The 60,029-nt window shown below is 33.0% G+C and overlaps 3 protein-coding genes across 3 annotated transcripts; 1 reads left to right on the forward strand and 2 right to left on the reverse strand.

Annotated features, from left to right (window-relative positions):
- Nucleotides 1–12,627: 12,627 nt before the first annotated feature.
- LOC105767851 (small polypeptide DEVIL 16) lies at nucleotides 12,628–13,149 on the forward strand. The gene has a single exon (XM_012587426.2). The coding sequence runs from the start codon at nucleotides 12,775–12,777 to the stop codon at nucleotides 12,946–12,948; it is 174 nt and encodes a 57-aa protein (XP_012442880.1). The 5' UTR covers nucleotides 12,628–12,774; the 3' UTR covers nucleotides 12,949–13,149.
- Nucleotides 13,150–45,562: 32,413 nt separating this feature from the next.
- On the reverse strand, nucleotides 45,563–46,624 carry LOC128040357 (protein ALP1-like). The gene is made up of 3 exons (XM_052629005.1): nucleotides 46,468–46,624; nucleotides 46,146–46,371; nucleotides 45,563–46,054 (listed from the first exon to the last, which is right to left on the reverse strand). Exons 2-3 carry the CDS (start codon nucleotides 46,270–46,272, stop codon nucleotides 45,597–45,599), a joined length of 585 nt encoding a protein of 194 aa, XP_052484965.1. The 5' UTR covers nucleotides 46,273–46,371; nucleotides 46,468–46,624; the 3' UTR covers nucleotides 45,563–45,596.
- Nucleotides 46,625–51,002: 4,378 nt separating this feature from the next.
- On the reverse strand, nucleotides 51,003–55,641 carry LOC105768015 (cell division cycle protein 48 homolog). Its single transcript, XM_012587701.2, has 9 exons — nucleotides 55,477–55,641; nucleotides 55,227–55,392; nucleotides 54,471–54,699; nucleotides 53,036–53,802; nucleotides 52,730–52,951; nucleotides 52,555–52,626; nucleotides 52,176–52,457; nucleotides 51,635–51,994; nucleotides 51,003–51,533 (listed from the first exon to the last, which is right to left on the reverse strand). Exons 1-9 carry the CDS (start codon nucleotides 55,503–55,505, stop codon nucleotides 51,243–51,245), a joined length of 2,418 nt encoding a protein of 805 aa, XP_012443155.1. The 5' UTR covers nucleotides 55,506–55,641; the 3' UTR covers nucleotides 51,003–51,242.
- Between the last annotated feature and the right edge of the window lie 4,388 nt (nucleotides 55,642–60,029).

Consider the following 60,029-nt stretch of genomic DNA (forward strand, 5'->3'; position numbering starts at 1 on the left):
TTACTTAAAAATGATCGGAAGAATGAGTTTATGTTTTTGAGCTGTTTTGAAACCCGAAAATAAAAATAAACCATTCAATCACAATGAACATGTTGAGTTGTGAAATATTAAACATATTTTCTCGAAATTTTATCAGGGGTAAAATCATCAAAATTTTACTAGGGGTAAAATAGGGATGAGAAAATAGTTTAATATAGATTATTAAAGTTTATTTTAGGAAGTAGAATAACTAAATTATGTTGGATCACATTACAGAGTAATGGGTCAAAAGGCCTAGGAAATTCTCGTAATTAGACTTGATGTGAGAGAGGCCCAAAACCCCTCATATAACATGAAGGGGGCGGCAACCCTAGTAGGAAGACTACGGTGTGCCATCTATCCCACTCTAAGTAGAAAGTTGTTTTTCTATTTGAAATAAACTCAACAAAAGTTCTATATTCTTTTCTTATAAATAGATGACACCAGTAGGGCATAATATACAACTTTGAGAGATTATTACTCTGCCGAAAAATAAAGAGAATTTAGTCTTAACTATTAAATATATTTTTCCAGAATAACAATTCTATCAGTTTCTATTAAAGAAGAGAGAATTTTCGTTTTCACCTAAAATAAAAGAGAGAAAACTTGTTCTAGTTCTGTGTTCGATTCAATTGGTTCGAGCCCACACTCGAAGAAGTTCGTGGTATGAGAATAGAAGAGAATATCTTTTGGTTGAAAGTCAGGAACAACGAATGTTCGTTAATCCAAAAACACATGTATGAATTCAGTTAGGGTTTATTGCTATAAATATTACAAACTGGGTCGATTTTCAAAATGTTAATTTTTTGTTGTGCAAGAAAACTATTTTCAAACCGTAATTTTTTCCAACAAGTACCTACAAAATGAATTGCAAGCGTGGCTCCAAATTTAGATATTTTATAATGGTGTTGATGGTAATATTAGATCTACCCTAGACGGAGAGGCAGAAGGATCGATAATGTTCCTCATATACGAACGAGCCTATAAAATCACTGATGACATGGCTATGAATTCGTATATGTGGCCTAACGAAATATTCACATACAAATCAAAGCCTCCAATGGTAAAATATGTGAACGAAGATGATCGATATCAACAAATTTTGAAAAAGCTTAATCGTTTGGAGTCAACTGTCAAACCAATGAGAGTGAAGCCTTGTTCTGAAAACCAACCAGAGGAGGTAAGCTACGTAGGTAATAGGGTTGGAAATCCTTATTCAAAGACCTATAATCCCAGTTGAAAGGATCACCAAAACCTCAAGTGGAGAGATAACCAAGGAGGTGCAAACCAATTACAAAATCGACCGAACCCTCATTACTAGCCTCCACACTTACAACAAAGATCCGTAGGTAATGACCATGTTGCATATGGTCAATGATTCGACTCACTAGAAGGAGAGCTACAAATGATGAAGATGGACATTCGACAAGTCCAAGCTACATATGGATGATTCAAATCCCGAATGAAAAGCCTCAGTGACTAGATGAGCCATTTAGTGACAATGTTCAAAAAGTAGAGCGGTCAAACTCTCCCCAGTAACACGGAGAACAATCTTCGGAGAGATGGGAAGGAGCGTGTAAATGCGATCGCTTTGCGATTGGGAAAAATTTTAGAAAATTCGAAGGCACCCATTCATGAAAAGGAGGAGGTTCCCAAAGCTGTCAGTGAACCCATGGAGGAGAAAGAGCCCAATGAGCCGATTGAAGAGATAGTCGAACCGGTGTCTGATCCGGTAGTCTCAAAGTCGAGCATAACGAAGGTACCATTCTCGAAAAGATTAGAGGATAAGTAAAAGAGAGGCTATGCCAATTTTATAAATTTTCTTAATTTATTTAAATCCCTCAATGTCAATTTGCTATTCTTAGAACTAATTGATAAAATCCCAAAATATGTCAAGTATTTAAAGGAAATAATGGCACGACATAAAAAATGAAAAAGGGTGAGCAAATTCACATTGATGTCTCGTATAGTGCGTTACTTGCTAAAAAGATATCCTCAAAGTTAAAAGATTCGGGTAGCTTCACAATTCCAATAGAGATAGGGTACCAACACTTCAGTAAGGCTTTTTGCGATTTAGGGGCCAGTATAAATTTAATGTCCCTATTGATCTATTAGAAACTTGGACTCGGGGAATTAAAGAATACTTCTATAACATTGCAATTAGCCAATAGATCCTTGGTACACCTAAAAGCTGTACTTGAGAATGTATTGGTCAAGGCATGGGATTCATAATCCCTATCGACTTTGTAGTCCTTAATTTCGAGGAAGATCAGGATATCCCTATTCTGTTAAGAAGACCATTCTTAGCCACATCTAAGTCGATCATCGTTCTCGAGCAAAACAACTTTATAATGAAAATTTATGGCGAAATAGAAGTGTTCAAGTGTGGTCACGATTTTCAAAATGAAGGGTTAGTCAGGGAAGAATGTTATGTTTTTTTCGATTTAACCCCTAACAGCCTCGATCAAAGGTATTCTTTTAGTTGTGTTGATGTAGGTAAGCCTAATATGAGGGAAAAGGATAAATGGTGAGATCCCAATAGGATTGTAACTGCTTGAAAGGGCTACGATGGTCGTGAACGAGAAATGAAGTCCAGTAGTGCGACATAATTTTTAGACCGTTGAATTTCAATCAATTTGTAAATATTATAAATTATTTTTAATTTTTCATTTGTAGTTAGGTTTTAGAATAAGTATTTTGTAAATTGCATGTTAGAATTGGAAGAAAGCATGTTTTCGGGAGCAATGGCGAAGCTAGATGTTAGTTGGGGGCAAGGTCCTTCTTTCTTTATTAATCAAACCATTTAGTCACTTTATTATTATAATTAGCAAGTCTTGCACATTTTTCAGTTTAGTCCTTTTTAATTAATTAACTGTCGAAACGTTAAAAGTTTTCAACGAAACTTTAATACTACCTCAATGACAGTCTGTAAATATTTATAAAAATATTTACGGCTCAGTTTATAGAAATGAGGTCCCGATACCTCATTTTCTAAAACCACTTGAACTAGGATTTTATCACTCGAATCTACTAATTCATTATAAGACATAAATTACTAATTCAAATTTTTTTAAACCATATTTGACTCGTAAATATTAAATAATAAAATTTACGAGCTTACTCGCTGGATTTGGTGGCCTCGAACCACTATTTTCGACATCACTGAAAATCAAGCTGTTACACATTAGCCCTAATGAAGTAAATGAGTCATATGCTACACTTAGGACACTAGATCCATTTCCATTTAGAAAGTTAAATTCATTTCCAAATGATTCCTTTTTTCCATTTAAAAAAAACCATAATAATTCTTGAATGTTTCTCATTTCTCTTTCCCTATTCATTCTGTCAATTTCTATTCAAATACGCAATTCATTTCTAGTTTCAATGAGCTAGCAGGGGGATCGATTGGTCATATGTAATTAGAGTTCAAATTATTTATAATTCAGTTTCAACTTTTTACCTATTAATTATAAAATCATTTAGTCACAAAGTCATTCCACTATAGTATTCTGACTGAGCTCTCCCAAACGACATACCATTATGAAAGCAACTACTCAGTGTTCATACAATGACATTGTCATAAGTGTGTCACCCTCATAGGATATCCTTAACCTCTTTCAGATAATATTCATTCTCCCAATATGATCCTATTTTATCTCATGGTAACCACTGCATCTTCCTTAATGAAAAGTCAATTACTATCTAATAGTAATTAAGTCATTCATCACAAAGACGAAAGACCCATGGTCATGTTTACTTTTCATCAACAATGTAATGCCAATAAGAGGATATCATTTACCCATGTCTCAGGCCATGAGTTTCACTATTGCGACTGACGCTATGTACTACAATATTTGTACACCCAACACACCAGCTTTCAATTCCTTATCTATTTTAACTTAGGTTTTTTACTTACATCAAAGTGAACGAGTCATGCATACATAGTCCGCCATCCACTCAGGATTTAGGTATCCCAAATGATGGACGCCACAAGTGAATAAATCTATAAACGGATTCAGGATCTATTTGGGTCCAGTCTGACGTAATGTCAATCCAGTCAGTCACATCTATGTCTCTATCTCCTGGGAGTCACTCGCTCCGATGCCCAAGACAATGCATCTCCCCAATTGGACTTCATAGTCAACATATTAGTCTTTCAATTGGTTTGCTCATTTTCGATTAGACTAATGACATGTTTAGGTTCATCTACTAATACAAGTTGTCTTCTCGTATTACGATCCAACCACGCAATATCGCTTAATATTAGTTAAACTTAGAAAACCAATGAGCAACATTTGCTTCCATTTTTCTTTGTGTGCAAAAACTATTTGAAGACAATAATACAAAGTATATTAATTGTAATCAATGAATTTGTTTTATTAATCAATCTGTTCAAAAAAATTATAAGTTTACAAATGAATATACTACACTCAGGACACCAAATCCAACAGTCTCTCACTTGCCCTAATGAAGTAGATGAGTCATATTTCTCATTCCCATGATCTCCACGTGTTTCTCAAAACTCCTAACTATTAAAGTCTTGGTAAACGGGTCCATAAGGTTGTCCTTAGATACGACCTTGACTACATCAACGATTCTGTCCACAACTGCCTCCCTTATGATATGATACTTTCGATCGATACGTGTCGTCCTCTCGTGGTTTCTTATCTCCTTAGTCTTAGCTATTGCTGCATTGTAAGCAATGAATTTGTTTTATTAATCAATTTGTTCGAAAAAAATTACAAGTTCACAAATGAATATACTACACTCAGGGCACCAAATCCAACAACACTTCCTTAGCATCGACCTGAAACATTCCCATGCCTTGGATAGGGATTCACCTTCATATTGTTTGAAATTGGTGATTGCTCACCTGAGTTGAATGGTTCTACTAATTGGGAAAATTTTGTGAAGAAACCTTTTTACTAAATTGCCCCATGTGGTAATAGATACTAGTTCTAATGAATCTAGTCAATCAATTGCATTGTCGTACAAAGAAAATGGAAATAACTAGAGACCCACAACATCATCGAATGCTCTATTCTACTTGAAGGTGTCATACAATACTAAAAATCACTTCAAGTATTGGTTTGGATCTTCTGCCATATTCCTCTTGAATTACAAAGTGTTTTGGATCATCTGCATTGTGGTCGTCTTAATCTTAAAATTATTGGCGTTAGTCGTCGACCTTTCGATACTGCCTCACATCGTATCTGGTATAGGTAGAGTGTATTCACGAAACGTCCATTGATCTATCAGGACTTTTATATAGGCGTTTGCTTGTTGCTCTTGTGGATCATCAAATAATAGATTCTTTCGCAGTGGATTAATTGCCAATGGTGGATTGGTAATCATCAATTGACGATTATGCCTAATTATCTGTTCAAGATTTGGATATGACTAGACTGGGGTGCTTCCACTTCGGGTTATAAACAACCTACAACTTAAAAAATATTAAACAAATAAAAATATCGTATCTATAGTCTTTAACTTTCTTATTATCTTATCAATTGTAAAGATATTTTTATATTTAATGCTAAAACATCCCCAACAACGACACCAATAACTTGACCATCACAAAAAATGTGAACATTTGACTGAAAAATGCTACACCAAAAATATCTGAAATAAAGAAGCGGTATCTGTAAGTATACGAGTCAAATTGTGATATAGTAAAGTGTACAACGAAACACTGAGAAGTATTTTGAGGATCATACCCAAGGGAGGATGGATTAAATCTATTGAAAATCTCTTGACAATAATAAGTCTAAGTAGTAGTGTTTAAATTCTATATTACTATAAACCATAAAAGAGATAAATGTCGAAAACTAAATACTAAAATAAATAATAGCAAATAAACACAAACGGCTAAATCAATTAAACAAATTAGGAAGATTAACTCGTTTCAGGGGTTGTCATTAACTTCAGATTCGGGTTTTAGGGTGGATTAGCTATTAACTAACCAATTATTACCTCCCGGCCTCTAACTGATTAATTAATTGGTTGATACTCGCTTATCTCTTGACCTCACTTTCTCAACTAGGATAAACTACGATTTACTCAAAAAACTTGTCTCCCGATCTCATTTACCCTTTGTTACTTCCTAGGGTTGTCAAGCCTAGGGCTTAAGATCACATAATTTATACTAACTAATTTGATTGACAAGCCCTTAATCTTCCATTAATCACGTCCCCATCCACTCGTTAATTCCCCCTAAGGGAATTAGCTACTCATAGTGTTCATAATCTCAATCTCAATTAACATAAACATGTAAATAACATGATTAAACCGAAAGAGAAAAGAGATTTAGAATAATCTCGATTTGTGTTGATTAAGAGCGAAATAACGAATGTCTAGATTGGGATAATGAATCATGCCGCTTGTAAAGGAGAATAAACTGAAATACTTCAATTGCATTAATGAAATCTTGGATCAAAATCGATTCTAAGAGAAAAGACCAAAGTGTTTTAAAAAAATAAAGGAAAACTAACCCTAAATCCTACTCCTAAACTATGAGGGTTTTTGGATGCGTCTAAGACAACTTAGTTATATCAAAACGCTAAGGTTTTATTTATAGAGGTGCTAAATGCCTGAATTAGGTTTTTGACACATCCTAGGTCTTCATATAAGTTTGATTGTGTGGACAAAAATAGCCTCGCAATACTTAGGCTCCATGTCGGTTCTATGTTAGGCCATACACAAGCTATGACGCAACATGACATTAAAATTGTGGCGTTGGAAGTTCTTGTCATGCTTTCACGGCTAGAAAAGCTTGTGTATCACTCGTCCCTTATTCCTACATCCATTGGGCCCTAAATTAAGCATCTTATACACTCAATTACATAAATTACAACTACCTAAGGCCCATGTCGACCGAATCGGTCACTAACACTCACAGAATGTGTTAAAAATACTTATTTTATTAAGTTTTACTACCTAACTACTAAATATCAAAAATGAAATAAATAAATATAAAAATACTAGAAAAACAAGCTCCGTAAGTGCGAAAATGTACCAAAATAACTACTACATATGACGACAGGTCAGGTTGTAGGTGACCACTGGTAGTAATTTTTTTTCCATTAGTAAACTCAATATTTTTTTTTTATGATACAAGTTACTTTCTTTGGCAACAACAAGTACTGTTGGCATTGAAAATGTATAGGTTGAAAATGTTTATAGATAATTCACATGTACTTCTTGCATAGTATATTATCGTTGATAGTGGTGTAAAGAAGATAAATCTTGACTTTGAGTTGTATGAACAACAAGACAGTGTTTTAGCCTCATGTCTTTTGTCTTCAGTTAGTTAGAGTGTATTACTGCACTTTGTAACACCCCTTACCGAATCCGATCGCTAGACCCGAGCTACGAGATGCTACAAATAATTTTGAAACAATCACACACAATTTAAAACATTGAATGATCATATTAATACACACATTAATTAATACAAATGGAACAGAACTAAATCAAGCTTTAAAATAAAATAGATTAGATTCAGGCATGAAAAAGGACCAAACTGTAAATTTTTAAAACTTTGGAACTAGGTATCGATATCAAAGGAATAAATATCCATACTTTTATGGTAGGTATCGATATTATAATCAATATCAATACCATTTTGACATTCTGCAAATTTGAAAACACTGTTTATTTGTTCAAGTATCGATATCTCAGTCCCTTTTATCAATACTTTTATCCATATGGTAAAAAATCACAAGTTTGAAAGTTCATTTCATGCCCAAACCTATATCTTAATTCATAGATACAAATAGGTACACATATGACTTGCATAAAACTCACTCAATTCATTAAAAACATTTCATGATTCAACCATTATCTATTAACCATCTTACATATTATAATTAACAACTAAGTATGCAATTAGGTACCATTATCCTAATACTATCTATGCCATTTGGCACCATCACAACCAACTTCAAAACATAAACTCAATTATATATACAAGCATGTATCATCATAGTACAATTTACCTTTGTACATAATCAAAACTTACCATGTCATTAAAACAAATTAATTTAATGAATGCATATACCACAACTACCAAACAACACATATACCATACATTTCACCCAAGTTTTACCATTCCCCAACCATTTTATTATCCAAAGACAAGCATACTGTCATCACACATACTATCATCATTTACCCTATATACATACCATAGTAATCACTAAATTCAACCATATGCATGGCAACCATTATAATAAATTACAACTTCAACTTATAAATTTAAACTATCAACTCAAAATAACCTAAGCACATAACATATAACCATTTAAAACACAAACCACAATCAAGAACCAAAGTACCAACATTCAAGATTGACAAAAAATGAATCGCCTATATACATGTCACAAAATCGAGTTTTAAACGATATAAAGACTACTAAATCAATATCAAAATAGTGTGAGTTTCTCGATGATCCACTTGACACATTCCGCAAGTTGACACTATAGGGGAAAAGGAAACAATAGAGTAAGCATTACAATTTCTTAGTAAGTTCATAGGTATAAAAACCAAATAACTTACCTTTGGTTATAATTATACACTACATGCTACTTAGCTTGGTAAAGTTTGTCTATCATGGCAAATCAAATATATAAAAGGTGAGTTCAATATTTATCAAACCATATAGTAACTCAATCATATAATATTTCAATTCACTTATTCATCATTTCATTATCATTCAAAAATAAACAATAATTTAAATCAATTCACTATCTTAACTTATCATAAATCTATTTATCTACAATACATCCCATTTCAAATTAATGTCAAACATTTATTTTCATTTCATAATTTGAATTCTCAATCAAAATAATAGTAATTCATATTCATACCAAATAGATATTGACCGCCAATTAAATATCAATCACTACTTTATTCCATAATACTAATTTTGAATCACACTCATCGATTTATCATGTTTTCATATTGGCCTCTTGAGCTTGTATAAGCGATTCTCAATATGTATATATATATATATATATATATATATATCATCTAATCATCCTATAATCTCATTTCACAAATAGACATTTCATTTCACATTTTTCTTCCATTTCTTATCCATTTGTCATCTCAATATCGAAGACCACATCTCACATTCAATTTTCTAATTTCATGGATTTCAAATGCTTATTTGTTATCATCATTTTTTTATCTTTTATCTCCCTATTAACACGACTCAGACTCGGACAGATACATGAATCCAACCATTACACCAGTTTGGCACCTAGTGCCTCATCGGATAAATCCAAAGCAAATAGTTGCGCTTAGCCCTTATCAAATAGTTTGACACCTAGTGTCTCATCAGTATAACCGAAGCAATTTGGCATCCAATGCATCATCGACTCGTGTTTGAAGTAACCCTGAACTCTTCCTATCCTATGGCATGCCAACTATATCCGACTCTATCCGAACAGTTAATAAGGTATTAATTACTCAATTTATTATCAATAAACATCTCAATTCACATAGATTTTTGTCATTAAATAATTCGTCCATACTCATGACATCATCAATCATTTCTATATGCATTCAATTACACATGTATATATATACACATTTTTCACATATATTCCATTCGGTCCTTATTACTATCAATATGTCTAAACTGAATCAATTCAACTCATTACATCAAATCATCACTTTATCATATAAAAACCCTATTTTAGTCCAATTTAGATTCAATTATTTAATTATTTCAATTTTTAATTCATTATATTCAATTTAATCCTATATCTCACCTTTTTTGTCTTGAATTGTAAATAATCAAAATTTCAATTAAACATAATTACAATTATAATTATAAATGCATAATAATTTAACTCAAACATACCGTATGAACTTACCTAATCAAGACAACAAACAAACGACTCTCTAAGGACTAATCTGTAATTTTTGTTATTTCCCCAATTATCTTCAATTCGATCCAATTTCTGATCTATTCAATAATTCAATTCAATTTATAAATTCCATTCTCTTATTTCATCTAATTATAAACATGTATCAACTCAATTTAATTATTCAGTTGCCCCTAAAGTTTTGCATTTTATTCAATTTAGTCCCTAAAACTGAACCTGCTATATCTTCCAAATTTGAACTCCAAATTTTAAACCCACTTCACTTATGTCCATATATAGCCTCCTATTACAAAAATTTCATACCATTTTCAGTATATTCATAATTTAGTCCCTAAACTCAAAACTAACAATTAGTTTCACAATTTAATCCTTTTTTCCATTCTTAATTTTTAAACCATCATTGTAACAATCAAAAGCTTCAAATATCTATAATAGAAACATCTAAAATCTTTAACATTTTTAAAAACGGATATATAATTTAGCTAAATTGAGTTACAACGATCTCAAAAACATAAAAATTACGAAAAATAAGCTTAAATCGGACTTACATGCAAGAGTCGATTATATAGCAAAACTTGAAGCTTCTAAGATCCCTTCAGTGGCTATTCGGTCGATTTGGGAAGATGAGAATGAAACCTTCTCTTCCCAACCACTAATTTTTTTAATATTAAACATTAACATTTTATTATTATTATTATTATTATTATTATTATTATTATTATTATTATTATTATTATTACTTTAACTAAAATATTTCATAAATTAAGCCACTGACAAGCTATTAAAAGCTATAGCAGTTTCAATTGTCTAAAAGTGGTTAAATTATCACTTAAGCCCTTAAACAATTATTAATTCAGCCTTTTATCAAATAAAAATCAATACTGATTAACTTTTACAATTTTTATAGTTTAGTCCTTTTTCCTTAATTAATTAACCAAACATTAAAATTTCTAAACCAAATTTCAATACACCTACATAATAACTCCATAAATATTTACGAACTTTATTTACAGAAACAAGGTCCCGATACCTCATTTTCCTAAACCACTTAACTTTCAGTACGCACCACTTGTACCTTGACCAACTGACTAATTAATAAAATCTATTAAATCACGATTCACTATTATACTATATTTAACTTATAAATGTTAATTAAATATATCTATGAATTCTCTCGTCGAAATTGTGGTCCCGAAATTACTGTTTCCGACACCACTAAAAAATGGGTTGCTACACACTTAACCGGTCACAACATTACTTGTAACATTTGGAATGCCTTATATCATTTTGAAAACTTAGGACTTTAACCAAGTAGACAGTTGATAATTTCATTCAATACACTCAAAGAAACGTTCCTCAAATGAACAAGAATAAGTGTTCTTCGCTCAGTACATAACATATACAAGACTCCTCAATATATACGTAATTGAGACTTGCTAACATTCTATACCATTTACAATCAATCTTTACTCAAAATAAACAGGATGAATAAGGAATATCTTCAAATAGCTTCGGATAAGTCTCGAATCTTAAGGATATACTTCCTAATTTAGCCCAATTCGATCATATCCACCAAATTTGGAAAGTTGATTGCTTCGGTCCAAATCCAAATCAATTTTCAAGATGTGTTGCTTATGTAGTTTGGATATCAAGAATGGGCTAGCAACTGGTCGAAGTAACAACATGAATCACAACCTAATGAATTTTGTTGTCAAAATTTGCCAACATAAACATGACAAATTTTCTGAGCGGACAGTACTATTGTCGGTTGGCACTAATCCAAACACTAGTTTGGGCACTTCTCAGAAGTTGCGTCAACATAAATGAATGTCAACAAATTAATTTCTCAGCAACATTGTGATTTCTTCAATAAGTATTTTTATGATCTCTCATTAAATAAAATAAAATAATATGAACTTATTTAATTAAAAATAAATAAGGTTAATGCATTATTGAAGACCTAAATTTGACAATTGTTCTCACATTGATGTTTGAACATTTTTTATCTAGTTCTTCAACATGATAATTGTTCCGGCATTGGTGCTTAAACCATCTTTTGTTCAAGTTGATCACTAAACTTGACAATTGTTCTCTCATTGAGGCTTGAACCTTTTTCTGGTTAAAATTAATTTCTGAACAATTACCAAATTCAAGTCTTAAAAGATTGCATTAACCCGAAAAATACAAAAGCTTACTTGAATATAATATACTAAATTAAAGGCGTTTTTTTTTTAATATATGAGCCTAAAAATAATAAAGGTATGTCACTCACCACACGGTTTATACTGTTTAGGCTAAATTATGGTTCATGTGGCTTGATGGATGTAGCATTCAAATTTACCCTTTCTGTATTCTTTACTTTGCTTACTCTGTCTGTACCAAATGAATAGTTGGACTCGTGCGCTTGTCCACTCGATTTAGCTACTAACTATTCAGGTGAATTTGGCAAAATATCATCTACTATTAAGCACAAATATCAAACATCAATTTTTAAAATAAATATAAATAAAATATAAATTTCTCATAGAGATTGAATGGAATGATAAAATAATTTATGTTCAATTTTTTATAAAAATTCCTTGTTTTTTTTAGCATATCCGTATGCTCCCGGACAGCTAGTGGGTTGCAGGGATTGAAGTGGGTACAGTAGATATAGCTTATTAAGAGGAGCCCAGTGAGCCAGAATCAAATCATAACACCTCTATTCAAAAAACTCTCCCTTTCATGTATAAATATAACTCTAAACTTCATTCAACATATCTACCCTTTCATATATATATATATATTTACTGCTTCTATTTTTAGTACTAGTAGTCGCAGTGACATAACAACAGTAGAGCACTGCTGAAGCTTACTCATTCAAATGGCAGGCAAAGAAAAGGACACAAGATTTATTAATAACAAGCAGGCCTGTGAGCCTTGCAGATCATTTGGTCAAAAATGCAGTCATTTGGTTAAGAAGCAGCGAGCCAAATTCTACATCCTCCGACGTTGCATTGCTATGCTTGTTTGCGGCCGTGAGCGTGGCGACCCTTAGGAGAACCCCCCTCCCCACCAACGGCCACCTTAATTGCTTTCATCCCTCTCCCAGTTGTATAGTAGTTAAGAAAGTACTTTTCATTTGATATATATATGTTATATAGTAGTATTATTTTTAGCTATTACTGCTAATTTCAAGTATAAGAAAATTTAATAAAATTCTAGATCTGTTTAGGTTTATATTATTGCTTTCCTCTTACTTTGCTTTTCTTTAGCTGTCAAATGGATTGATGGGACTGAAGGGAAATCTGGGTTGTCATCTAAATTTTCTTAACTGTCCATTTCTCTTCCACGTATACTTTCTTCATTCATTCTTTTTTTAGCTATCTGTTAACAATTTTCATTGGCAAAAAAGGAACTTGTTAATAGTACCATAGTTCATCATATTGCCTCAGTATTCAAGTGCTGATAGCTGTACTCTTGGCCTCTGCTAATCTGATATATTTTATAATTTATTTATTTATTCTTTTTTAAAATTGTGCTATAAACTGGGTTGCATAATCTTCCTTTTTTCCTTTTCTTTCTGAGATCTTTACATGAAATCATCATTGGTTAAAGAGGAAAAATATAGCATCCTTTTCACTGTCAAACATATGAATCATTAAACAATTAATAGTTCTTGCCTTTTCCTTTGTTACTAACACATGTAATTATCATTAGTCTAAAGGAAGGAATAAAAAACAGAAGAAACTAGTTTCAAGTAGATGTGTTGGATTATATATTTAAAGCATAATTTTAAAATATATGAAAAGAATAAATATATTCTCGTATGTCTGATAACTTACCTTCAAATAACAGGGAAGAAAATGTTGCCATTTAAGCATTAGACAAGAAAATATAATTGTTATGGTACATTCAAGTAAACATGCATTGCACTAATCAACATGCAACCCATACCTATAAATTTCTACTATTATTTGTCAATTCAGACAATCTAATCACAAGGGCCTTATGCTTAGGGGACATCAGACAATAGGCAAGCACTAATTTTAGAATTATTTTTCTTGGACCATCTTCCATGCAGTTTCAACTTGTTTATACACATATATATTTATATTATATTTCTTTTGTCCCCCAATCCCACCATGTTTTAGTTTATTATTCCTTCATTTGGAACAACAAATCCATCGGCTCAGATTCAATGGAATGGCTGACCATACGTCAAAATTTATACTATATATATCGATCATCAACATAAGAAATGTTTAAGTAATTTCCTCTGATAAATCCCACAACTTTTTCTGCAGGTATTGCAAGTTGCATTTAAATTAATTATCCTTTAAAATTCTAAGTAACCCCCCCTCCCCCCAATCGGAAATTAATTATGAATGTACTCTTCAACTAAGAAGGTAGGTAAACCAACAGGTAGACCTAGTAAAAAAAATTACATTTTGACAGAAATATATCGTATTGGTTAAACACTTTAATTTACAGTCCCCATGGGTTCAGATTTATCCATTTAATCATTGAAAACATGTTCATGGAAAGGGCACTAGTATTTTGATGTAGAAGCGGTGCAGCACCATAATAATTTAAAACCCAAAAAAAAAGGGGGGGGGTGTTAAATATATCCGAGAACATGCATGTGAGAGTTTGAATTATGTCCAACATATAAGATACCCTTTTAAGTACACTGAAAATCACATGTGAAAGGAAACACAATAAAATTAGCTGATATGACACAAAAAAGTATTAGCTTTGGGATGCTTCCAGGGGAAGAGCAAAAACCCTATTTTACAGACAAATCATGCTTTTGATCTCTTGTCTTCTGACAATCTTATCAACTAGTTCTCATTCAAACACGAGTTCGTTTATCGTAATTTCTTGACATTAATTTTCATGTCTGACAGTTGCTGTCAAAAATTCATACTGATATATGCACCTAGCTATGTACCTTAACTAGTTATATAAATATTAGCAGCCAATTAATCAATCAATCAATCAACCTTGATTTGTAAGACCTAACACTGTGCATTCGAAAGCATATACTTGTCTGACTTTCAAAACAACCATCAACCTAACTTTGACTACGGTTATAATACCTAGTAAATAATAAAGGACTCTATATAGTGAAGGGGAACTTGGCTTTCTACATAGACTGGAAAGCTAATACTTCCAAGTAACAGTAAGAAATATACTACCTAGGTGGGCTATAAAGTTTATTTGACCCCAATGACACATATGTCTATTACATTATTATATTTTAGTGATGAAAAATGAACTAGTACCGGAAAAGTAAGGTAGTAAATAATTTATTTTATCCTCAATGTAGGTAGAAAAAAAAGAGGTACAATTTGATTCTTCACCATGTTTCTGTTGCTTTTGAAAAGCTTCTTGATCGTCATATATAATGTATAGTAATAGTTTAGATTGGGTCTGGTAAAATTATTTTCCCACGGCACTAAATGTTGTTTTGACATTCTAGTATACTAAGTAGTACTAGTAAATTCAATGGAGTAAAAATGTTAGTATAATAAACAAATCAACTTTTTTTTTGGAAGGAGAATGGGTTAAACTTTATGTGAATTTACTGTTGGTAATGCAAACAAATTGAAATATATATATAAATGGTTACGATTTGACCAAATCAAATTTTAACTTCTAAACAGTTACGATTTAACAAAATTAGAATCTGGGTGTTGAGAATTTTTAAGAAACTAACTCTACAAATTTATCGTTTTGCCCCTTCAGAAAATAGTGTAAATAGGAGGTCATTCCCCTCAATTTTGATAGGACACAACAAGAGAAAAACAACTTCTCTCATCCTTTTGTTCTCTATAAAAGAAAATTTTTGTTTAGGAGATTAGGTTTTGAGCGGGACCGTTTGTGACCTCTCTAATCTTTCTTAGGAATCGAACCTAGTGTAGTTTTGTCAATTTTTTCCAGTTTATTTTTCAATCAGATTTCTGACCAACTGATTTTATTTTTTTGGTTTTGATTCCTTTCGAGGAGAGCAATATCAATTGTGTTCCACCTTCATTATTCGGGTGTACACATATTGAAGTATTGTGTTAACCTTGGGGCACGACGTCCATTATACGATTACACCGATCAAGAAAATTTACTTTTAAGGTAGAGGTTCTTCCACAACACAGTGATTACTTTATTTATTTACGCTCAGTTTGGCTTCCTTCAAATGCTAACGGTTTTGTTTTGCAGTAGTATATTTCCAACAATATAGAAGAAAATTATACTATTGTTTAAACATGAAAATCGTTTCCGTTTCCTGTTGTTGGAACCAATGAAGGCTCCTATAGGCAACGAGCTAGAGTGTACATTTGAAGATCGTTGGAGCAAATGAAGTTTCCCATTAAGGCAATGGGTTTGAGGGCACCTAAGTAGTGCAAAAGTGTGCATAAGTAGCATTGGAACAGTTGCAAGCTCCATCTGTGTTGGCCAGTGTGCCATTGCGATCAAGATGGGCCTAGAAGGCCTAACGAGATTGAGTCGAGATAGGTCAAAGATCCTTTGAGTTTGAGTGGGTTTGAGGACTCTTGAGTTTGAGTTGGTCGGAAGTTCCTTGAGTTTGAATGGATCTTTGTTTTTGAGTTTATTGGAGGACCCTTAAGTTTGAGTTGGTTTGAGGACCACGAGCGGATTGTTGGATCGTTGTGTTTAGGATAGGGCTTACGATACTCTTATCCATGATAAGCTACTAATACATAAGATTTGTGGAGATAGTCTAAGCATCATCAAGTTTTTAACCAAATAGATTGGAGGATTATTGAGTCTGAGAGCTTGAACAAGAGAACTAGTGGGGGATGTCTTGTTCAAGCAACCTATAAGGTTGTGTGGAGAAAGGAGTAGTGTGCCAGAGTTTGCATGACTGAACATTAAAATTCAAAATTGAGATTGAGATTAACCTAGTTCGATGGTGTCGCATGTGTTGCGGTTGGCCAAGATAGCCACACCCAATGAGGTGACTATGGAGGGGCCGAGAGGGCCTAAGTTGGGGGTGACCAATGTGTCTAAATTTCTCATGTTGAGAACTTTTGTGTTGGTGCCGCAAGGGACGGTTGGTACAAACCACATCCAGAGGGACGCATCCAACGGGATGTCACAAGAGTGTGGTTGGTGCCACATCTAGAGGGATGCTTTTTCAGTATCAAAGACATGATAATATTCAGTCGACAAAAGGTCATATCATTAAGGGTTCCTCAAGGTTGTAACTAACCACCTTCGGACATACCAACCTCAGAAGTGAGAATATTGTTACAAGAGATAAGGAATTGGATGGTGTCCGCAAGTATACGGGTCAGGTTATAATATAGATTTCTACAATGAAATACTAGAAGTACTCCAAGAATTGTACCCAAAAGAGGTTTGATTAAACTAAAACTAATTTCTACGCTAACAGATCTAATTAGTACATTAATTATATTATATTACGAATAATCATAACGTGATAATAAAGATATTTTCTAAGAATAATAACAATATATTGGATTATAAACTTATCAATTTTACGACAGATGACTAACACACTTCAATGTTCATAATTAACTTCTACTTCAGGTTCTATCCAATCAGCTAGTCATTAACCTAGCAGGGCCTCTTGACCTTCCACTAAACTAATGAGTCGGCAAGACCTACTTATCTCTTGATGTTACATGTCAGACCGAGTTAAGGTAAGGTTTTCACGACATGCGATATTGATTTTGACTTTCTAGGGTCGTCAATCCTAGGGTTTTAAGTTCTTTCTTTCCCAACCAACTGATCCGCTAAGAAACCCTACATAGGTGTTAACTAATCCCATATCCACTTGTTAATCTCCCCAATGGATTAATTCCTCATGGATCTAACGCATACAATATCATGAATTTGAAAGATAAGCATTTGTAAAAGATCAAGAATAAAAATGCGAAAAATCATTATATAAATATTATGGCACGAACAATAATCCGTGAAGAGTTGACAGATCCACAATCCAAATCCCATGAATAACGAAACAAAAAGTGAAATAAAAATTACAAGTAAAGAAATTTCAATTACAAATAAAAGTAAAATGAAACTAAGTAAAAAAAAATGTCCTCTAAACTGTTCTGAGCAATTCTATTTGTAGGCCTAGGGTTGGCAGTTGGTCCTTGACCTAAAACGATTGATTATTTCTTATTAAAGTTTATTATGCAGAAGAAAACACCCATGGTCCATTAAGTTACCACGTCACATTGATGTCGCGACACCCTCTAATCTGTGTCATGACACTAATGACATACTACTCCTTAGGTATTATGCTTGTTGTGTTGCGACATCCAAGCTAGGTGTTGCAACATCATGGGTAGTCCACTATCTTTCTACCTTTGAATGATGTCTTGCACACTCACTAAACATATTAGTCTATCTTTAGGCCTACATTTTTCCACAAGGTTATATAAATCACCTAATTTGCTCATTTTATTACCTAAAAACTAAAAGTGAAAACTAAACACAAACATAACAAAATTGATTTCCTTTGAGCTCATTAAGTACAAAAGGTAGTTTAATCTACTATAACAAATTGCGACAGATCAAACTCCCCCACACTTAAGTCATTTCTTGTCCTCAAGCAAGAAAAAACATAAAGTAAATGACGACCCTTGAGCAAGTATGATACAAAGATTAGCTTGGGAGCGAAGCAAATAAGGATAATTGTAAATATACATAATTCTAGCATGATATGTAAATGAGTTACCACTATCAACCTCAAACACCTAAGTTTAGTATACTACAAAATATATAAACAAAAAGATTATCGAATATATTAATCCATTGAGAAAATTACATAAGGATTTCAATTACGCTCATAGAAAATAGACAACTATTGTTACGTTTACTTAATGTAATGCCCATTCACAAATAAATTTACCTAGGTCATATAGGACTTTTCGGCTTGTAACATTCTAAGGCTTAAGATTGATATGGAATTCAAAAACAGGGCATATCAAAACGGTTTTAACCATGAAATTAGTTTGGCACATCATATTGTTCCCTATTCACCCCCTTTAGTATTCCTTCCTGCTCACCGCCTTATCTCTCTTTCTCTCACTTTCCTTATTTCTCCATGTAGGAAGTTACAGTATAATAATAGCAACTGCAGTCAACTTAACGAGTTTTGGTGCATAAATGACTGGGTTTTTTCATTTTTGTGACCTACTAATTTTGGGTAACTTTGACTTTTTCATTCTTTTCTCATTCACAATGCTTTAGATTGAATCAGTTCTTTTTCATCTCATTTTGACTTTTTCTAAATTTTTCTTTATTTGCACACTTTTGCTTGACTTATAATTACTATATCACACTGTTTCTTCTTGCTTCACTCTAATTTTTCAAAACCACCATTATGTATCTACCTATCCTTTAATACGTATGACCTGACGTCTAAGTTCGTGCAGTTCAGGGATAAAAAGGTTAAGTACAATTAATGTTTTGGCTTCGGGTTTTGTATGAAGGTTCCTCAAGAAGTGGTTTCTAGCTCAAATATAGGTACTGAAGGTTAATGAATAAGGTTAGCTTTTTCGCTCTATATTTATACCAACAATGCCTTAGATCATCCCTAGATCTTTCAATATTCATGAATTTAATTAACTAAATAATTGTAACTCTAATCACCTATTGTTCTTACTAGCATGCTTGTTTCCCTACATTTTCTCTATTATTTGGTACACTCAATTACTTAATGTCTATTCGCAGTGTAATATATAGAACTAATTAGTCTAATAATTGATAAATTAAAATCATTCACTATCATGTCAAATTTACAATAAACACAATTAACCTATATGCATGCTCCTAACCAATCACTTGTATCTCTACAAGATCAAGCACACATTAGACACAAAAAATAAAAAATAAAATCATCAATTTCATAAATTTAAAAACATAAATTTTCTATGTTATTCTCCACTTTAGATAGCACATTGTCCCTAATGTGCAACCCTCAAATATATAAGAAAGAAGTTACTCGACTGATCGTGAAATTGTTGTAACCTTATGGTGGGTTTCTCCTTCCTTATTTCCTGAAGCTTATAATTGTAGTGCTTTCTTCAGGTAGGGTTCCTACATAGAAAAATTATAATAAACAAAACAAATATATATATATATATATATACTATTGTTAACCTGCTCCTAATCTAAAATAAAAATAAAACTCATCCAAATTAATTGTTTACACTTTAACAAAATAAAAATTAAAAATAAAGTTCAATTGTAACAACCCGGTTTTGACCCTAATCAGAATAGTGGTTTCGGGACCACAAATTCGAGTCTAAAAAATATATATATTTTAATATTAGTTTTTGTGTCTGTGATATTTGAATTTGATTGGGTGAAAATTTCGTAAATTAATTTGGCCGTTTGTGTGTTTAATTTGATAAAAGTATTAAATTGCATAAAATATAAAAGTTGTTAGTTAAAGTGTAAAGCACCTATTTGGTAATGGCTTTTTAACTTGAAGTCCTTAAAGGGCAATAAGCCCATTTAAAAGATGGTGGACGGCAAGATGGCTAAAAGAACAAAAAAAAACCATGCATTATATGTTTTAATTATTATTTAACAAAAGTCAAAATAGTAAACTAATAATAATGTTATTATATGATAATAAAATAAAACAAAGCCATGGTTGTTATTATTTTTCCTTAGCCGAATGTGAACAAAACAAAAAGAAAGAAAAAAAAGCTAGGGTTCAGCCATTTCTAAGCTTGATTCAAGGTGAGTTCTAGCTCGGTTTTTGATAATTTTTATGTTTTTGAGATCGTTGCTATGAAATCTACAAAGCCCATGTTTAATTTTTGAATTTGATGATGATTTTGTGTCTTGCTATTGTTGAAGGCTTGTTGTTTTTCTTGTTAGATGATGGGAAATAAATATATGTTGTTAGATTTTCATGTTATAATTAGTTATTTTTTATAAAAATGTGAAGTAAGGACTAAATTAAGAAAATATTAAATTGAGGGACTAAAATGTGAAATAAATGACATGCAAGGACCTATATGTGACTAGGGAGTATTCGGCCATACTATAGTGCAATTAATTTGGAATATTTTGTGTTTTTGTACAATTTGGACTAAATTGTAAAAAGTGTGAAATGTAGGGGCAAAATTGTAATTTATCCATTTATGTGTTTTTAGGCTAAATTGAATAGAATGGTGTTTAAATAAGCTTAATTTGAATATGTTTAGGTCAAGAATTAAAGAAATTTAATTTAGATCGGGGAAAGACAAAAGTGGTCGAGTAGCCGATTTAACCGTTCGACAACGTCCGAGGCAATTCTATAAGCATATAAATGTCGTTAAATTTGATAATATACAAACGTTACATGATGAATGGAATTTTTGTGAATATATGTGTATGGCCGAATGTATATTGAGCAAATGAGCTATATTTCGAGTTCAATCCGATCAAGATTCAATGTCCGAGAGTCCCGTACGAACCCTAGGAATAGATAGGATACATATGTCATGACATAGGATTTTCGATATGTGTTATCGTGTAAGAGCACGTCTGGTACGTTGGCATCGACTTACGTTTACGTGTAAGACCTTGTCTGGGACAGTGGCATCGATATGAGATTACATGTAAGACCAAGTCTGGGACGTTTGCATTGTACTAGTTTTCTGATTATCCGCGTATCCTTTTTAATTCTGAACAATGAAAAAAAATCAAATTACGGATTCAGGTATGTGATAATAAATGTTTACATGGATACAAAGTAAGTTGATTACTTGAATTGACATAAGGTATGTGAATATGTAGTTTTGGAGTAGTATACTTGAACATAGGTATGTGATTCGGCCTATTGAGGTCATTATGAAATTAAAAGTGAAATTTATGTATGTATGTAATTTATGATAGTTATATTCGGCCATTTAAGATGTATGTGATATCAAAGTATGATTTTGGTAGTAAATGATATCTTTGTTTTGTAAATTATGTGAATTCGGCTAACTAGCTAAATGTTATTATGCCATTATTAAAATATATATAATTATGCTTATGACTTACTAAGCTGCGAAAGCTTACTGTGTGTATGTTGCTCTTCGTTTTATAGACTTTGGAAGTTAGCTCAAGCTCGGGATCGACAAGGAACGTCATCACACTATCGATATCTATTTTGGTACCTTGAAAGAAAACTTGTATTTATGACTTATGGCATGTATAGTCTAGCTTGTTATGGTTGTTCTTGAATTGTGCACATATAACCATGCGAAAATGGCTTAATTATGTTGCTAATGGTTGTGAATATTCGGTTATAGTATAAGTTCATTTTGAGAAGTATGGTTTATGATGTATATAAATGTAATGTATTTGTTTTATGATTCGATTATGTGATGTTAATGTGGTGATGGTCGTGATTTAGATCATGATAAGCTTATATAAGCTAAGTTATATTTATATGATTGCTTGTATATTGGATTTTTAGGTACGATTTATAATGGTCATTTGATTAGTTATAAGTGACATATTGTTTTGATATGAGATTAAGAGATAGTGTGTTAAGCTTAAGTTTGAGAGATGAAAATGGTATGAATTATTTGAATGTTCTATTAGTGACCGAATAGGTGATGCTTAAATGCTGCCCAATTTGATGCATATATTCTGTCCAATTTTGATGCTTAAATGTTGTCCAATTTGTTGTATATATGCTGCCCAATTTGTTGCATATATGCTGTCCAATTTTGATGCTTAAATGCTACCCAATTTGTTGTATATATGCTGTCCAATTTTGGTGTAAAAATGCTGCTCAAATTGTTGTATATATGCTGCCCAAATTGTTGTATTTATGCTGTCCAAATTTTGGTGTGAAAATGCTGTCTAATTTGGTATATAAATGTTGTCCAAATTTGATGTATAAGAGCTGTCCAAATAGAGTAGATTACCTATGTTGTAATATGTAGTATAGTTAGTGAATTGAAATGAAATAAATGTTTGGATATATGCTTGATTTTTTATATTAAATTTTGATTAGGTAAATGATAATGATATGGTTGAATTGTTGAAACATGATTAGTATATGAAATTTGATTAATGATGCATATTTGATTTTAATTGGTTATGTGATAATATATATATGGAATGAAATTTCGTGGTTGAGTTAGTATAATTTTAAAAAAAATTTTAAAAAATTTCTAAGTCGGGTTTTAATCGGTAATGCCAAGTAACTCTAATCTGACGGCGGACACGGGTCGGGGTGTTACATCAATCGTCAAATTGGAGTGGTTGACACCCTTCCATCAGAGGTTTCCCCTTGCCCAAAACATCAAGTCGTGATGAGCCTCTGCCCGATAAATGGGCTTGTTGAGTTGGGCTTCGAATGACAGGCCATTTAAGCAAAGATCTTTGCAGTTGGAACGCCACCTCATAATCATCATCCTCTGGGATATCCTATTCCGCATCCTCCTCTTCCTCCTCCACTTCATCTTCATTCTCTTCCTCGTGTTCTTCATCTTCGTCTTCTTAACTAGTTTCCTCCCTAAATCGTTAGTGGGATTGCATCGAGTCATATTTATTTGATGGTAGATTTGGTATTCGCATACCATTTTGTCGTGCAAATTCTTGTCCCATTGGCCTCATCTCCTGCATCTACCTTATCATCCACTCTAAATCTGGGATGTTGCTTCCCTTTTGGCTTTCCCAAGTTTTTGTGGTTGTTTTTCTTTTTAAAGATTTTGAGACATCTATCTTTTCCTTCCGGTATTTGTTCCAATCCTGAATCTACTTTCCCTGAAGCTTCGTGTATTGAGTGTACATCGAATCCCTAATGAAACTCTTAGTTGACTTGATGAATTGTTCAGTCCTGGTCATTGGAACTCCCGCTTTTTTATAATGTCGTTAATAGGTAAGGGAAGAAAACCCCTAACTTCTAGTCACTTATGTATCTCTTCATATTTTCATAGATCCATGTCAAAATTCATACTTGTTTTTTCTGCAAAATAGCACACAACAACACAGCTTAGAAAGTATTTACATTAGAAACATTTAAAGCAAGTACAATCTGGGTGTATAGAAATTGCATCCACTTCTTTGCGATGGGAAACATGTTGCTTGATTGAAAGAAGTGGGAACATCAGTGCTGGGGCAGTGTTTCTATCCACCCCTTCATTTGATTAAATAATTTATAATGTTGTCCATATATATGTTCTTAAATTATGTTAAATTAGCATTTTTCAATAAAATCATAATCATAGTATGGAACATTATAAAATTCACAAATATCTCTAGGGGTGACGAGTACCACTTTTCCTCTAACTGTTACGGTTTTCCAAAAGGCACCGTAAGGCCTCCTAGATTATTGATCCTTAAATGATGTGTAAAATTCTTGTAGTACAAGAATAACAATAGGGTCTTTTAGGGTTACGTAAAAGCGCTCCCACCTATGATACCAGACTAATACCCAAATTTCTTTACACAAGTGCATCGATGGTTCAAAATCTCTCTCTTGTATAAACATCTTTCCTTGTAATTCGAGAAAATATTTTTCGATGTTCGAGTTTGGAATATTAGAGGAATTTACATTCATTGGTGCTTCTTACTCATTAGTTCTAGCTTTTCTATGAGGCATATATCTAATGTTTTTAACTAGATGAACTAAAGTCTAGCTGTAACAGTCTGTTTTCAGTGAAATCGAAATAGTAGTTTCGGGACTAAAATTTGAGGTCAAAAAAATTATTTTAATATTATTTTATGGTCTACAGTATGATAGAAATACAACATAAAAATTTCCTTAAGAAATTTTACCGTTTACATGTCTAGTTTGATGAAAAGGACCAAATTGCATAAAGTTCAAAAGTTGAATTCTAGTAGCTAAAGGTATCAAATAGCTATGGAATTTAAAATTTGAGGTCCTTATATGACAAATAGACGATTTAGAGGAGTTAGTAGATAAGGATGATTATTCATCATTGGAATTTAGTAAATTATTAAGGTTAATTTTGGAAAGTAAATGATAAAATGATGATAAATAAATAAAATAAAACAAATTTTCATAATCTTTCCTAAAATAAAACATGGAAACCCTAGCCATGGAAACTTGAAGATAGACAAGCTTATTTTGCTTAATTAGGTAAGTATTGTTGTCCCGTTTTTAATGATTTTTATGTTTCCGAGATTGTAAAAGCTTAATCTAGCTATCTCAGGGATTAAATTGTAAAACCGTTAAACTATTAGGGTTTTTCCATTGATGGGTATAGTTGAATTTTGAAGTTTTATGGTAGGAAATGAAAGGTTGCTGTTAGATAAACAACTTTTGTAGAGAAAACTTTGATGAAATTTTGATTTAGGGATTAAATTGAAAAGATGATAAATTCATGGGCTGTTATTGTTATATATGAAAATTGGCTAAGATTGAAATAAGGATTAAATTGTATGAATTTTATTTTTCGAGCCTAGAGGCAAAATCGTAATTAATTTAAAGTATATGGGCAAAATAATATTTTTTTCCAAAGATGTGTGTTGGATTAAATTTAATATGAATTATATTAAATTGAGTTAAATTCATTGATATAGATCCGGGTAGAACTAATACGGAGTTAGATCGAGGAAAAGAGAAAGAATCGAATTAGTAGCCTTTGTATCTACGAACACTTGTCGAGGTAAGTTCATGTAACTAAATTGTACATTTATATGTTTAAAATTGATCATTATTGTGGGTGATTTGTAAAATTTCCATGAATATTATTAATCACATATTCGACAAGTACCGAGCCTTGTTTGAACCTTAGAAAATCGATGGATACAAATGACATGTTATTAAGGGTTCCCGATTGGTTGTGGTCCTACATGTGTTGCGGACACACCATGGCTCTCTTGAGCTTCTCGTTATATAGCTCGTATGAGGTTCCCAATATTTAGCTCGCAAGAGCTTCTCGTTATTTAGCTCATATGAGCTTCCAGTTATATAGCTCGGAAGAGCCTCCCGTTTACATGCTCATATGAGCATACATGTACATGAATTGATGGATTATAGTTTTGTACACATCGTGTGTTCTACCGATGTATCCAATGAAATTTTAAACGGTTCAACAGGAAATGTTCTGTTATGAGACAAAATAAGTTCGGTACAAACTGTTATCGGTATATACCAGAAATACATGGAAATGATATTACTTGATATATTGAAGCATGATTCGGTTAATACATGTGTGGAACTTGCTTGATGACTTTTTTCATCCATGATGATGAGCTATTATATGTGCTTACATGACTAACGTGTTGAAGATATGTGTTTAGGCTTTTGGCCAAGTTGATTGAAATATGTTTTATATGCTTACCTTAAATGTAATTGAATGGTAAGTTAATTTTCGTGTTATACGAACTTACTAAGCTTAAATGCTTACTCTGTTTTATTTTCCCTATTTTATAGTAACTCGGAAGCTCGTTTTGTTTGGAAGCTGGTCAGAGTTGATTCACACTATCCATCGGCCTTTTCGGTACATATAGTAAACTAATTTTGGTTATAATGACATGTATAGGTTAATTTTGCCAATGTTGGCATAAAATTTCCTTGTTGAGACTAGCCATTAGAGTGGCTTGTGTTTGATATATTTTGATATGTATATATATGGCATTATCATGGTTAATATGTGTTTGGTATGGTTGAATGATGAATAATTTATGGGCATATTAAAGATTGGTTTGAGATAGTATGTTTGATGCAAATATACATATATGTGTATATTGCTAATTTGGTAAGTTTGGGTACTTGGAAATATGTGGTGATATGTCATGTATAAACTTGATTTTGGCTTGATTTGAATGCCTTGTCATGGTTTGTTGATGTCCAAATATGTTGAGATAAGTTGATGACAAGTTGGGTGAGAAATGTGGCTTGAAAATCGCCTATTTTTTTCCACACAAGCAAAGACACAGGCGTGTGTCTCAGCCGTGTGTCACACACGGCTGTGTGGCCCCTGTATCTAATTAAATTGCAAAATAGAATGCTCACACGGGCGTATGGCTTGGTCGTGTGACCCAAGTCAGAAAGTTCATAAGTTTGGACACGGGCTGGGACACGGCTGTGTGCTCCTATTTTAAATGCCCACAAGGCCTGAGACACGAGCATGTGTTCCCTGCACCTTTGAAAAGTTTTAATGTTTTCTGAAAAATTCTCTGATCATCCGATTTAGTTCCGACCTATTTGTAATGTGTATTTTGGGCCTCGAGGCTCACATAAGGGACAATATGATTGATTTCGATTGGTTTCTGATATGAATGTTAAATGATATGAAATGTCTGTTATATCATCTGTAAACTCTGGTAATGCTCTATAAACCTGTTCTGGCGACGGATACGGGTTAGGGGTGTTACACTAGCAATATGTTTCCTATTGTAAGCAATGTAACAGTAACAAAAATATGAACCCTTAACCTTGTCACTCCGATTGCTTATTGTTTCATTTGCTCTTATTTGTGAATGCTTGTTGTTTGGAAGATTTGACTTGCAATGTAGTTGCAAAATAATAAAGAAGAGAACAAAAGAAAAAATATTTTGAAAAGAAAAAAGTAAGAATATGTTGGAGAGTTAGTGGGAGAAGAGAAAAATTGAGATTTTTTATGTTTAGGACTTAAAATTAGGTCAACTGGAATGTTTTGACTTATATCGGGTGTGAGAAATTAGGGTTAAAACCAGGCAAAAATGGATTTAACCTCGGTGGGCTACACACTGGGTTAGGTAAAAAATTGTAGATTTTTGTAACGATGTTGTGACACAGGGGTTCCATGTCGCAACACCCTTGACAGTGTCCCATTCTCGTGGCATTAGGGTTCGATGTCATAACACACCTTAAGATGTTTTAGTTTGAGGCCACTATCTTCAGTGTTGTGACATAGGGGTACCTGTGTCGTGACACTAAGCTGAATTTCTCCATTCTTGGTGTCTGTTGTCGGTACTGCGACATATAGGTTGCGACCCGAATCTATTTTTGGCCTGATTTCTTATTTTTCAAGATGTTTAGCACATTTATACCCTGTTTCTTAATGATTCTAATGTAATTTAGTCCTAATCTAACTATTTAATTATAATTTATATCTGCTCCTACTTAATTAATAATATTCAAGTTAATAAAAATAATTAAAATAAAATAATGTACAACATAATCATTATCTCTCCAAAATCAATTCATGTGTGACTGTCGAATTCATCCAACAACTCAGTTAGGCTTTTTATGGACGTTTACTTTTTTTCTGTCTATCTTCGTTTGTCCAGACTCCGTCATGCCACTCAATAGTTTTTGGGGAAAAAACTAAACTCAAATAAAATTAATACTAAATAAAAAATAAAAAGTAAACAAAATTTAAAATAGGAAAGATAAGTTCTTTAAAAGCAGAGACGGTTCGTGTTGCCACCATAGAATAATCCACAATTGGTTCTCAACACTTTGATCCTACATTTGATTTTCTGTCGATGTATATGAATCAGCCCCTTTGGTCTCCAATGATTTTTCCTTATTTTCGACTGGTATGAAATCCACATTGTGAGCCATTTGGTACCAAATATGAGCCAACCCCAAATCATTTTTAGAGGTATTATTGCATCTAGCTTTCTCCTCTCTATATTGCGTGAAGCTTTTTTTGCTCGAGCCTTGCTGCTATTATTGATTGAGAATAAATCAAACTCCTCGACCTCTTCGGCTGGCACCTCTCCAAATATGGCCAGAAAGTGTATCATCTCCTTTACACTTTCACTCATAATTGGTTGAAGCTCTATGTTAGTTCTTACTGTTAAGCCTATGCTTACTGCTATGTCAATTGGATCGGAGACTGTTTCGGCTATATTCAATTCATCCCTATGATTTTCGGTTCCAAAATCTTTTTGAGTGCTATTGTTTAATTTAGGGTGGTCAACGATAATATGGGAGTCTTGAAGATAAAATTTTAGAGGTAGCATCTTGGATATTTCTTGGAGCATCTTCCTTATTTGTGTCATCATGTTTGACATGTTCGATAATATTTTAGAATTGGACATCTTAGTCGTTCCACACGAAGGCATCTCAACTAATCACAAGAAGTCTTGTCTAAATGTTCGGGCATATTATAACCTTCTTCAAGTGCCTCAGGTATCTTACTAGCGGACTTGTGAGGATGTTCAACTATATCATTGCCTTGGTCATTACTCCACTAGTTTGTTAAAGCTTCGTTTCCTCGTTAGCTTAGCTCTAACATGAAAAATTTTTTGTTCTCCATTATCTCTCATTCTTTGTATACTCCCTTATCGTATACTTCATCATCAAAGATCATCTCATCATTAAACCACATATAATCCGATTTTCTGAGGCATACACTTAGATCTATAGAGAAAAAAATAAGTTAGTAAAAATTAAAAATTGTATCTATAATTCAAAAATTTTCCCATTTGTCCTATTAAGAGCAAAAATTAAAATTGATTTAATGGGAAAGCCTCCCCAGCAATGGCTCTAACAACTAGACTCCGTCTCGACGTACCAACGTCAGAAGTGAGAATACTACGACAAGAGATAAGGAATTAGACGGTGTTCACAAGTATACGGGTCAAGTTGTAATATAGATTTATACAACGAAGTGCTAGAAGTACTCTGAGAATCGTACCCAAAGGAGGCTTGATTAAACTAAAGCTAATTTCTACGCTAACAGATCTAATTAGTACTTTAATTAAATTATTCTATGAATAATAATAACTTGATGATAAAGATGTTTTCTAAGAATCATAACGAAGGATCAGATTATAAACTTATCAATTTTACAACAGAAGACTAACTCGCTTCAGTGTTCATAATTAACTCTTACTTTCGGTTCTATCCAATCAGCTAGTCATTAACCTAGCAGGGCCTTTCGGCCTTCCATAACCTAATGAATCAGCAAGAACTACTTATCTCTCAATGTCACAGGTCAAACTGGGTTAGGGTAAGGTTTTCATGGCATGTAATACCGATTTCGGGTTTATTCCTACCTACATGACTTCCTAGGGTCGTCAATCCTAGGGCTTTAGGTTCTTTCTTTCCCAACCAACTGATATGATAAAAAACCCTATATAGGTGTTAATTAATCCCACATCCACTTGTTAATCTTCCTGACAGATTAGTTTATCATGGATCTAACGCATGCAATATCATGAATTTGAAAGATAAACATTTGTAAAAGATCAAGAATAAAGATACAAAAAATCATTATAAAAATATTGTTGCGCGAACAGTAATCCATGAAGAGTTGATAAATCCACAATCCAAATCCTACGAAGAACGAAACAAAAAATGAAATAAAAATTACAAGTAAAGAAATCTCAATTACAAATGAAAGTAAAATGAAACTAAGTAAAAAACTATCCTCTAAACTATTTTGAGTAATTCTATTTATAGGCCTAGGGTTGGTAGCTGGTCCTTGACCTAAAATTGCTGACTATTTCTTGTTAAATTTTATTGTAGAGACAAAAACACCCTTGGTCCATTAAATGGCCACGTCGTATCGGTGTCGCAACACCCTCTAATCTGTGTCGCGACACTGATGTCAGTTTACTACTTAGGGCGTGTCTTCAGGGTTGTGTCACGACACCGTCTAATTTGTGTCGCGACACTAATAACAGACTACTCCTTAAGTATTATGCTTGTTATGTTGCGACATCCAAGCTTCGTGTTGTAACATAGTGAGCAGTCCACTATCTTTGTACCTTTGAATGATTCCATGCACACTTACCAAACATATTAGTCTACCTTTAAGCTTACCTTATCCTACAAGGTCATATAAATCGCCTAATTTTCTTATTTTATTACCTAAAGACTAAAAGTGAAAACTAAACAAAAAAATAACAAAATTCCTTTCCTAAAAGCTCATTAAGTACAAAAAGAAAAAGTAGTTTAATCGACTACAATGAATTACAGCAGATCAGTAACCTGATAATTATGTGTTGTGGCATTGAGTTTGAGTGGTCGGTGGAGGAATGGGCATAAAGATTTCACCAATGGTTGAGGTGAGACCAAGTTTAAGTTTATGTCCGATGTGCGTTGAATGGATCATAACCTTAGGCCTTGAAGGCCCAGGATGGGCTTAAGATTAAAATGTCAAGTCAATGCAAAAAGGTTACTAAAAGTGTGGTTGCATGTCGATGGGGCATCAACATGATAAGTGGGGAAGTGTCACAATCCGTAATTTACTATGCTAGTTATCAATATTGAGCTTTCCCCAAATGGCCTTGAGTGAAATTAAAATACAATAACTTAGAAGTTGGAATTTGACAAATACCCTATAGTCCTAGATGGATATTGTGATACAAATTAGGTAACTGATAAAGTTAGCTTTACAAGTGGGTATGTCTTTACTTTGGGTGGAGCAGTTATTTCTTGGAAGTCTACTAAATAGACGTGTATTGCTCGCTCCATAATGGAATTAGAGTTTATAGCTCTTAACTGAGCCGAACAAGAGACCGAGTGGTCTAGGGATTTACTTGCAAAGATTCCTTTATGAGAGAATTGAGTACTTGCTTTGAAGTAGGTGAGTTCTAAAAGGAACCTAACTGATCCACTAATCAAAGGGTTAAATAGGAAAATGGTTCTTGATTCATAGAGGGGGATGGGTCTTAAGCCCAATTGTTGAGAAATTCATGGTGGATACCCAACTTAGTTCTCTAAGTTCAATGTGATCAAATGAAACCATAGAAAGACTCATAATGTACATTCTACCTATCCCTATGGCGAACGATGTACATGCATAAGGTTGAGTTCTCACTCTTAATGAATTCATATCCCAAGATTTTGGTAGTCCTATTGAAACAGACTTGATGAATTCATCGACATGTGAGGTTGAGTTTATTACTCTTAATGAGTTCATATCCCAGAGTTTGGATGGTCTTATTGAGATAGACTTGATGAATTCACTAAATTTAAATTTGAGAGGATGAACTTAATAAATGCTCTTAATGATTTCATAGTCCTGATTAGGATGGTCTGTATTGAGATAGACTTGATGAAATCACCTACATAAGTATGAATGACTAGCCACCTTCTATGAAAGACATTCGACAATCTTTCCAAAGTCCCAAGGTGTACTGGCTAAAACTTGTTGATCTATCGCGAAACATCAATTGGATCTGAGATTAGTCTTATGTTATGAGTTAACCCCTATCTTAACAAGTTCACGATTCTTTCACTTTTTAAAAAGAAGAATCACTCCTTTCATTATGTACTAGTTCAAATCCACAAGATACTAGTGCTTAAGCGGCTAATTTCATTGTTGCTCTTCTCACGTTTTACTTTTTTTTCATGTTTACAAAAATTAATTTTCATTAGTGGAGGAATGTTGGTAATGCAAAGAAATTGAAAAAATATATATTTTTAAACGGTTACGATTTGACAAAATCAGAATATAGCTTCTAAATGGTTACGATTTGACAGAATTAGAATCTGGCTATTGAGATTTTTTAGGAAACTGAGTTTGCAAATTTATTGTTTTGCCCCTTTATAAAACAGTATAAATAGGAGGTCATTCTCCTCATTTTTGATCGAACACAATGAGAGAAAAATAGCTTCTCTCATTCTTCTGTTCTCTAATTCTGGTGTTCTGTGAAATAACACAAGAGGGAAATTCTGTTTAGGAGATTGAGTTTTAAGCGGGACTGTCTATGACTCCTCCAATCTTTCTTGGGAATTGAACCTAGTTTGGTTTTTTCGGTTTTCTTCCAGTTTATTTTCCAATCATATTCTCGACCAATTACTTTTCTTTTTATGGTTTCGATTCCTTTCGAGAAGAGCAATATCAATTGTGTTCCATCTTCTTTATTCGGATGTATGAATACTGAAGTAATGTGTTAATCTTGGGAGGCGATGTCCACTACACAATTACATCGATCAAGATAAATTTGCTTCTAAGATAGTGGTTCTTCCATGACTCGGTGATTGCTTTATTTGTTTACGCTCAATTTAGTTTCCTGTCAACTAGAACGACAGAAATGTGCAAGTGTACACAGTCGCAACAAGTAATAAAGTGAGAAGTAAATGTCGAGTTATCGTACCCACAGGGACTGTGAAAAGAATTATTTATAAATGCAATTTTAAAAATACTTTAGTGAAGAAAAATATTTTGATTTGAGGAGATGATTAAAAACTAGGATTTTAACTAAGTAAAATAAATAAAAATAAAATACAAGTTCCAATGCACGATTTCAAAAGATGATTTTAATCAAGATGACATAATTGTGCTAACATTTTTTAAATTAGAATTATTAAACTCATGTTTATGTTGTTACGAATAAATTCACGGCAACTCGGTAATTTGCTAACTTATGAACATACTTACTTACCAAAATTCATTTATCTCTTGACTATATCTGTATGTCAATTCAACCGATTAAACAAATTTTAATAAGCAAATGTGTTCATGCACATACATACTTATGAAATTAAAATAATCTATTGTACATATCTCTATGCCAATTCAAAGAATTAATTCAATCTCATAAGCACATAAAAGATTACGTGAGGTAACAATGTATTTCTACCTTGAAACAGCTTAATCACAATAATCTTGCAAGTTATGCAAGGCTAATGTATCGTTAGATACCGTTGCTAATTCAACCCTCAGCTACCTTAGATGACTAAACATGCACTGATTAAGTATCGTGTCAATTAATTCATTAGTTACCTTACAATTGTAATGCAATAATAACTTAGTCATAGTTTTACTTAATCAAACATCTTATCGAGGCTTATAACAACACAAACACAATTTTAATAACTCAAGTAGACGAAATGCAATCAACCTAACACGAATTAAATTTAAGCCATATTAATTAAATTAAACATACCAACATCACAAATATTCATGGACATGTTCATAACAACAACAATAAAATTAGGAGGATAAGGAACAAGAATCAAATCCGGTGTTTCTCTGAGGCTTGATTAGTTTGCTCCGCTCCTCCTTCTCCGCTTGTTCTTGTTGAACCGAGGCTTCCACGAACACTTGAATGCTACTTCAAATGGTGGTTGAATGAATCTTTCTCAAGAGGTGAAATCGGCAAGGGAATGGGGAAGAAAATGAAGAACAATAGAAGGGACTGAAGAAAGAAAAGTGAGAGAGAAGTGAAGAAATGAATGAATTTGAGATATATTTGAAGTGAGCAGCCAATGAGGGTAGTTATAGGTTGAGAAGGCTGCTAAAAATAGCAAAAATCAGCGGCCATAGAGTCCCCCATGGCCTGCCACACACGTGGCAAGTTTGAAGGTTTCAAACTTGCTATTTTAAGGTAGGGGCAAATCTAGAAATGCATAATAGTGGAGGGGTTTGAATGCAAATTGAAGGAGTCTTTAAGGGCTATTTTGCAAGCCAAATAATCCGCCAAACAAGCTGATTGGGTCAACATGTGGGACGGTTTTGGGCTGCCCAGTGCTCGGTTGAATCAGTTTTCTCGATTCAACTCAACTAGGCCCCTTCTCATAATTAATTAACAATAATTTATTTAACCCAAATTAAATTGGATTAAAATTAAAATTAAAAGTTATTATAAAATTAATTAAAATTCAACATGTTTATAATTTAAGTAAAATTTAATTATTTTATAATAATTATATATTTTTGATAAAATTTTACCAAAACTATATGAATTTAAGTTAAAAATAGCATAAAAGTATATATATTTTTGTGTTTTATTTTGCTCTAGTATATTTCCAAACCTTACAACATCCCTTACATTTACAACAATGAATTATTGATTAAACAAACCCGATATGTATATTTCTTTTTCTATCCTAACCAAACAAAAATATATCAAGATGTGCATGATAAGGGGATAATTAGAGTTGACAGCATACGAGAGGCGAGGGGAAAAGGTAATTTGAAGAGATGAGTGAAATGGGTGGGTTAATGGATGTGTCAGCCGACAGCGAGAATCCTTAGGGGGAAGGGAAGGAGTGAGTGAGAGAGTGTGAGAGTGTGAGAGAGAGGGGGTACAGGAGCAACAACAACCCCGACCTCTGCATGCAGTTACCACTATTCTGAGTGCCCCCCCTCGTGCGGCCCTCCCCACTCTTTCCCTTTCTGTGCCTTTGTCCCACTTTCACTGTCGTTTTCAGTCCTTTCCTCTTTCTCTTTTTCTCTCTCTCTTTGCATTTTTATTTCAAAGAATATACGAGAAAGCTTGAAATCCCAACTTAAAATCACATATATGAATAATTACTTTTTTAAAAGTAATTACTAATTGTTATTACATTTACATCCCCCTTTCTTTTAACCATCCTATCCATGACGACCAAATTTCATCAGCTCAAACACAATATCACATCAACGCTTTCATCACCTTTTTTATTGCCAGTAAAGTTTTTCAGATCCACTTGTGTCTTAGATATTTATGGAATTTCAAATTATTACATGCTGCTAGTAGATGCGGTGTCATACAGAATTGTGTTGTAGTCATAATTTCAATCATTATTATTAATATTTAAAATAAATAAAAAAGTTAGCAAATGAAATATTTCTGAATATGAAAGTGAAACATCATGGAGCATCTAGGTATCCTCTAAAAGCAAGCAATCAAACTCCATGGGATATGTATGGTTTAGGATGCATTAACTGCGCCAAAAAGACCAAAGTTGAAAGATGGGATGGATGGGGCACCAAAATATGGAAAGAAAGAAAGAAAGAAAGGGAAAAAAATTAATACTAGTGTGTGACAACAGCAGTCAGCAATTGATAGGGGGGACCCATAACTGAGGCAGAGACAACACGTGCAGACCTGACAACGTTGAAATATATGATAGGATTGCACTGGTTTATTGTTGTTTCTGTCTTTGTTTTCACGTACGTTTACCATTGGGGGAGATTTTTGTTTTACTGCTACTGCAACTGCAACTGCAACTGCAGCAATACTGCAACACTGATAGGCGAGAATTTGATATCTGGCAAAACACACCAGGCAAAGCTGACTGGTCGCAGACGCAGCATTCAACAAGGTTGTTTGCCTTCCATGACGTTCCATGTACAGATACACGTGTGGGTCACATACACCAATGACTATAAGAAAAGAGAAAGGGAATTGATTCATAGGAACAAGAAACAACACTGTACTACTGTTAATTTTTTTCTTTTTTTATAAAAAAAATGGTGATGGAATAAAATGACTCATCCCAAAACCTTTCAAATAAGTTTTTACAATTCTCTTTTCTTTTCTTTCTCTTTTTAGGTTATCCTCTGCAACCTCATGTCAGCTGTCCCATAATATAGATTCCTACGGGAACGGTGATATTATGGGATAGCGTTTTTCCTTATCATTCAACACCGATCAAATCCTAACTCCAAAAATTTTTCCAAGTTTTTGTCTGAATCAGACTTCACCCAATTTGATAGACCTATTAAACCAGTCTTTACCTTTCGCTTACGCTGTGAATTTAAGTTGTAAGTTCGAGTCAGAAGAATTACATGATTTTTATTATTTATGAGTTGTAAATAATACAATAATAGTCATATTTATGAATTAAATTTAAATATAAATAATATATTTTTAATATTTAAATATCAATTCAAGTTGATGGAATATGTGTTATTACGTGACAGCGGCAGCTTCGATTTGAATCTAAATAAAATAATCAAACAAACCTTGGGGGTTTTTTTTGGTGGTAATTATAAAAGTTGAAACTTGATTTGATAGATGGCTTTATTTTTTCTTTTGTTATCTATTTTTAAAGCACAAAATGGATTTGGAGGAAGGAAATAAAAAATTATGATTTACCATATAGGGCTTATAAATGGTTGAAAAAGGAGTAATTATAGTGGAGGTGTAAAGGTATGCCCTTTAGACATGATTGGTATCTCAACACGTATATGATATGATATGACCTGCTCTCATCAACATTATTGTTATTATTTGGCATATGATATGATTTGATATATGTTCTTGTTACTATTTTCCTAAATATCTCTAATACATATGATTAAATTTTCCCAACAATTTATGTCCCTTCAACTAATAGAAAATTTTGGGTTTGGTTTAGATTTCGAAAGATTTATATGGTTTTAAGAATTTGTTTTTATTTTATTTTTAGAAATTAAAAATATGTTTCATAAATAAAAAAATTGTTTTCAATAAATTAAAATGAAAATACGCTGGGTAATTTTTTCTCATAATAGATAATGAGAAATAATTTTTTTTAAAATAATATATTTAGACAGATTCAACCTAATAAGGGGCAAAATTAGGTTTAAATGTCGTTTTTATTTTTTAATTAGGCCTTTGGGGTTTTTTTTTAATTAAAGAAATAGGTCGATTTTAGGAGAAAAAGGGAAAGCGAGTCTAGTTGGGAGCGCTTTCTGCACAGGTGGCAAGAAAGCGTGGCTAGCTGGACTCGCTTTCCCTCAACGGTAAAAAAAACAACTATTTTATGAACGTTACCGCTCCAACGGTAAAAAAAAATTAAAGGGACTAACGGTAATTTTTTACCTTATAAATACCCTCTAAAATTTTTTTCATTCACATCCTTATTTCAACTCTCTTAATCTTTTTGTTCTAAATTTGTCGATAATCTGATTTATTTTTTTAATTATCTCTTATTTTATTCTTTCGAATTAATTTCTCACAAATGGTCGTCTCTTTAATTCTTTTGACGACAAGCATATTTCCACTGCCCAATCAGCAAAGGTAAGATGAAATTTTAAATTTCATTATTTTCAATTATGTTAAATTTAATTAATTTTTTTTATAATTTGAAATATTTTTTTATGTTATAAATAGGTTGATGATTGTGTTTTGGAGACGTTAATACATAATATGGGAAAGCCTTTGATCCCTCAAATTCGGGGCTACTTTTTAAGAGGTTGGATTCTTACATACGTCTCGCATGCTCAGGGGCTGCAAACTCGATCCTACACTAATTAGCCTGTTGGCGGAAAGATGGAGACCTGAAACACACATTTTCCACCTTCCATGCGACGAGTGTACAATCAGACTTGAGGACATAATGTTACAACATGGTTTGCTAGTGGATGGGTCAGTCGTCACAGGATCAGCGGTTTTCCCAGTAAAGTGGGCCCTTGCAGAGCAATGTTGGGGAAGGTCCCAAACACGTTTGACAGTGGTCGGATATCGATCAACTGATTGAAGGATAATTTCGAAGAGCTTTCTGAAGACCCAACAGAGGAAGTCATAGAATAATACACCCGAACATTCATCATGAGGTTAATCAGGGGAATTTTAATACTCGATAAACCATGAAATTTGGTGCGTGTAAGGTGCCTACTACATCTAGTGGACTTCATCGAATGTGGAAAACTAAGTTGGGGATCTGCTGTCTTTTCCACGTTATACCAGGAGTTGTGTCGAGCCACACTACCGAATGTGAATTCGATCGGTGGTTGCTTGCTCCTGCTGCAATCGTAGGCCTAGTGGAAATTATTGTTTCTACGTCCCAGAGTGACCGACCCATACGTGTTCCCGTTGGTGGCAAGGTAAAAATTTTAAATTTATTAATAAATACGTAGCTTGTACAGTAAATGTTTTTATTTATAATATGTTTCAACTTACATATCGCATGTACATGTGGAACCATGGGTCGTGTTACGTGGGATTGCCAAAGGAGCTTGAAAATTTTAGGTTGTTGTTAGATCAACGCTCCGAAGTCGAAGTTCATTACTTATTCTTTCAAACCTATATTAATTACGCAATGATTAGTTTAAAAAATCGTAAGTAATGATATTTACAATTTTTCTTTTCAATTTAAACAGATGTCGTACGCCGACCCCGATATCATATATTGCATCCAACAGAAAGTGTTTTGAAATCGGGATATGTAGGACGCGAAGGTGTTATTGGTAGTGTACGCGATGGTTAAAATACACGAATTGGACTAGTTGTTACGGCTATTCAGGTGGAGGCAATGGATTCCATTGCCACCGCGAGACATGAAAGAGCTGCACAAGGTGGACATGCAGGGGAAGAATGATGAGGACTGGGTAGAGAAGCACAAGGAGTACATCCAGGCTTGAGGTCGTAGGATGGAATCATTGCTCGTCCGCGAACCATTTTTCTCAGCGGACACGGCAGTAGATATCGATTACATGACATGGTTCAAATTTGCCGAGAAGTCGTATTTGCTATTACCGGAGACGAGGAGTAGGCAAATTCGATCGAACAGGCAACGACGCCTGCCACAACAATGGCGTAGAAGGGGACGCGATCACATGACGGGTTCGTCATCGACTTCAGCAAGAGAAGCGCCACCTATGTCTACGCAATATCTGGGTTAGTTCACTTCACTTATTAATGTTTATTTCACTAACCCTGTGTTTTTTTCACTAGCATCGCACTACGCACCACCACCGTACATTGGCAGTTCTTCTATTCCCATACATACATATTTTGGAGCACCAATTCCTCACATTCTTCACCCCATGTCGACGTCGATACCGACCCAAATGGCTGGCCAGATGCTGGCACATGCATCGCCACCGATGACGACACTGCTATAGATGCCTATGCAGCAGCTTATGCCAGTGTCAATACCGAGGACAATGCCGATGGGCCCGAGATTTGGGGCACCTTATTGTTACACGCTGATAGTGACACAAACACTAACCTCATCACTATTTTATCGGAGTGGCTTATTGGCGCAACCACCAGCCATGGGAATAGAGGATACACGACGGGAGCCTAGGATGACAAAGTAGTTGACCACGAAGGACGATGATGGCATTGGCGTAGCCGGAGACAAGGCCCAAGGATCATTGCTAGGTAAAGGTGGAGGCGCTGATGATGCTGGGAAGAAAGTGTACAAGCCCGCACCAATAGAGCCTCGCAAAAATCCGTCATGCAACCGTCGTCCACCACCTTGCTGCACATATTCTCCCCAACGACACGAATGATGTATTTTGTTTTTAACAGTGCGATGTAAATATATATTTTTGGAATAAATAAACCAATGTTTTTCATTCAAACATCTCATTTGTCTTCAATACTGTCTAATGTGAGTTATGCGTAATTTAACAAAAAATAACAAATTTGGAACATCTGAATAATGGAAGCATTGTAATGAATATATTATCTGGAAAAAAATAATGTTATCTATGCTGAGGCCCTAATGTACCCTTATACAGAGAATAAGTCATACAATTTCAGCCTATCTGTGCTCAATGCACTTTAACAGAAGAAAAATGTTAAAGAAAGCGTGCCCAGTTGAGGGAGCTTTCCTAATGACATGGCAGAAAAGCACGTCTAGCTGGATGCGCTTTCTAAAAACTCGTCCAGCTAGGCGCGGTTTCCTGCTATGTCATCAGGAAAGCTCCCCCAGCTAGGCGTGCTTTCTTTAACATTTTTCTTCTGCCAAACATTAAAAGTGTCTAATACTTCATATTTTTCGGCCACTTTAAACACGTTTTCTTCTGCAAAACTTTAAATGTGTCTCTCACAGCGCATTTTCAACGAAAGAAAATTTTTAATTTGCAAATCAACCCTTCTCTGGGCCTATAAAAGGGCTCTCAGACATCAAGCTTCATCTTCTCTCAATCATCTTCTCCCCTCTCACCATCCCTCCTCTATAAAATATTTTCTTAATGTTCAAGGTATTCTTGAGTCGTCTGTGATGCGATATCGCTCTGAGACGTACACATTTCATATGTCCTACTGAGATGAGACCATTACCTCCGGAACCTATTATGGGGAAGTTAGGTTCCAAGGTGATTTTGCTTTATGCGTGGAGGAATACATGAAGGTCTCAATCGACAGACGTTATGCGATAATGGATTGGGGTATATTGAGGGAGCGAGTTGACGATCATTATACGACCACAAGCTCAATATTTTTGGATACCCGAAAATGATGCCCTATAAATACCATACAAAAGTCTGAGGTTATATTCATACGGAAAAATTCTGGGGCTTCCTACTATAATCGGTGTAATTTTTTTCTCCATTTCCAAGCAACTAGTATCTTTAACCTTCCTTTTTATTTGAAAGTCGACGCCGTTGTGGACGCAAGAGAACTCTCAGGCAGGGAGCGGTTATTGCGGTGCAGTAAAGGTGATGCTCCTTTCGGGGTGATGACGGTTGTCGTTATTAAACAAGCCATTAATAACTACAACTGCTGCAGCGCCGAACCGAGTTTGACCGCTACTGTGCTGGAACATCCGCTCTCCACTTGAGAGCCCTCTTGTGTCCACCTCAGTGTCAACCTTTAGATAAGAATAAAAGGTCAAAGATATCGACTGCTTGGAAATAGAAAAAAAATTACGTTGATTACACCGGAAGTCCTTAGAGTTTTTTCGTACGATTATGGCTTCAATCTTATGTATGGTATATATAGGGCATCGTTTACGGGTATCCAAAAAACTTCAACTCCTAACTGCGTAATGACCATCACCTGGCCTCCCGATTATAGTCGAACCCGTGACCGCATCACGATCGCTTATTAGGACCTCTATCTAGACTTCGACCCCTGATCATATCAAGCATTATTACCCCGAAACTAGATTTCCCTACAATGGGTTTCTGAGTGATGGTCCTATCTTTCCATGACATATGAAATGTATGTGTTCTGAGGTGCGTTATCACATCCCCGATCCCTCAAATCTACTTATGAACTTATGCGGTTTCAGTCGAAAACCCTAAACCTAAATCTCAAAACCCTAAACCTTAACAACAATACAAACCCAAACCTAGAGAGAGAAAGGAAAAGTGCATCCAGCTAGGCGTGCTTTCCTGCCTCCTGTGCAGAAAGAGCACCCAACTGAAGCGTTTTTCCTTTCTCTCTCCTAAAAACGGCCTATTTCCTTAATTAAAAAATGGCCTAAAGGCCTAATTAAAAAACGACCATTTTTTATTAATTTAGCACAATAAAGTAAATTATTTCATATTTAAAATTGTTAAAAAGAATTTTCTCCGAAAATTTGTTGAAAAAATCTTTTTGCTTTTACATGTATTTAAATTAATGTCAATTCATTAAAGTTAAAAAGAAATTATTTTGGATCAAGTTCGAATCTTAGAATTGACATTGTTAGAAAGGTTTTACCTAAAAAAAGCCCTTGGCCTGAACATGACTATACTCAGACCGTAAAATGGATGATGGCACTTGTGATTATACCCATTTTTTCCCCAATTTTCTCAATCATTGTTAATGAAAATAATTATAGTAATAGTTTTTTTTTCTAATTTTCACATAAATTTAGGTTTTATGGCTTTATCCTAAGTTTGGTCCCAAATTATACTCTTTTTCTGGCTTTGGTACTTAAAATTGTGGTCTCATTCTGGTACTTAAACTATCATTAAAAAAAACCCCTTGTAGCACCTCCAACCAAGGGCAAATCTAATCTTTTAGGGGGTCGGAATTGAATTATAAACTTTTGAGATGTCAAAGTATAATTTTTATAATGTATTAATTTATGATTTCATTATTTTTGAAGGGACTTCGTAGAATGTTTTTTTGGGGGCCAAAGTATAATTTGACAATATATTAATTTATAATTTTATCTTTTATTAAGGGGTTGCATAACAATATTTTCATGGGGACAACGCTCTGTCAAACCTTAAATTTACCTCTAACCATTTAGAACGTGACATGTGACGTTCATTTTTATTGAAATTAATATATAATCTAAAAAATAAAAAAATATATATTTTAAATTTATTTACTTTAGAAAATATACCATTGAATTTTATCACCATTAATTGACCGTTGGTTGGCATTGACTGGGCATTGGCTTGTTTATCGAATTTAATATTTAATATTTTAAATCTTTAAAAAATTATTTATATTGAAGTTTTTTAAAATATATTACAAATTTTGTATATTTTTTCTGAATATTTTCATTATAGGTTTTGATTATATCTGTTCTTTTGGACACGATGTCTAGAAGTACCCATAGCCCCTCCCCAACCCATAAATAGGAGGATAATGCGCTTTTCAACGCCCTCGAACCTACATCCTCCTGCATTTGCAACAATGTCCATGTCAATCGAAATAGTGGTGATTAGTTTTCTATTGAACTAATTTTTAATTTCTTTAAAAAATTTAAAATTTTATATATTATTTTTAATTTTAAGAATTTACAATTAATATTCTAGAATTTTGGAAAATTTTATTTTCCAAATAAACTTTGAATGATGTATGAAATGTTTTAAAATTTTAATTAATATAATATATATTATATAAAAAAATATAAGGAGATGCGTGGTGCGTTCCAATAGCACCAAATATCAGATTTTTTATTTAATGTCATTGGCTAAATTGTGTGATAGAATGATAATTTAAGTATTAAAATAAAATAAAAATTGCTAAAATAAGAAAACAGATATAATTTAAAGCATTAAGTTTTGTTTTTCAAAAAATTAAACATTAAAATAAACTAAGAGTGCGTTTGGTTCGCTGTATTGGATTAGAGGTGTATTGGATTAGAGGTGTAATAGCAAATCAACTGTTTGGTTGAATGTAATGGAATAGAGGCGTAATAGTAATCTTGTGTTTGGTTGAATGGAATAGAGGTGTAATAACATAATGGAAAAAACTAAAATGACTAGAATACCCTTAGCATAAATTTGTTTTGGTAAATGATTATTGTTATTGTTATTTAAATTTTAATAAGATTATTATTATCAGTAATAAATTTTTAATCATATTTAAACATAATTATTATTAAATATATTTTAATTAAAATATATAATTTAATAAAATTCTTATAATTAGCAGAAATTTGTTTTGGTAAATTATTATTGATATTGTTATTTAAATTTTAATAAGATTATTAATATCAATAATAAATAATTTAATCATATTTAAACATAATTATTATTAAATATATTATAATTAAAATATATTAATAAAATTCTTAATAATTAATATTCTTATATGAATTTACTCAAATCATAATATATGATACTTGTAAAATATAAATTAACATAATTATTATTAAATATATTATAATTAAAATATATAATTTAATAAAATTCTTAATAATTAATATTCTTATATGAATTTACTCAAATCATAATATATGATACTGTAAATGAAAATTTGAAATAATTAATATTAAATATATTTTAATTAAAATATATGATTTAAAATAATTTAAAATAATTATAACTAATAAATTATATTTTATGATTTTGTATAATTTAAAATAATAATTATTACATATAATTTAATAATTAATATTAAATTTCATAAAATTCTTGATAATAAATTTTCTTATATGAATTTATACAATTTAAAATAATTAATATTAAATATAATTTAATAGTGATATATAATTTCATAAAATTCTTAATAATAAAATGTTTTTATATGAATTTACTAAAATCAATATATAACTTGAGAATTATATTTCGCATAAACATAATTAACTTATATTAAGAAAAGGTTAGATGAAAATGAAATTGTACATCATAATCCATATTTTATATAGTTTTACAACATCAAAAAGTTTGAACATTGATATTTAATGGTGAGAAAGAAATCTTGACCCATTCCAATCGGGCAACAGAAGGTAAACTATAGAAAACGATCATTTGAGCTGGATGATCGGGAATTTTACTCAAAGCATCATACCGCTGATCGTCGGTTAAACCTTCAATTGACCATAAGGCTGAATATAAATTTGAAGCTTTCTCTTCCATCTTTTGATGTTCTTCTGACTTCTGCTGAACAACCACCTCGGAGGCAATACTCCTACTGATTTGATCGCCAACGACCTGGATTTTTTCCCCTAACAAAGTGGCAGCCTCATCAAATGAAAAATACACATTATCACGAGCATCAGATTTCTTCTTTCTCTTGTTTGAAGATGAGGAACCCCCTTGGTCTCTATCTCCTCGCGGATCCGTACCAGAAACATCCATGTCGTCTAAAGAGACGTCAGCTTCGCAGTCATAGAATGTGTTTCTCTCTTCATTCATATCTGTAGTACGTTCATCCTCAGCATTTATTTCTTCAAGAACATCAGCAATTGTTTGAGCGTCTTTCCCGATACCGATCTCTTGCGATATGGCGAAGTGGTTGTAGTAAGGGAAAGAACGATGTCCGAACCGAGAGGCTTCTTTGTGACTCTAAAAAACGAGGAAATCATATTAGTTATAATTTTGTAAAAAACAAATAAATACTTGAAATACATTTTACCTTAACATAGGATTCTAAATCGCATCTTCAAGAACAACGAGTGCTTATGCTCGTCCCAACCAAAACCATTGTTGTTTTGACCATTAAGCATGTCGAGACGATGACCATTCCCTTTTAGGCACCTAATCCGAGATTCAATATTTGGTCTCGCCTTCAACATTGCTCTTGGTAAAGCCTTTTCTAGCATTTTCTCTAGCTCGTTCAAATAACCGCTTTGAACCCGTATCGACATTAAATGTTCCTACATTGTGCAAATCCACCATGCAAGAAACCAAGGTGCATCCTCTTCGAACCCATTTTCTTTTGCTTCCTCGAGAAGCTTGAGAAGAAGCACCCGTTGGTGGAACACCTGACATATTGTTCTTAAGAAAAAAAAACAAATTAACATTATTTACTATTTTGAATATCATGAATCAAAAGGTGAACAATTTATAATATTATATTGGTAGTTCAAAACTAAATTTAAATTTATAACACATGCTGAATGAAAAGATAATTAAATTATAATTCAACAAAGTTTAGTACAATACATAATTTTAATCAAAGACCACAAAAGTTTAATAAACTAGATACATAAAATAACATCAACAAATCAATTCAAACTGAATTTGTCCCTAAACCTAACTAATTTCTAGATGCTTGCCATTCATCGAACATTTGGTTGGCTAGGTCCATCCTCCAAGTAGCCCAAGCATCCGATAGATGAATATTTGTGATATGCGGTTCATCGGCATCCACCACATTAGTAGGTAATCCGTCTCCCACCTCCGCTTCAATGGGATCAATACTCATATGGGTTCGAATAAAATTATGGAGCAAACAACATGCAATAATAATAATTCTATTGTGCACCCTTACAGGATAAAACGATGGACTCCTAAGTATTCCCCATCTAAGTTTTAATAAGCCAAAGCATCTTTCAATGACATTACGTGCTGAGGCATGTTTCATATTAAAAAACTCTTGCGGAGAACTTGGTTGATAACCCTGACGCCACTCGTTCAGATGATATCGCTGTCCTCTAAATGGTGCAAGAAATCCCTCGCAATTTGTGTATCCAGCATCAACTAGATAATAACAACCTATAAAATAATTTTTTTAAAAAATGATTAATTCAGCAAACAAAGTTTGATCTTAATGAATAATTCAAATTCCTCTAACTATACATTGTACCATGAGGAACTTTTAGTCCATGTCTTCTACTAATGGCATCTCGAAGCACCCGTCCATCGGCAACTGAACCTTCCCAACCAGGAAGAACATAAACAAATTGCATCTCAGGTGTACAAACACCTAGCATATTTGTTGCTATGTCACCTTTTTGGGTTCGATATCTAGGTTTATCAACTGTTGGCACCCTAATCTTGATGTGGGTTCCATCAAGAGCACCTAAGCAATTCTATATCACATGATATAAAACCTTGAGTTAGAATACTAATTTAAATCTAAGTCAACTAAATGTTGTACAAGTTATATATAAAACTCAGTCTAATACCTTAAACCATTTCCACCTTGTGTCAGAAGAATCGGCGGTAATTGGCTTCGACTTTTTAAATAAGACATCTTGTAAGCGTATGATGGCATTTAAAACACTATGAAATGCTCTGCTTACAGTTTCCCCGGACCTTCTAAAGTGATGCTTGATAACTCGATTTTTCAGGTGATGGGAGATGATATGTAAAAACATTGCTACTTACTCATCAACAAGCATGTTTCTTGACGAATTCAATCCCCCTATCGATTCTAACATCTCACATAGTTTACAAAAGGCAGATCTATTCATCCTAACTTGTTCAATACAGGTCTCGTCACTAGCATATACAAGCCTTTTCACATAATCCCGTTTTGCATAAAAATCTAAGGTATAGGACATAATCCTTGGTCTATAAGTATGTAGGCTAAGGCTGGCACCCATTCTAAATAAGAACCAAATCGCAATTCTACAGATTTCCAACCATATTGTCACAGCAATATCAATTCTTTTACGCCTCACACTTTGTGCAATTAAAGGTAGACGAGCCATAACTGCAACATATTAAAATTGAAACTCAGTATCAATCCCCTGAAGTTGCAATTACACATTATCAAAAAAGTAGAATCTTTATCGATATATTTATAAATTATAAATTTTTTTCGGCTATAGCAATTTGCATAAATTTTTCATCTTCAGAATTAAAATTTGTAGGTATATGTATAACTGAACTAAAATAAGTTGTTGGTATTTGTTAGATTATAACTAAACTCATTATGATTTAATAAATTATAAAGCATGTTCAAATTTGTAGCTTTTGCTTTTGAGTTCAAAAATTATAATATAAATTTAAGAAGTAATACTATACTAGGCTTAATAATTATAGATAAAAATTTTTATCAAATTTAAGGAAAATTGCTCCTAAGGTAATTAAATTGTTAATATATTTACCTAATGTCTCTCAACATTTCTAAAAACTTAAAAGAGAAACTGTAAAATTAGACCTTCAAATTAGTTAACTAACTATTAAATAAACATTATAAATAACACTTTAAAATTTATTTTTAAACTTTAGAGATGCAAAATTATTAAAATAAATCTCAGATAAGATATCTTTTCAATTAATAAAATAGCTAATTCTTTCAATTTTTGTTGAGATATTGTTAATGTTCAAGAAGATTTTATCAATTTTAATTTTGAGAACATTTTCTCCGTTGATGCAACAAAAACATGAGTAATTAACATTATACGCATTTGAAAAGGAATAAACTCTTTATGAATAATTATGTCTATTTTAGTGTCATTTTATAATTTGATAATTTCTTTGAAAACCATATTATAATCAATTCAATTAAATAAGAAATTTGAATATTATTATCAAGTATAAAAATTTATGTTAGCATTTTAATCGGTTAAAGTAACAAGACAAATATTGATGTACCAAATGTTATTAGAAACTAACATATGAAGATTTAATCTTAACTTTGGACAAATTATAACCATCAAAATTGAAACTTGATTGTTTATACATAATTTACAGCATTTACAGCATTTCATTTCATTTTAAATTTGGACATTATATAACCATCGAAATCGAAATTGAAACTTGATTGTTTATACATAATTAACCCTTAATCGAATATCTACCTCTACATCAAGTAACCCATTTACAGCATTTCATTTCAAAATCTAAATAACAGAGCTATATCCTACCATACTTGCAATTAATTATCCCCAAAACAAGCAGGAACCAGAACATATCACAACTCTTTCAAACAACAGCAGAGTATCACAAAACTGTCTGAATTTAAATGGCAATTCACAAGTCTGGATCAGTCATTAAGCTAACTTAGAAAACAAAGCCGTAATTGCTCACTGCCTCAAGTCTGCAGTTAAGCTTATTAACTTTGATTGCAACCAAAATGAACCTAATGGTTCTGTACTACTACCTATGAAATAATAAACATAGTTTTAATAATTAATATAACATACTTGCATGCCTTAAAAGTATTTGGATTACATAACAAAGGAAAAGAAACAACATCTCTTCCATGTATCAGATGTAAAATATATATCAAACCCAACACCATTCCACCTAAGCTAAGCAAACTGGAACCAAATCTAGCCAAAACAGCAGAGCATTACTAACAACAAAATATAAACAGACCAAACAGACCAAGACACAAGAACAACTAAAATTACGCAAATAATATTTGTTTGGAATTTGAGCAGATTAAGATTGCCAAACAACAACTAAACAATCATAAAGCTCATTAGCATGCCAAAGAACAAAAACAAAAGATCGAAAGCAGTTAAGAAGGAATAGCAAGGGAGAGCAGATTCGTCCCCTCAAGTTTCTCCTCACAAATCGCAGAGGAGTTTTACTTGGGGAGGATATCTTCAATTGTTTGGGGATTAGAAGTAGTAATGGGGGGCGTAAATATAGTTTTGAGTTCCAAATAGACCAAGACGCAACAAAAACAAAGAATTTGAAAAAAAAGGAAAACTAACCTGTAACCAGGGAAATCGAGGAACTCAAAACGATGAACAACAACCTGTAATGAGAAAAGGGAAATCGGGTGAATGCAAATCGGTGAAGAGTGAAAAGAGTGAATGCAAACCTCTGGAAAACTTACCCGGAGACAGCAAATCGGGGAAGAGTGCGATGAAGAAGGTGTCTGAAACGAGAAAAGGGAAATCGATTTGGGTTAGTGAACAGTGAAAATAAAACAGCAAATCGGTTCCTCCTTCTTGATAAAATGAAGAAAATCAAAGAAACCCTAAACTTAAATCAATGACGGACTCACTGGGAAGGGCAAAAATATTACTGTGCAAGGAGGCGGAGAATCGAAGGTTGAGGACGAGGAAAAAACGGAATAGGAAAATGGGAAAACACCGATTAGGCAATCGGGGATGAGGGGTCAGATTACCTAATACGCATAATAAAGGCTTTAGGGGTAACCGATTACACACGGATTGGGGTAACAATGAACCAAACGCCTGCTTACTGTGGGCCCACGCATAGGGGGAATACGCATGCAATCCCCCCAACCAAACGCGTTGTAAAGGTATGGCAAAGAAATAAAAGAAACAAATATATTTATAATATATATTTGAACTAATATGCTGTGCTCTTTTTATAGTGAATTCTTTTAAGTGATTTAAATGATTTTGCTACAAGAAAAGGTTGTAGCAAATCAAGGATATTTGATACACAGTTGTTAAACTTTATAGGTATAGTTTAGAATGTGATAGGTTGTTGTTTATATATTTAACATTTTATATTATTTTATTATATGTATAATTCTCATGCATCATTCGGTGAATAATAACATGACACATATTTATTAAATGGTGAAGGTCTTATAAGCAAATATTAATAACTTTATTTCAATAAAATTAAATAATAATTAATTATAAATAAATATTAAAAATCGATATTAAAACCTAAATTCAAAGTCCTAAACCCTAACCCAAGACACTAAACACTAAATTCAAGAGGTATTAATATTTATTTATAATGGTTACAATTAATGTTTAATTATTTTTAAATAAAATTATTGATATTTATTTACAAGTCATCATATTTTTATTGTTGCATAAGATTTATGCACCGACGATACATTAAATATTTTTTATTATACCCTATACATACATGCCACTCTCATCCTGTTCTTGAGGTCTAAATAACTTCATAAGTTGTAACTGGATACAAACTTTTAAAAAATAATATTTAACGAGTAGGAAATTTGAATCTCAAGATTCTAACATCCAAGACCTTTTTCATGAGATGAGTTGCAACATAGTTGTTGAAGGCAGCCAAACAAAGAAAATGCAAATTGCCAAACAATTTCGAGTTGGGTCACACCATTGTCGGACTTAATTGACTCAAAACCGACATGGGGTTATGGGGGTAATGGGGTTATATAATGATACCAATGCAAGATTGCGAACAAACCAAACAAACAGAGAAGACGACCTAAAGTGGGAAGGACGAATATATCATATCGGTAATTACAACACATATTAATCTCCATAATTTATAATCGGTGGGGAAGGGGTGGGGGTTGTCTCCCATTAAGTGGCTTAGTCTAATCAAATCCCCATTTTCAACTCTCCTATCTTATCCAAATACCAAATTATTTTTGGATGCCTTGGTTTCAAGGAACATGACTCCCTTTCCCCTGGCATCCATTCCTAGCCCTACCATGGGGGACTGCTTTTTATTTTTCCTATACAACTTGTTGGGCTAACTAGTTTATGAGAGAAACAAAGCCCATACTTTATATCCATTTTAAGAAACAGGGTTTTTCCAAGACCTGCCAACCATCCTATCCTATGTATAAGATAATGAGTAAAATTCCAAAAAGTTACGAGTCAGTTTAATTGTTGTGTGTATCATTTTGAAACAAAGCATAGTTTCTAACCATTATGAAAATTATTAGTGTAAACTAACTTTAAAATATCTTACGCATGTTATACCCGACAGTGATGCAAATCAAGGTCAGGCTCAGCCGAAAGACCATTCAAAAGAATGACAACCTAAAAGGATCAGCTCAGATGCAATTTATAATATAATTTATAAATGGGGCCGATTTCCCCATTCCCATTCCCTCCACTGTTGTAAATCAAATGGATAACAAAAAGTGTTTCCTTGAACTCCAAAGGGGGGCAACCAGGATAAACACTTGTGCCTTTTACTGTTTTAAATCATACAGTCAACTTAATTACCTACTACGTATATAGATAGAAGATAAATTGTCAACCATGAATTAGGGAAAACATAGATGACGGGTAATTTAACTGTAAAGGTCATCTTCATCAGCTCCTCCAGCAGCAGCAGCAAAAGGATCAGAGGCTGCAGTCCTGGAACCAGTTTCAGCGAACCTAAATTCACTTCCAAATCCCCTCGACTGCTGCAATGTTTGAGCAAATGCTTGATATTTGCGGATGTCAGCATCGCTCACACTCCTACGAGCAAACTTCATTGATTCCTCAAAATGTGCAGGCTTGATTTCTGCCACTTCATCCTCAAAATCTTCCTCCATAGCTTCAGGGTTCTCACTTCTTCTCCTTTCTCTCTCAATATCCTGGAAACAGAAAAGTTATCTTATGCTAGAGTCTCAAACATTGTCAAAAACATATATAGCATATTCCACCATTACAGCATAGAAAATTGGCATTATCATACCTTTTCAATGTTTTCTCTTATGGCATATTTACATGCTCGTTGGCAAATTTCTGTGATATCAGCCCCACTAAACCCTTGAGTATATTTGGCAAGAGCTCTGAGGTCAACCTCTTTTGCAATTGGTGATTTCCTCAAGCAAGCCTTAAAAATCTGGTGGCGAGAATCCTCGTCAGGGAGAGGAATATAGATCAACTGATCAAGACGACCTGGACGCAGAAGTGCTGGATCTATAATATCAGGTCGGTTGGTGGCTCCAATGATGAAAACAGTTTTCTTGGCAGACATGCCATCCATTTCAGTAAGAAGTTGGTTCAAAACCCTATCAGCAGCCCCCCCTGCATCACCCACGCTGCTTCCTCTCTGCAATACATTAGCATAAAGCAGCATCAAACGATGGGCAAGGCAAAGAATGCCAACTGTTTACAAAGATAAGCATATTCTGATTGCTAGAATAATCCATGCACAGAAACCCATATGATGCCATGCTGCTGAAAGCCAGCCAATTCATAAAGATAATAGAACTGAATAGACTTGAATGTACCTGGGTAGCAATTGAATCAAGTTCATCAAAGAACAGTACACAAGGAGCAGACTGGCGAGCCTTGTCAAAAATTTCCCGCACATTGGCCTCACTCTCTCCGAACCACATTGTTAGTAATTCTGGACCCTTGACACTGATGAAGTTTGCCTGACACTCATTGGCAATAGCTTTGGCCAGAAGGGTTTTCCCACATCCTGGAGGGCCATAGAATAGTACTCCCTTTGAGGGTGACATCCCGAACTTCTCAAACTTTTCAGGATGCTCCACAGGATATTGAACAGTCTGCATACCAATGAATAAGTTAATTGCATTTTTTGAAAATTTTAAGATAAAAAGGTAAGTAAATCGATAAGTAATCAAAAGCAGTAAACAGTATTACCTCTTGAAGCTCCCTTTTAACATTCTCGAGGCCTCCAATATCTTCCCAACTGACATTAGGTACTTCAACAACCTGATCAAGTTCAAGAAATATGATTAGAAACAGAACTGACCCCAAAAAATCATAACTGGCGTAGAATTAGTATATTTCTGAGAAATATCCTGGTTATACTCACAGTTTCACGCAGGGCTGATGGATTGCTTGTTCCAAGAGCAGTCTGGAAGTGCTCATTTGAGACTGCCATAGAGTTGAGTATCTCAGCATCTATTGTCTCATCTTCCAAGTCAATCACATCCATCTTTTCCCTGATGCACTGTAATGCTGCCTCAGTACAGAGAGCTGCGAGATCAGCACCAACATAGCCATGTGTCTCCTTGGAAATTCTTTCTAAATCAACCTGATTTAAGTCAGGAAAATAAATTAGATTCACTAATTCTTTTTATGCAGGAAAAAAAGGCATAGCTTCTAATTTTGACATTACATCTTCAGCCAGCTTCATGTTCTTGGTGTGGATACGGAGCACCTCAAGACGGCCAACTTCATCAGGGACACCAATATCAATCTCCCTATCAAATCTTCCAAACCTTCTAAGAGCAGGATCAATGCTATTGGGACGATTTGTGGCCCCAATAACAATAACATGTGCACGGGATTTAAGACCATCCATCAATGTCAACAGCTGAGAGACAATTCTCCTCTCAACTTCACCATGTGTCTTCTCTCTCTTTGGAGCAATTGAATCAATTTCATCAATGAATATAATAGATGGTGCATTCTTCTCTGCTTCCTCAAAAGCTTTTCTAAGATTGCTTTCACTCTCCCCGGCCAATTTTGACATGATCTCAGGACCGTTGATGCAAAAAAAGAAAGCACCAGTTTCATTTGCAACTGCACGGGCAATCAAAGTCTTTCCAGATCCAGGAGGTCCATAAAGCAAGATTCCTTTAGGTGGCTTCACGCCAATTGATTTAAATAACTGTGGATGCCTCAATGGAAGCTCCACTAGTTCCCGAATCTGAGCCATCTGTTTTCTCACTCCGCCAACATCATCATAACCCACCTCATCTAATCTATTCTCATCCTCCCTCTTAACAGGCTCTCCTTCACAGAATATCTCAGTGTCTGGTGCGACCACACAATACTCTGGAGGGTCAGTCTCAATAACCTTGAATTCTACACTTCTCATTCCCCCTCTCACAAGGAAGAGATCACCCTTTCTCACTGGGCGGTATGCTTCCAGAAAGTAAGCTGTAAATTTAAAAATTATCAAAGTCAATATTTAAGGACAAACAGCCAACCACCCAAAGGAGCAAGTGGTTAAGAGCTCTATGTTGGCATTTAAGGTCCAAGGTTCAGGTCCTAGCAAAGACATCCTACTCCCCCAATTTGTAATGTACCAAAAAAAAGTATTTAAGGACAGCATTGTCAATAATTCAACATGAAATCAAGTCCCCAAATATATTAACAAATATTTAGTATGAGTACATGATAAGTGATAAAGGAGTGGTTACAATGCATGCATGTCCATATTAATTCAGCCACCTAGGATGCATGTATGAGGGTATCAGTCCACCCAAATGTACAGATAACGAGACAAACAAAAAAGATAGTCAGGCTATAAAGTATTTTTAACATCTGACATGCACAAGCAAAGAAAGAAAGAAAGACAAACCCTTGAAAGCTTAGGCCTACCAATAAATGCCTTTAAGAAGCAGGAAGTCAACTCCATAAGCTTAAAAATAATGTATTCAATCAATTAATAAGCTAATGATCGATTAAGAAAGACAAATTATTATCTTATGACTCATTAACAAACAAGGAACTTTACCTGCCTAGGTAACCAAAGCTACCAAAAATAAATTATAGAAGACCAAACCATATACAAATTGTGAATAGAAGACTAAGAATTTACTCACGTTTCAGGTAAGCATCAAAGAGATTTCCAGTAACCCCTTCAATTGTGTCATCCACAGGCAAGATGTGCACACGTTTTCCATACTTAACATCTGGACACTGATGCACAGAGACAACATCACCAAGCCTAACTCTCAAGTTTGACCTAACAACCTTATTCATCCTGATCTTAGGTTCATCACATGTGTCATCTGCCAGAGCAATGCAGATAGTATCTTTCCTCTTCTTTCCCTTTGGACAAGAAAAAAAGAAGAAGCAAAAAACAGTATTAACAGGATATATGCTTTAAAAGACATTGAAAGTTGAAATTGATAAGAAGAATTGGAATTCTATAACTATAGATGCCACTAGAATAAAAAGGCAAGCCTCAATCCCACAATGCACTCAAACTAAAATTGCATACTCCTCGGTAAATGAACAATCATTGCCAACCGACATAGGAAATTAGCCTCATTGCCAAAAAAGATTAACAGACAATGTTGACCCTCAACAACAAAATCATGTAAACAGCCTAAAATAACCTGCATTATACATCCAACCTAGCACAAGAAAACCCCAAATTGAAGATCAATAGGGAATAGCATAAAGACCCAGGAAACCCATCAAATAAAAACCTCATGTTAAAAGCAACCTAGTGAAAATTAAACCTCAAACATAAAAACAGCTAACATAAAATAATGCCCATTAAGAAAGAATCAGAAAAGTAAAAGAACCCAATAAGAAGAGGACTAATAAGAAGGCAAATCTAAAGTAGAAACCTTGATGAGAATAGTGTCACCGCGAAACAGCTGGAGCTTTTCCATGGTATCAGGATGAAGAGAAACAACAGAGTTATCATCGTTGATTGCCTCATCAACAACGAGTCGATTTGCTGCCTTCTTTCTTTCCAAGATCGCCGTACTAAAATCCTTCTTAGCCCCCTTCCTGAAACACAAACCCGCAATCAATACAGAGATATCAAAAACGAACCCATCGAAGAAAAAGGGAAAGCTAGATCTGGGTACTTACGAGTCAGAGGATTCAGCTTGGTTAGACATGGCTTATGGTTGATGAAATAGTCGCGAAACAAGAACAACTTCGTTTGGTTGTATAATGCTGGGTATCTGAAATTGTGATTAAAGAAAAAGGAAGGCCGTCGGGTTTTATATACATATATTTCTTGTTAAGAAAGAAAAGTTTGTTTTGGTCAATACTTATTTCCTTTTCCAATAACATCAAATAAATAATAATAATAATAATAATAATAATAATAATAATAATAATAATAATAATAATAATAATAATAATATAATGTGTTATTAATATTTTATTTCATTTATACTTTTATATTTATAAATAAACTGGGAAGAAGAATGGTAAATATTCTATTAATTAATAAAGTAAATATTTTTTCTATCTTTTATTTTTTTTTATAACATAATAATAATCTTATATTAAATATAATGTTCAGCTTCCTAAAAATATAATGATTAACGATTAACCCTTCCAATAAAATTTGGAAAGATTATTTCTTTGTCCCTAAAGTTAAATTTGACTTTTAACTTGAGTTTATTTTTAACTATTACTGCCTATAGCTAAAATTAAAAGAATGGAAGAAATTAAATATTTATGCATTTGTTTGATTGAAAATAATATCTAAAAATTATTTTTAAAAATAAATTTATTTTATAAAATTAATATTTTTAGTGTTTGAACGATTCTATATAAAATATTTTCATTATTTAATAAATTTACTTGAAATTGTTTTTAAAAATTGTTCTTAGTGAATCGAACACGACATTAATACATTTGTTACAAAATATTATAGTACAATTTCGTTTTGGCAATCAAAATTTATTTTATAATAAAATAATATTTTGTAATAATTAATATAATATATAAATTTAATAATAAAAATAGTTAATAAAAAATAATAGTGAGTATTTTTATTTAAAAACTTCACATAAACAAAATTAACAAAAAAATTAACTATATTAATAATTTGACCTGAATTTTGAAATCGAAAAGTAAATAGACTAAATTCTTGAACATAAAAGTATAAAATATTAATATAAATATTTTTCAGTGATATATGAAGAATATTATTTAAATTTTAAAATTATTTTAAAAAAATTATTATTCAAATAAAATTTTATTATATTATTAAATATAAATAATTAAATATGTATGATTATTAATATTGAAAATTATAATATTTCGTATTTTAATTTTTAAATTTTTTAAAATTTAAATTTAAATTTTATTAATAATAAAATAATATTAGACTTGATTCAAGTTATTTTTATATAAAAATAAAATTACTTATAAATGAATTCTTTTTCAAAAATTACTCATGCTTTTCAAAAATGGTAAGTCATTTACAAGAAAAATTATTTATTTTCCATTGACATGTAAGTCATTTTTAATTTACCAAGCTGTTTTTCATAAAAATAAACACAAGAAAATGTAGAAAATGTTTCCGTAAGTCATTTTTCATGAAATAAACGCACCTTGAAAAACAACAAATTTTTTAACTGAATTTTTTTTTACCTATTTAGGCACCTAAAATTTTAAAATGTTACGATTTTTTTGTCCAAAAGTAAGCATTCGTTAAAAGAAGCAACAAGCCAATGACATGATGCCACATATGTAGCTTTTATATTTTATTGTTTAATTTTAAAATATATCAAAAATGAAAAAAAAAAGGGAAAACTGAAAAAATTATTGAAAAAGAAAGAAATAAGCTAAAGTAGTTTTATCTTTTAATTGAATTTTTTTACTAAGATTTACCCTTTACACCAAAACATTGAAGTAATTCAAGTTTTTTACTGCAATAGATTCTCAAAATCTTTACAGATTCAATTTCTAGAGAAATGTTTTTGTAATTCCTTTGATTTTGCTTGTTGAATTTTTTTTTTCAATTGAAACATTGATCATTTACTCTTTTGGACACTAAAATACAGTCTTTTGAAACCCTAAAAAAGAAATTTGTGTTCTTCATGTGAGAGTCAGTATATTCCTCCACTGGGTTGTAGGTGTGTGGTGTCCCAAACCTGGCTAAAACGGTCCAACCCAAATTCGGAACATCATATTAGTCACTTACGTGGCTGCACTGCCGACCACCATTCACACCACAATATAAACAAGCATAATACTCAATTTAACAATTAAAGGTAACATACAAACCCTAAATCATGTGTATCTAGCAATAATCATCAATACAATAACCAGAGGTAAAATCATCATTTAACAAAAATCATATGAGACATTCGTAAAACATCAAATTGAACACACATTTAGTTTTTAAAGTACTATTAAAACAATATCTGAAAGAATTAACCAAAGCTGATAAGTAAAACTCATTTAATTTTAAAGTAAAGGTTTAAGGACTAAATAGTAAATTTAGTAAAATATTTAGAAAAACCCTTTTTGCAATATTAGAAGTAAAATTATGAAATTAAACATGTAAAGCTTATGCATGCAAATTTTTATAGCATTTCATAGCATATAAGGACTCCAATTACATTGCTTAAAAATTAGGACTTAATAGCAACGATAACAAAAACATGCCAAAACACATTGTGAGTCACGTTGTGACAATGTGAAAAAGGGCGTCCCGATGTCATACAAACTTCATTGTGATGTTGTCTGCAATTTTTGTAAAAACAACCCAGCAACTTGCACTTACCGTTTCAACTCAATAACAAACATACCATTTCGTGTTCTTATGCCAATTTCTCACTTCTAACATATAGCATATATAGATCATTCAAAACATGCTCAATTACACTAGATCATTCAATCACTAATTTTGTCACCTTAAGTAATTAGCTAGGCTAGCATGCAATCCTAAAACCGCAATTCAATTATTCAACATATCAAATTTGCATTTTATGCATTTCCAAATGCAATAATGGTTCAAATTATATCAAATGGTCATTTTCAACTTATCTCAACCTATAACATACCATTCTAACACTTATACCAATTTTCAACCATTCTCAAGCATTTCAAATATCTATATTTCAAAACAACACATAACATGCCATTCAATCATTGTTCAGGCATTCAAACAATCACAATCCAAGTTGAAAAGTCCTTAAAATAGTCCATAATGTCCATTTACAAACCAATGAAATGGTAAAGTCTAAATCCCAGCAAATAGTCCCACATTATTTTTACTTTTGTAAGTTTAGAAGATACATCACATACTCAAAACATTAGCCTTGGATAGATCACTTGCTTGCTCACTTCTCCTCTTTAATCAAACTATTTTTTCTGCAAAATAATCATATAAGAGTGTGAGCTTAACCAAGCTCAGTGAGTGTTCATGAAAGCCAAAAATAAGCCACAATATCAAAGGTTAATAGAAAGCATACTATAACATTCATTCATGGCATTACATTAACCATACCTCATAGCATTTCATATTAATATATTGGCATCTTGTGACTATGAAACATGTATAAAAACATCATACATTAGATAAACGGATCTCCAAACACATCAATGACTCATAAAGTCTAACACAGCCCATGAAGTGCAGCATAGAGCTAACACTCTCCAACACACCAATATATCTCAGTGAATGGAGTCAAGCTTAACATTCTCTTATCTCTCCAACATATCTCGGGGCCTCAATGCCCAAACATAAACATATAGGTAAGTACTCACAATCCTATAGCATGTCAATGATATCCAATGGTTCCAAAAGACCACAATGCCAACATATCCATTTATACACATATAAACTTACTGTTTTATGCACATATCCACTTATCATCTAACATATATTCATACCACTTTCATATTCACTTATAATGCACTTTTCAAGTGCTCTCATAATGCTCAAAGAGCCATGTTCATATAGTCTCATATCGTGTGCATAAAACCAACAAGCCTCATATCATAAACTGTCATATACACATAGCAATTGCAATGTTATCTCAACATGCACCACATATCATATCGCATAGGCATTATTTAAGCAATAATAATAGATCGAGTAAGAAAGATTACACTCAGAACTTAGGATAGGTACTTAGGCTAATCTAAGCTCCTAATTAACCCAGTGAATTGTGCTTAGAAGCAATAATCTCGATCACTCATTGATTCACTTTTGCTTGAACGTCCAAGCTCAAATTAGCAACACCTTGTACCCAACCTGATCATGGGGCCAGGTACCATGTGTCACAATTAACTCGAATAACTAAACAAAATTTTTAGCCTTATTTACATGCAAACTTGGACAATACTAAATTATACATCTATTACTACTATTCAACCCTTACTCAACACCATGGGTAACAACAAATTTTCAAACTTTAAATTTAGATTATATTCTATACCATACAATACTAAGTTCTTAAATTCATTCTTCCTTATTAACCATGAACAATTATTTACATACTGTGACTCAAGACTTTACTGTAGATACACTTAGTTAATCCCCGAGGCGTGGCCTTTAAGGGAGCCCATCTATATGCATGAAACAACTACCACGCCCTTCGTATGAACCTATCAATCTGTGGCTTGGTCCCTTCATACGACCATTGAATCAATTCTTGTCCCTGCATACAAGG

This window comes from Gossypium raimondii, chromosome 4, assembly GCF_025698545.1.
Source record: "Gossypium raimondii isolate GPD5lz chromosome 4, ASM2569854v1, whole genome shotgun sequence".
Classification (NCBI taxonomy): domain Eukaryota; kingdom Viridiplantae; phylum Streptophyta; class Magnoliopsida; order Malvales; family Malvaceae; genus Gossypium; species Gossypium raimondii.

What these genes read in the sequence shown, in the direction of transcription:
- LOC105767851 (XM_012587426.2), top strand. Translation starts at nt 12,775, where the DNA reads ATGGCAGGCAAAGAAAAGGACACAAGATTTATTAATAACAAGCAGGCC.
- LOC128040357 (XM_052629005.1), bottom strand. Translation starts at nt 46,272, where the DNA reads ATGCTAGGTGTTTGTACACCTGAGATGCAATTTGTTTATGTTCTTCCT. An exon ending in TGGACTAAAAGTTCCTCATG is followed by an intron (nt 46,055 to 46,145) that starts GTACAATGTATA and finishes ATTATTTTATAG; the next exon opens with GTTGTTATTATCTAGTTGAT.
- LOC105768015 (XM_012587701.2), bottom strand. Translation starts at nt 55,505, where the DNA reads ATGTCTAACCAAGCTGAATCCTCTGACTC. An exon ending in CAAGCTGAATCCTCTGACTC is followed by an intron (nt 55,393 to 55,476) that starts GTAAGTACCCAG and finishes TTTGTGTTTCAG; the next exon opens with GAAGGGGGCTAAGAAGGATT. An exon ending in GTGACACTATTCTCATCAAG is followed by an intron (nt 54,700 to 55,226) that starts GTTTCTACTTTA and finishes TCTTGTCCAAAG; the next exon opens with GGAAAGAAGAGGAAAGATAC.